General features: G+C 40.8%; 3 protein-coding genes across 3 annotated transcripts; all 3 read left to right on the top strand.

Moving 5' to 3' along the window:
• Positions 1–22,506: 22,506 nt before the first annotated feature.
• LOC147475868 (uncharacterized) lies at positions 22,507–23,208 on the top strand. Its single transcript, XM_086585557.1, has one exon. It carries the CDS (start codon positions 22,507–22,509, stop codon positions 23,206–23,208), a length of 702 nt encoding a protein of 233 aa, XP_086441683.1.
• Positions 23,209–23,597: 389 nt separating this feature from the next.
• On the top strand, positions 23,598–24,125 carry LOC147475867 (uncharacterized). The gene has a single exon (XM_086585556.1). It carries the CDS (start codon positions 23,598–23,600, stop codon positions 24,123–24,125), a length of 528 nt encoding a protein of 175 aa, XP_086441682.1.
• Positions 24,126–38,862: 14,737 nt separating this feature from the next.
• On the top strand, positions 38,863–40,712 carry LOC147475866 (uncharacterized). The gene has a single exon (XM_086584345.1). It carries the CDS (start codon positions 39,268–39,270, stop codon positions 40,384–40,386), a length of 1,119 nt encoding a protein of 372 aa, XP_086440471.1. The 5' UTR covers positions 38,863–39,267; the 3' UTR covers positions 40,387–40,712.
• Positions 40,713–72,089: the final 31,377 nt, after the last annotated feature.

Genomic DNA, 72,089 nt, shown 5'->3' with positions numbered 1-72,089 from the left:
TTAAACATATATACCACAGTTTTGCTATTATTATATACCACACCACCCATTATCACGGTTGTATAACAGTGGTAAATATATTTATACCACACTTAAAAACAGTGGTATAAGTGTCATTCTGTAGTAGTGTAACTCCCTGCCGTGAGGACTAACTCCCTACCGTGAGAACCACACTTTCACGGTAGCTTGGTGCCGTGAGAAATTTTGAGATTTTTGTTATTATTTTGCCTACCCACGGTAGTTATATCCCGCGAGAGCTGAAATTAACCTTACGGCCAATCCCTATCGTGAAATATATATATTCACGATAATCTTCTACCATGAGACACTTTAAAATGGTGGAGTGCTTCTGTATTTAAATTTTAGGGGTGTGATTACCAAGGAATTATTAACAGGAGTGCCATTCCTATTAATTCCTACTAGCATAAGTGTACGTGCTACGCACGTAGGTAGCAAAAGAAGCCTATGCCACTATACACCCAAAAAGCATGCATTCAAAATAAATTTGTTATGATCTATTTTAAACGTGTTTAAGTTTCATATAAATAAGTAAACAAACATTAGGAGACGTACACCAACTTAGTAAATCTAAGGAGTTTTTAGCTTGCTAAAATGTAAATATTAAAATTATTAAACTCTATGTAAGATACAACTGAAAGTTAAAGGGCAATACACTCAAATTACAAAGAAACACCATGTAAAATCAATACAAAAGCGGTGGAATCTGGTACATCATCTCCATGTCTTAGTAACAATCCATGACCTGTAACACAATTAATATGAATTAGCTGGAGTATGAAGTGAGATAAACATGGTAGTAACATTGATATAATATAAAAATGTGCATGTTAATTCAAAGACAGTACAATTCAACTAATTTTCAGCAACACATGTTTCATAAGTTAGTAAAAAAAATATAATGCAATCACTATTTGACCACACCCCACCAACAATTGAGATTAACCAAAACTCACCAATGTGCTTTTAACCGAGATTAATTGGTCTATATAGAAACTTTCAATAGATTGTAGTTGTCCAAGAGTTTACACTACCATGAACATTGGAAAATGACTTAAAAACATGACAAAGATTACGCGTAATCTCTGTATCATTTAAAATTAAAATCTTTCACTCCTCCCACAGGTCCATATGTGAAATTTCAAGTTACATCATTTTTGTAAATGTTGTTACAACCATCTGAAAATCAACATAAGGAGAAGAGATAAAGACCTAAAAATCCACGAAAAGGTACACCTGTATGGTCCCACTTCCTCGTTGCAAAAACATTGGCCATTGCAACCACTCTTGCATGTCTTTTCACCTATTCTCTATAAACAGAGCCAGTGGGTTTAAGTAAGTGTTTGGGTAAGAATTTACCCAAACACTCTATTGAATCTGCAAGGGAAGATGTTGTATAAAGAGTGAGACTATCTCTTTAATGGTTACCTACGTATCCAGAATATGTTTCTAGAATCAAGTCTCCAAAATGTAGTTCTTTGTTAAATGAAGAGTCCTATTTATAGAAATAGAAAATAAGAGTTCTGAGAGCACAATGACTCTCACTAGATAGGATTAGTTAACTGAACATGTGACCGGCTCAGGTGATTAACTAGACCTGTGGGCCATCCAGATGTCTAACTTAACATGTGAGCCGTCTAAGTGGCTAACTAGAACTGTGAGCCATCCAAGTGGCTAACTGGAACTGTGAGCCGTCTAGGTGGCTAAGTGGACTATGAGCCATCCAAGTGGCTAACTAGAACTGTGAGCCGTCCAGGTAACCAAGGATCGATCTTTTAGACTTAATGTAAAGACCTTAATGGAATCCATTAGTAAGGGTACTAATATGGTGGTACATACATCGCCCCCTCTTTGCCAGATGGAATTTATTCGATTTGGTAAAGAAGAAAGTCACTGAAATAAGAGTTTGGTATCGCAAATACAAACCAGGACTTTGATTGCACAAAGTTTGGTATCGCAAACGCAAACTCTACGACTTTAATTGCCTAGAGTTGGTATCGCAAACCCAAACCAGGCCTTTGATTGTACAGAGTTTGGTATCGCAAATGCAAACTCTGCGACTTTAATTGCCTAGAGTTGGTATCGCAAACCCAAACCAGGACTTTGATTGCACAGAGTTTGGTATCGCAAACGCAAACTTTGCGACTTTGATTAACTATTTTTTGTTTATAGAGAGTTAGTTCCTGAAAATCATCGCATGAACGCCAATGCAACTTTCAAAAATACTCTAGTGTTTGAACAAATTTATCTCTTAACATGTCTTCTTCGCCCCCAATTATGATATGAGTTAGAAGACTATTGAAGTCAATGCACTTTTTCTGCTGGTATCATAGAAATAACTATACGTTGTAGTGTTTTTGACAATGTATACATGTTCGAGAAATTTGATTGGCATCTAATTGCATACGAGGCCACCAATATCCCTGGGTCATTGCTTTATGAGCCAAATTCTGACTACCGACGTGATTGCCACAAATGCCTGCATGAATTTCTTTCAACACGAGTAAGCATTTTGCTTTGGTGAGGCATCTAAGCATGGGGGATAAAATATTTCTCTTTTTATACAACTATGGATCACCATTGGACGATGTTATTGTTAAGAATTTCCAAGCGTCACGCTTGACAGTCTCAGCGAGTTTGGGGTCTAAAGGAAATATGTCATTGTTCAGGAAGGCAATGTATAGAGTTCGCCAGTCCTCGGTTGGTGCTGCCAGCATAGGCAATCAAAAGCGCAGGGCCCCTTTCTTGAATCGTTGAGATCTTGATCACCTTGAACAACTCTTGAAGTTAACTTTGTTTCATTCCCTTGGTTAAACATGTCTATATCTTGAGAGGAATCGGAATTTAGCTAGTTAAGCAACAATTCATCATTGTCATATTTTCTTTTTCTTGTGGTCACAACATGAATGATTAAAGGTGATGACTCTGAAGAACCAATGAAAAAACAGCATGTGTTGATGTAAATGTCCGTGAGTTTCTCGACTGACAAATCAATACTTGGATCTTACAGCGGCAAACGATGACTTGTCTTGGGCCATCAATAGTGATAGATGCAGAGAGGTATGCCAAGGCGTCAGGGTGTCAAATGTCGTTTTGAGGTCTCTGAATTGTTTAAATGACATCAAATTGACGAGCAAACCTATGGATCAAGTCTAGATATGCTACCATCTTATCATCTCATACTTCAAAAGAGCCTCCAAACTAACTTCCCACTAATAGAGAGTTTGTAAAAAAATTTAAAGCTTCTGAACTTTTAATCCTAAAGCAGTACGCATGGCTTAACTGACTGCTTCATATTCTGCTACATTGTTAGGTGATTTGAAACCGAAACAAACTGAGTGCTTAATCACTGAATCATCAGGAGAAATAAAAAGACACCCGAACCCGAATCCAAACTTGTTATATGGTCCGTCTGTGTAGACTATCCATGCATCTGATGACAGGGTAATAAATGTTGTGGGACCTTGCCGCCCCCAACTATTGCCTTTTCAGTGGATGAGTCTTCGTCATGATTGATTTCTGTGACCATATCATTGATTGGAAAGTCCAACATTAAAGATGCAAAAAACATGACCTTTTTCTGAAGTACGCGGTTCGAAAGTAATGTTATATACACTCAAATAATTGTCCCATTCTGCCAGTCTATTTGATTCTTGTGCATACCGGAGCACTTTGCGAAGAGGGTACTCAGTGTATACCTTGACCAATCATCCTTGAAAGTACAACTTAAGGCGTCTTGCAGAGTGAACCAAAGTGAGAGCAATTTTCTCAATTCTTGAATATCTAGTTTCCACCCCCGTTAGAGTTTTGCAGATGAAAAAGATTGAACAGCTACATCACCAAACAATACTGCACTTACCGCAGTATCTGTGGCAGCCAAGCAAATTCCAATAGGTTGCCCTGTAGCTGGACTTAGAGGAGTGGGCAAGTCGTGAGCCCAGAGCCCTCTATCAACACATAGGGCATAGGTCGTAGGTGTTTTTGGTCAAACTCCCAGTGCTTTGACAACATAAGTGAGTCTTGTGGCTGAGATCACCTTATTAGGCCTAGAACATTCCCTGGTTCTCTTTCACGAAGTAGAAAAGCACAATTGAGATATGCGCTTATAAGCTAGCCCAATAATGTAGAGGCATTCCATTGCTCTTTTTTGTTTCTATTTGTTGCTAACATGAGATTCTTTTAAGCTTGCAGGACTATGAGAATGAGATCCTTAAAAGAGTTAATCTCTGCAAAATGTAAGAAGACCAACAAAAAAAGAAATATATAGAATAAATCTAGCCAAAAATGATGTTTTGAAACATGCATCTAGAATTAGACCTGAAGTCTAGTGATTGGAAAACACCCAAGATTGATTCGATATCAATCCATGTACGTATCTAGGATCATTTCTTTAGATTAATGAATTTAGTGCAAGATCATAAGCACCATACTATACTAGGAAGATGGGAGTACTGGATTAATCCTTCAGATTGCTTACTTCCTCAAATAGATTCGTCCAGCATGAAACTCTCATCCACGCCTTACCAGACCCTAAAGAAAGTAAAATACGCATCCATGTTTCGTTCAATTGACATAACATCTATAACTTGGCGGCTTTGCACAAATTTATGGAACTTGTGTATCACGACCAGATTACCGATTGTGGATAGATATTGTACCGTCGGCATAACTATGGTGTAGAGAACAACAACTTTTTGTTTGTTCCCCAGGAGACATCAATCGCCTTAATAGATTTGTTGAAATATTTCTTGGCCTGGATTGATTGGTCAAATCTCAGGGACAACATCAATGGTTTGGAATTTTTCGTTATTGTCTTGCAAATGGTGGAATACACTGTGGTTTTCTCCAGATCTTGCGATTCTTGATGGAGTGGATGAAGCAGTATTGTTGTTGTCTATTTGTACTTGCTTCTCTTCATTTATTTGCTTCTACAAGTCCGCGCATTATGCTCCTTTTCCCTTCTGACCTTGTTACGCATAGCTTCCAGAGTCGTTTCTTCATCACCTGTGTCCATATCATTTGGATATGCAACCATATTTGCATCTGCATCTGGCAAATTTGTATCATTAGGAGGAGAAGATACTGGAGCCTGTGACCTTGGAAATTTAGATATCGCTATCTTGGTACTAGAAGTAACAAAGGTGGAGCCTATTGGTTTGATGCAACTTGATCGACACGAACTTCAGTATTTTGTTAATTGTTTCCCTCGGATGGTTGTGCTCTTGTCTGCTTGTTCGCTAGAGATCTTGTTATAGTAGCCATTGACAAAGATTGAGAGAGATACATGGAAGAGGGAACGTTAATAAAAAATGCAGACGGTGCCAATTATGTTTGGGTAAGAATTTACCAAGACACTATTGAATCTGCAAGGGAAGATGTTGTATAAAGAGTGAGACTGTGCCTTTAATGGTTGCCTACGTATCTAGAATATGTTTCCAGAATCAAGTCTCCAAAATGTAGTTCATTGTTAAGTGAAGAGTCCAATTTATAGAAATAGAAAATAAGAGTTCTGAAAACACAATGACTCTCACTAGATAGGGATGGTTAACTGAACATGTGACCGGCTCAGGTGATTGACTGGACCTGTGAGCCGTCCAGATGTCTAACTTAACATGTGAGCCGTCTAAGTGGCTAACTATAACTGTGAGTCGTCCAAGTGGCTAACTGGAACTGTGAGCCGTCTAGGTGGCTAAGTGGACTGTGAGCCGTCCAAAGTGGCTAACTGGAACTGTGAGCCGTCAAGGTAACCAAGGATCGGTCTTTTAGACTTAATGTAAAGACCCCAATGGAATCCATTAGTAAGGGTACTAATATGGTGGTACATACAATAAGAGATAAGGTGGGAAGCGATTTTATTCATATCCACAACTCTACAATCAGTGCCAATGCAAAAATTTCAATAAGAGAAAAAAACATGGGAAAATGAAGCTATGAAATGTGGCATTATCATATGTAATGGTAAACTTCAATTTATTAAAAATATAGGTATGAAATGAAATTGCCTACAGTGGATCATTAAAAATATTCCAAGTGAAGGAAACAAAAATCTAATAAAGAAATGCATAGTTAAGTAGTAGCTACTTAAATACCTTACAAACTTTGACTTGGCGATGAGATACAATAATGACACATTCTAGAGAAAATTCAAACAACATGACAATTATAAATAAAAAATAAAAATAAAACAGTAAATAATAGCTTAGACAATTTGAGTGGGTGATAACTAACGCCCACACCGTAATCCTTCACAAATCTTCCAAAGAGAAGAAAAAAAAACAGTGTTGAGATGATATCTAATTAGAACGTTAAAACAATAAAACATACTAATGAAGCAACCTAATGCAGCAAGTATTATACAAATTAAAAACATGTGTCTTATGTTTGAACTTTAAGATTACAACTTTAAGTGCTACCAACAACAACGTATTTGGCATATGCACGGTCCACATTTCTATTAGAATGACAATGCTCCATGTAATATGATTTTATTATCTCAATATTACCTATTTCATTGAGAAGTTCTGATGGAGTCACTGCTTCCAGAATCTGTCCACCTGCCACCCAGTGATCAACCACTAATGATATGCTTAGATATGAAATCACGAAGAACACTGGAATGAATATCATGGTCTTTCATAACCCAAAATACAAATAAAACTTAATTGCCAACTGGAAAAAAATTACTCCATCAGTTACTCCAACCCTTACTAAACATGCAAATTTGATAGTGGATAAGTGAAACAGATCTGATGTTTAAAAGTTGGTGTTTAGATCAATTAATATTTTGTGTAGTAAAAATTGAAATTTGATGTTATTCGGGTCAAGATGCAAAAAAAGTTTTTTTTTTAAAAAAAATAATAAATTAATTAATTAATTAAAAAAAATACATCGTCTATTTTGAATTAATTTCAAAACTGATAAAACATAAAAATGATAGTTTACCTACGAAATGAACGATAAAACTCAAAACGTAAGTAAACTAAAACTATCTTATGTGCCTATATTTATCAAAGATTTCTACTCTCAATCCTATGAGATATAGTGGAGTAGATGATTCGTTCCACTCCTAGTCCTTCCTTCAAGATGTCGTGTGTTTTCTAGTCTAATTACTCTACTCTAAGTCTAATGAGAGATTTATTTAAATGGCAACTAGACTACGATGCAACTACCCACAAGGTGCAACTAGTCTAACTATTAGAACAACTATGGGAATGCTACATCGATTCTATGATAAGGAGTTGAGGGGATTGATTCCACCTTAACTTCGACTTAAACCTACTAACGATTTAATTGTCATAATCCGAATTGAATCGCTTGAGCAGAACAATGCTGTTACTCCTAATCCTTAATTACACATGACATTTCTACCAATTCATAACTAGCATGTGAACGATTACACCCATTCTCATGGTGAACTAATCATTTCTAGAGTGGAAAGGAAATTACGACGACTCTACGATAATCGGGATCAAGCTTTCATCAAGGCTTCTCAACCTCCTCAAATGGAGGTTTAGCCGAGAATCATCATGCTATCATTCCCAATGGAATTCAAACAAGACATGATATAAAGATTTGAACTTTACTTGTTTAAACTCAATTCAAAACTACTCATGTAATAATTGAATTAAACTAATACTGACAAATAATTGAATCTACGAATTGAAACTAAACAATCAATGGAAATGAAACTAGATTATGGAGAACACTATTTTATTAATCTAATAAATAATAAAACAATGATTCAAATACTAAATTAATAATCTAACTAATCTAGGTCTAGCTATCTACGTAATAAGGGAATTTAGATCTAAACAATTGTAAATGACAAGAATCGAAATTGACAAACTAGCTATTTTATTTATCAAACTAATTAAGAACAATAATTCTAAGAGTTTAATCGAAAACAAGAATTGAATTTAAACTAAACTTAATTTAATTAATGAAAACTAGATCTAGAATTATCTATTGTTTTAGGTCTAACTAGCTACCATTAACGAAGAGCTAAGCTTTGGTTTTTATATGTTCAGATCCAAAAATCATGCATGGGCTTGGATCTATGTTTTGGGCCAGAGAATCAGGCCCAAAACCCAATTCTTTCAGTCCAAAAAGGCCTCTTCAACTGCAGTTGGTTTCAACAGACTTTTCGTCCACTTATGCACCTTTGATTGGATCAAGGCTTAAACCATTAAGAAGCTCTTTCCGAGTCGGTCATTTTGACATAAGGTAGGCCCCATTCTGAGGTTTGAGTCCAAAGATACGACCTTTGGAAGTTCTGCTGACTTTGTGTGCTGTTTTTGCCTGCGTCGACTTTTCAGCTTTTGACCGGGCTTTAGAAAGGCTTTGTCTTCTTGAATCTTGGCCCTTTAATCATGGAACTCCTTACTAACCGACCTTTGCTCCTTTATCTCGCTAAAGTGGCACATTTCTGCACATAATGGACTTTGAAGCCTAAAATGCATAAAAACACGTAATTAGTGTTAACTCTTAATTATTACTCACATAATTGGTCTAAAAGTATGTGCATTCTGTGGTTAAAACTACAGTTTTGGGCTCTTATCAAAACCCCCCAAACAGTATTTTGCTTGTCCTCAACCAAAGATGAGAAATTAGAATAAGTGACCAAAAATGGAGTTCTATCTACTCTCGTTTATTTGAATGCGATTGCATTGACCATATGCAAAGGGCCTTAAACCACTAGGAATTCCCTAGTGGACGAAGTTATAGCCTCATGAGAGTTTTCCGGTGAAGGTAGTCACAAACTTCATCTATACTACAACGACTAAGAAATAAAACTATTGTTTCCTTTATTCGTGCTATAAATTAACTATACCTCTCACTAGCAATGCATATAGAGTAATCAAGTCGAAACCTAAGCTAATATATGCATAATAATCAATCATCTACAATAAACATATATACAATGAGTAATACTATGAAATGCCTAGCGTGTTCTTTTTCAAACTTCGGGATAGCGGCCCTTAAGTAGGTTCTCACAATAATAGTCAAGATACAACATTCGGGATTTTTCCACTCAAGTTTTGCTACTCCAGTGTGCAGTGGGCACACTTTACCTTACAATCTCAATGACAACCAGGAAGCTGGAGTCGATCAAACACATCTGCCACTTACTATCGCACTAACCTATTCCTAATTGAGCTAGAGGTCTTTATTAGGTGTTGCGGGGATTAGGAGATGGTTTAAGAAGAAATGAAATGGATATTCAAAAAGGACAAGTCTGAGATAATAGAGTATTCATATTATGTAACTAGAGAAAACCTTGTTATTTACTTTTGCTTCTACACTTTGTTTCCATCCTTAGTCATATTTTTTTCTTTTTCTTTGGATTTTGACTCCTTTTATTCTATTTTTTTTTTTTTTGGAGTTTTTATTTTATTTCTATTTTTATTTTTCTTTTCTTTGGATGGAAACTTCTTTTCTTTATTTTCTGAAGCAATTAACTAACTTTTGTTTACACAGGTTTTTCTCTTCATCTTTCTTCCTCATTCTATTCTCAGACTTATTCTAGATTGGGTAGGTTGATTTTTATTTTTTTATTTTGTTTTGTCTTTGTAACAGGGTAAATGATTTGTGATTTATGAAAGGCTAAAGAAAGGCTCAGAGGGGCGACTAGCGGAAAATAATTCATAAGTTTGAATTTCTGGCTATATCGATCCAAAGAGGGCCTAAATTCTTGCTTAGGATATGGTTTAGTGATCAAGCAAGTGGACGTGTGATATCTCTATCCGGATTTTACTTCTCCCTTGTGTCATTTCTCAAATGTTTCGCTCATATAAGGCTTTAGGCTATATTCTCACAGGATTTGTAGAATAAGTACTCTAGCCTAGATTTTAAACTTATCGCTAACAATCATAGATACTCATGTAATATATTTATAGATAGATGCAAAGATTATTACCTACATATTAACCTAAGTTTCTAAAAATTATTCTAATGCAAAAGCTACATGAGACTTCTAGATTATTAAGAGCATAGAGAAGGAAAACAATACCAATATTCCTAAGTGTATAGCATGAACTTATTTATTTATATTTTTAAAATTTTGAAATTTTGACTATAAAACAAATGCATATTATATATATTTATATCCTAACAGATGCCTTAATTACACATGTTTCTATGCCCCCCCCCCCCCCAAACAAGAAGCATGCTTTGTCCTCAAAGTATTTTAAATAAAGTGGGTAGGAAAAATACCATTGAACGCGTGAAATTCAGGAACATCTGCAAAACAAAGTTATAACGTACTAATATAGGAAATAAAAACTGACTCAACTCTATAAGAGTTCCACCCATTATGGGGTTAACAAGAATCAAATTGCTTGGGACATAAGCAGACACTAACTAGAATTAAAACTTACCTTATCTCCCGCTTATTCATCATCCTGCTTATCATCTTCTTCTATAAAGAAGTGAGGTTCCTTCAAGATCTGCCATGCCATGATAATTTGCCGGGCTTCCGCCATTTATCATCTATTATTGCTAACCTATTAAGCACCACTTGGTCCGGACGGGGTAGGGTGCAACCTGATGAGGTTGTATCCTCCACCCTTGCCAAGTCATTGCATGGAAAGATCGAATAATACTATTGGTGGGTCGTACAGTGTCGACCGTAATCCAATCCGTGAAACATGTACAAAAAACAAGAAAGAAACATAACATAATACGGGAAATTAGAACAGGCATAAGAAGATACTTATGCCTCATGCTATGGGCTCGTGCTAAACTAGACATCAAGGTTCGGGGAAAGTCATGGCATATACGTCCCGTGGCTAAAGCAAGGAAGACGCTGCAAGTGGCATCATTCACAGAAGAAAAACGTCATTCACCTAAAATATTTAGCATGATCCAAAACATAACAGTTCCTATGTTCATGGACATGCTACCAAAGGCAACGTTATATTCCCCTTGGTCCTCAATACGGAAAATGCCTGCCCCATAGGACTCATGCAAAAACTCATAAGTGTAGACATAAATATTATCTACCCAATAGCACCATGGGTCTTGTATTTCAGCGAGCATAGCAAGTCCAAGAACAAATGCTATCAAGAACCTGGTAATTTCCATTGGTTCATCATCAATGTTGATGGAGAACACTTGTTCTCCATCTGGTCTCTCAAAGAAAATGCAGTTATCGTAAAAATAAGATGCTAGTGTTGGAGAATAAAGTGCATTGGGTCTTACCATAAGCGGTTCCCAGCCAACGTATGTGATCGCCTCGCGAAACCAAGCACCATAAGTAGTGCTTTGGAACAAATCTTCGAAAGACTGTTCCGATATCAATGTAGGAGATGTCATCTCAAAATTACGCTCTAGAATAGCTGCGAATGACCCGGGAACAACCCGCAGAAAACTGGAATTTTTCTGGTCCAAGAAAGTCAGGGCGCGAGTGCACTCCACTTGGGTGCGAGTGCGCTCTAATAATTTGGAATTCCAGTGTTTGAGCGCGAGTCGCACTCACCTTAAGCGAAAAGCGCCTGTACAAAAATTCGACAAATGTGTAGGGCGCGAAAGTCGCGCCGAGTCTTGAAGATCGAAAAATGAGACGAAACGTGGGAAATGTGGGAGTGAAAGTTGAGTGATGGAAGTTAGGTGTAGTGTGGGTTGTGAGTGTAGAATGAATGAAGTTTATATAGGTTTTAAGTTGCTAAAACGGATCGGAAAGTTGCCAAAAAGTTTTTACGGCAGTTTCCGGAAATACTAAAATTTCCAAATCCGAAAACGGAAACAACTCATTTTCTTGATTCTAAAACAACCCTAGTATCTTTTAGGTTGAATTTAGGATAGAATCTACCTATTTTATCAAGATTTCATCCTACCATGATATTTATTCATAGATATGCCTAATCAGCCATATTCTCACCCTGACTCCGAAATAACTTCTTAAATGAGGGTCATATAAAAATCATGCTGGAATAGATAACACCACCCCCAAACAATTTGGGAAGGTGGGATCAATATTAAACAACCACGCACAATGAAAATAATGACATTATATTAAAATTGGCATTAAATGCCCTTTTACTACAAAATCCAAATTACGGAATTAAAACTTACATTAAAATAACTAACAATAATAAAACTACAAATAAAAAACATCAAACTATACTATCCCTAACCACTTCGGTACTGGTAGCGGAGGGCACACGCCTTCGAGATGGCTCTTGAGCTCCGATGGGCCGCCACCATTTCGATCTTTTCGGCGACGACTTTCGTGCCTCGATGGTGGTGTGTCCTCGGAAGGAGAATCCCCCGTGAGGTGGGAATCGTGCAAGTCGGCCCGAACCGGGCGCCGAAGCTTCTAGCTCGTCCTCATCTGTTCCACCGCTTTCGTCCTCCCGCTGGGATCGGATCTCATAGTTATGATGGATAGTAGCCTATCGAGTCCGGAGGTCTTCGCGAGATAGTGTTGAGTGAACGATGCGGGGATGAATTACGCCATGCGTTTCTCGTGATCCGACCAACACCTCTCCAAGGCATCGATCAAAACAAGTCAAGTCCTCCTCATCCTCCGAGGCATTCTCATTTCCACCATCCTCCTCATCCTCTTTCCTATCCTCAGGCAACCTCCAAACTCGTTGGACACAATCCTTATAGATATGAGGATTTCGGTGCAGGGTGAGGTAAATCCTATCGAGGCCGGAGTCGCTCTCAACTTCAAAGATGATCTTGGTTATCAACACGGGGAGAGGTGCAATAGACTTCCCTACTCCCCTAATCATGTTAAGCATAAACTCCAAGATACAGAACTCGTACTTCTGCTCCTGGAGTATCCATAAAATGTGGAGGCAGTTTAGTCCGATGTTGCTGACCTTCTCCTTTCCTAGGACGTTCCGACCAATCCATCGAAGCCGCGGCCCACCGGTTGGTTGGATTCGAGGGATGCTGGCGAACACAATGCGAAGCTTCGATTGTAGTTCCCTTCGATAATCGCCACGCGTTCATCAACGGCTCTACCCCATTATATTGGGACTCCTGTAACGTGGCATCCAGATGGATTCTAGGCGGAATGCCTAGAATCTCAGCCAACAACCCAGGAGTTATTTCCTTCCTCCTCTTCGCCACCATAACAAAAATTCTACTCCCCTCCAACTCCCTCGTATTGTAAAACCGTTGGACTAAGTCTTCGTGGTAAAAGGCTTCGGTCGAGTACCACAAGCTATTCCAGTCTCTACTAATCATTTCGTCACCGTAAAACGGCGCGAAGTGGTCGCCAGTAAATGCTTTCTCCGGCAAAATTCGACGTTGTTGAGCCATTGGAGTGTTAGGAATGTAGTGGGGGTTTAAATGGGATGTGGGGTTGGAATTTAAGTCAACCAAATGAAACAAACAGTGGTGGTGGCGCGGTGGTGGCGCGACAGCTTGAATTTTTGTAATTTTCGATGGTTTTTGGTGATGTAAGTTGGTGAATTTGGTGGTGGTTTGGTTTTAGAGAAGATTTGAAGTGGATTTTTATGGTTGGCGTGGGTTAGTTTAGGTTTCTTTTTTTTTTTTTTTTTTTTTAGGTTTTGAAGCTTTGGTGGTCATTAATGGCGGTTTGGAAGTGAAGAACGCGACTGTTGGTGCAAAGGTAAAAAGGAGTGCCACCTGCCGGTGCGTGAGAGTTGAGCCCAAGCCCAATTCGAAATTTTTGAATTTTTTCGATTTTTCGCAACTTCAAACTAAAATTTGCAGCCGTTACCAGTCCGATTTTTGCGAATGAAATATGGAAATAATCAGGAGAGAATTTTCAATCCAATGATCCATAAAACACTCTATTCCGACCATGGATGACATATAAGATAGTGGAAAATGCCTCGAAGTGCGTGCATGACATACGTTATGCGAACGAATGAACTATAAATTCATAGAATATATCAACCCGAATCGAATTATAATTAAACGGCCTAAACAACTCTAATGGGACATAAAACATTCTAGGATAGAAACACGACCACCCGACCCCCAAACAAATTTTTTACAACAAAGTTTAGAAAATTTGTTTTTTAAGTGGGTCTTTTAAAGTCAGATTCCCGAGACTTCCTAGATTACTATGTTTATTTTTTAATATATATATATATATATATATATATATATATATATATATATATATATATTTTTTTTTTTACTTTTATAAGGAAAAACAATAAGCAAGAAAGACATAATTCACCCCATAGAGAAACATGACTAAAAAATCCGAGAAAACATACAAGAGTGGAAAACGTGAATTATGTTAAACGTGGACTTAGGATCCGGTACTTATAGCCACACACTCCATAGGGAGGGCCCGGTTACCTTAATGGTGCACTCACCAATATCTGAAAATGAAAGGAATGCACCAAACACAAAAAAATTGAGTAATTTATAGTCAGATACTCGAGACTTTATCTAAACATATGTATGAACATGCAGTTTATCATATATCAACAACCGAAATAGTTGTGGATCATTCCATAAATAAATATCACAGAAAACATATCCAAACACAATCAAGCACCAAGATTTCCTATGACGCAACCTAGTGAAATGAAAGCGAAGTCGGATAACCCTATAACGTAACCTAGCATGCACCTTCTTTTTCATTTTTGAACGAGAGGGTGTCCTAGTGAATAAGTGTGGAAAAGTGAATGGTTGTGGAGAATATGGTGGATATGGATAAGTTGTAGAAGGAAAGCATGGAAAAAATGAGGATGTGGGTTTAGCACAAAACTCATTCATAGTGTAGGTAGGGACTGTCTCAATTCTGAAAATGAAGGTGTCAAATGGTTTGTCCTTTTGAAGTATTTGTTTACTAGGTGGATTTAAAAAATTATGAAGCACATGAGAAACAAAAGGATCGAGTACAAACTCGAGATTCCTTTGAAAGGGTGGAAGGAGGGGAGTCGAGGTGGATGTTGTGCAAAGTAGTTTTTGATAGGGTGAATCATCACCTGCTCTAAGAAACTCCTTGAATTCCTCATCTAGATTGGTCATATCCACATTAATATGGTAGTCCACTATATCTTTGAGAAAGTCATCTATCTCGTCCTCATCCATAATATGTGTATCGACTAGTGTAGGGATGAAAATGTTGGAGTCTGAACTTCCAAAGAAAAGAAATTTGGGCATATGATTATCAGGGAACGTGTTGTTGAAATAATCTCGAGCGAAGCTCTCGATCATGCTAACCTCTCCATCCATAGACGAATCGGGTAAATGTGTCTTTCTTTTAAAAACATTTACTTCAACAGCAAGATGGTCAAAAGACATGGACATTGAACCATCGCGGCAATTAATGAGTGCATTGGTAGTTGCCAGGAAAGGACGCCCTAAGATGATCGGGACAGAGTCGTTAGCGACTTTTGTATCGAGGATGACAAAATCAGCCGGATAGTAGAAATCCTGAACTTTTACCAGCACATTTTCGACCACACCCTTAGGATACTTAATAGACCGATCAGCTAATTGCAACGTCATTTTAGTGGGTTGCATCTCGTCTAGACCTATTTGTCTATACAAATAAAACGGGAGTAAGTTAACTCTAATGGGACATAAAACATTCTAGGACGGAAACAGGCGGTGGAAGCTGAGGATGATGGCTCGGAGTTGAGCAGCTAGAGAACGTAGGTGTTGAATGGTGTTTGGAGGAAAAACCCGGACGGACGCCGGATAGAGTTAGGCAACTAAAAAGGACAGATGGCGAATGGGGTGAGGAGAAAAAGCGCGGTGCACGGCTAGCTCGCCCACGCCTCTATGTGTTGGCGGCTCAAGCTACATCGGCTAACTCGGGTAAGCTTTTTTAAAGGTGTTTAGATTAAGTGTTGTGTAAATACCGCTGCCCAAAATATTTAACATACATGCTTGCATGCCATATTCTCTCTGCATTGATTCGCTAGCATGCATATTCTCATTGCATCGCTTCGCTATTTGTCTCACATCGTGTTCTTTCAATTCGTCTGGTGCGAACACTTCGCTAAGCTTTTTGTTGGTTGTTTTTTTTTGGTCGCGACAACTTGATCCCATGACCAACTTGTTGATAGTCAACCACTCTACCGAAGGATCAACGGGTCGTGGTACACTTTGCTAAGCAGGATTTGGGTTTAATCACCCTCCCACAGAAACCGGTACGTTAAAACCCCCTCAATTCTTTTCTCACCACAAAACCTCCCTGCATTTAATAAAATAAGAAACTACCCAAAAAATACCCCCACGTAAAATAGACTCGTGAACTTTTCGCTTTTTCGACCACACTTTCTTATCGCTTCCATCTCCGCGCTAGCTTTTTTTAGATCCAAGCATCTTTTATCGCAAATTCTCATATAGTACACGAAAGTAAATTCTCTACCGTCAACAAAAAAAATGAAAGCAACAAAAGAGAAAAAATAAAACTCTACAATTTCGAAAAAAAGCTGAAAATCAAACAAAAAAATCAAACCTTCAAGTTCTAGAAGAGATGGAGATGAAATTGAAAAGATTTCTGCTCAAAAACTACTTAACAAACCAAATCTTGTTAAAATCGGTTCAAGTTTTCATAGTTTTGCAATTTCAAGTTTAGATTTACCGCAGATCTAGTAGTTTTACTATGCATTTTTATATTTTCAGTAGTTGTTTTTACTCTACATTCTTAAATTTGCATAGTATTTTTTATTTGTTTTTCATGTTTGTGTAATGTGTGGTGGTAATTATACTTTGCATTCTTAACTTTGCATAGTATTTATATTTTGCATTCTTAATTTTGCATAGTATTCAAGATTTTTTAAATTTGCACAATATTTTTTATTTGCTTTTTCATGTTTGTGTAATGTGTGGTGGTAATTTTACTATGCATTCTTAACTTTGCATAGTAGTTTTATTCTCGCATTTTTAACTTTACATAGTATTTGTACTCATTCTTAAATTTGTATAGTATTTGTATCGATTCTTTGCATAGTAATCATTTATGCATTTTAAAGTTTTCCTAGATGATATTTGTTATTAATTGGTTTTCTCTTATTATAAGAGAATGTAAACAAGAAGGTGTACAAGAAATTCATAGCTTTTGTAGTTGCAAGATTTTGGAAACTTTTTTAGAGATGACCATATTGTGAATTGGTCGAAAAGAAATGCCATTTGGAAAATTGTTTATGGTGTTTCCCATGGTACAAAGACAATGTTAGAGTTACACATAATCAAAGTCAACATAGTTAAAGAAAAGGCTTAAAATCTTGATTTATTGAAAAGGGTATAATAGGAAACCGAGACCGCAAATCAATTTCAAAACGAGGAGTTTATTTGGCAAGGCCTAAATAATAGGGAGGTTTTACATATACGTTCGTGAATGGGGAGTTTATATATAACAGGATTTGATTGAGGGGGCTGAGGCCCATTTCTTGCTTTGCTACGCTAAATGTTGATATTGGTCCATTAGTATATCGTGGCCACTTTTTCATCACAGCCAGCCAGCCAGCCAGGTGATACTTAATTGCCTCAAACCTCGGATTGCTCTAGCCCTATCGGCTGATCTTTGACTGGGATTTCTACCCAACAGAAGAGGCTCGATTTCATGAAGCTTAAGTCTAGGCCCAACAGCTTGCGCATCCAGTGTCATTTGGGTAGACCATCTAATGTGCCACAGTGCACCAAAAAGAATGGCCCATGATTAGTGAATTATTCAAACTTCAAAATCCGATTTGTTATGTTTCTTTTGTAGTTCAACCTTCAATTTATCTGGTTTCATCTAAACGCTCTTGTGGTCCGATCTCTTTGCATTAACCTGCTCTTTGTCTCACTCCATGGTTCTTTCATTCATCTGGTGTGATGTGCTATCATATTTGACACTTTGCTAAGTTAAACGTGGATAGTAACCTTCATAATAATTCCCTCAGCTCTCCTTATCCCAGCCTGGTGATTCTTGTCTCAGACCTTGGCTTGCTCTAGGCCATGTTGGCTATCTTGATGGGAACGGGGAATAAGAATAATGTTTCTTCATCACTCACTTTTGGCCTGGGATTAGGATGCTAAAAATGATGCATGATTACTAGCACAATCCCTTATCTCGAAGTAGTGGAGTGAAGTTTATCTACGCCTTTTTGAAGTGCTTAGAGCATTCCAATAGTCTACCTAAGTCACTATACAAAAGCTTATGATAAAATTAATAAATAAATACTACTACCGATAGATTAATAATGACAAATCTCGTTCTTCTGTATATTTGACAACCAAAATAGCGATCGGGTGAGCTGTTCTATCCAGATGTGCTAGAAAGCAACATTATTGTTGATGGTGGCCTAGGCATGGTGAAATGTTACGTTACAGTCCTTAGATGAAGAAGCTAGCTTAGGTTCTCCTCGTGACATCTCAAATTTTGGAGAAGTATTAGTTGCTTGCTTAATAGTTGAGAGCAAGGATCGGAGATCCAAATTAGTGACGTCGACGGGGAGACAGATGCACAGCAAGTCTGAATATGTTTTTCATACGAATTAGCTATTATAGTGGCATAGTTCTGGAAGTTGGACTAAGTCAGCGGTGCAGAGGATAGAAGGCAACATAAGGAAAAAAAAGGAGTACAAGATCAGTACCACGGAACCCTAGACCACGACGTGGCATATGTACGGCAGCCAAGAGATCCATGAGATGAGGAGACAGGTGGACGGCTAAGGGGATGAGGAGGGGAAGAGAAAAAGGGGAGGCCGCTAAAAGAAGAGGGGAGAAACAGTAAAAAGAGAAGAAAGAGAGATCTAGGAGAGGAGATTTTTAGGGTTCATACATTTGGCGCTGTTTGTGGGGAGAGATACAAGCAGCGTAGAAATGGCACCAAAGAAAGCAGCGGGTAGACCAAAGAAGGTGAGGGTTCAGGAACCGATGCCGGAAGCAATGATTGAGGAAGGGGGAAAACAATAAGAGGGGCGAGAAGCGGAAGAAACACGACTGATGCGAGAAGAGATTGAGACGCTGAGAGAGGAGAACGAGGAGCTGAGAAGAGAAAGAGAAAGGTGGAGGAAGAGGTCGGGGAAAAGCTAAGTGAGGGGTCTGAGAATGAGAGATCTGAGGATGAGGAGAAGCCCGGACCGAATCTTGTGGAAAACCTAGTAGCTGGATTAACAATGGAGCAAGTCCAAGAAATTATAGACAATGATAGGGAGGCAAACCGGCAACAAGCGAAGGAGCACCGAGGAGCGGCAAGTCAGGTGGTGGCTGGGTTGAATCGCAACCCATTAGCAGATGACATATGGGCTTCGGAAGTCCCAAAGCGGTTCGCTTAGCCGAGGTTTGAGAGGTACAACTGCAAAGGAGATCCAACGGATCACATCCATCATTTTCGGCAACAAATGCCCCTTTGGCAGGAGTCTCGTTATGATGGTCTGCGGTGTATGATGTTCCCGGCTAGCCTTAAAGGAGGGGCGTCGGATTGGTACTACAGGTTGCCAGCGGGGAGCATCAAAAATTTCCAGGAGTTGGAGAAGCGTTCATAGACCACTTCATACATCAGAAAAAACGGGTGGTAGATATTGCGGCTCTATTCAACGTACGACAAAGATCCGCAGAGTCAGTTAGAGAGTTTTTGTGCCAATTCAAGGCTAAGACACTGAAAGTGGAAAATCTAGATGAGAGGACATCGGTGATAGCCTTTGAGAGAGGCTTGCGTCCAGGGACAGGAGTGCACCAATCCGTAGCCAAGAATGAGATCGCGACGTTATACGAGTTGTACCCACGAGTGGAAAAGTATATAAGATATGAAGATTCTATGCAGAAAGATTCCAAGAGGTCTGGGAAGGCAGTGTTGTCTTTGGATAAGGAACGGGAACACCGGAAGGCTGAGACATCAGAAAAAGAAAGTAAGGGATACCGCGGATATAGAGCACGGGCAGAAGGAAACAGGGAAGGCGTTCGAAGGGAGTACAGGGAGAGGAAGCCATACCGCGAGATGGAACAGACTCCGCTGAATAAGCCATTGGGTGAGATCCTACCCTTAATAAAGAATATATCGGGGTATGAAGGACCACAAAGCACGCCAATAGAGATACCAGATAAACCCTTCTACACATATCATTAGATAAGGAATCATGAGACAAATGACTGTTACGCTCTAAAATGGTTGGTTCAGAGAATGGTGAAGAAAGAGAGGATGAGAGAGTTTGTGAGAGATGCCCAGAATAAGGAACGCGTGCCGCCGCAGGGAAGAATACTGGGAACCATCAATGTAATTTACAGCGGGGAGGTTCTGAATCATAACGCTCATAAAGACAAAATAAGGCAGACCGTGAGCATCAAGCAAATCAATGAGAGAATGGATAGACCACAACAAAGGGAGGTAGCGACAACAGCAAAGGACATAATCGTATTTAGTAGCGTGAACCTCAGGGCAGTGGACTCACCACATGAAGGCGCGCTGGTCATTACAGTCGCGATAGGAAACTGCATGGTGAAAAGGGTTTTGCTTGATTGTGAAAGTGTAGTGGATTTGTTGTTCAGAGGAGCTTTGGAAGAAATGGGAGTCGATCCTAAGCAGCTGCTCCCCTCGCGAACTAATTTGTATAGATTTAACGGGAGTATGATAGAGCCCATAGGAGAACTCTTATTGCCCGTGACAACCACACCAGTGACAGTTTTTGCCCGATTCATGGTGGTAGATTCGGCTTCGCAATATAATGCAATCTTGGGAAGGCGGTGGATTCACGAGATGTATTATCATGTAATACGATTTCCCACACCTACCAGCCTATACGAGGTTTACGGTGATCAGGTAACTGCCAAGAACAGTCATCGGGGAACCGTGAAGCGGTTGATCCGCGTACCCGAAGGAGAAAATTCTAATCCTAAGAAGAGGCAAGCATAGCAATTACAGTGCACCTCTGGTGGAGGGGGAGGAGGAGACATTGGCGGGTCCAAAGACGCTCGACGAGATTGAGGTGGTGAATATCGAAAGGGGAAGAGGAGAAGTTCACGTTGATAGGGTCAAATTTGCTAGAATAGTGGAAGGGTAAGTTGATACAGTTCTTGTCCGAAAATAGAGATGTCTTCGCTTGGACAATAGAGGATGTTACTGGATTGGACCCAGAATTCGCTTGTCACCACTTGCATATGAAAGAGGACGCAAAACCCGTGAGGCAAAAGATGCGCAGTATTAGACCGAAATACGCCGAGGGGATCCGTGAAGAGGTCGCAAGGTTGAAAAGGGCGGGGATAATCCGAGAGGTTGAGTTCACAGACTGGTTATCTAACATAGTCATGGTACCAAAAAAGAATGGAAAGGTGCGTATGTGCGTGGATTTTACGGATGTAAATATCGAATGCCCGAAAGACAGTTATCCCATGCAGCGAGTAGATGAGTTGGTGGATAGGACGGCAGGATTCAAGATATTTTCCTTCATGGATGCGTCGATGGGGTACAATCAGGTCGCAATGTATGGGCCAAACCAGAAAAAGACATCGTCTGTGGTGGAGGGCGGCACTTATTGTTATACAAGGATGTCGTTTGGTTTGAAGAAATGCGGGGGTGACCTTCCAGCGATTGGGTGAGAAAATGTTCAAAAACAAGATTCGGAAGGGAATTGAGATTTATATAGATGACATGGTGGAAAAAAGTACGTCGGAAGAGGAATATATAGAGGGTTTGGGAGAGACCTTCGGGATACTACGGAAATATAACTTGAAGCTGAACCCCGAGAAGTGTACATTCGGGGTGAGTACAGGAAAAATTTTGGGTTATATTGTTACTCATAGGGGGATCGAGGCTAACCCCGAGCAAATAAGGTCTTTGGTAGAGATGTCGTCTCTGCAGAATGTGAAGGAAGTACAGAGGTTAGTAGGAAGGGCGCGGCTTTGAATAGATTCATTTTCAAGTCATCCGATAAATGCAGACCGCTGTACAAGTTGTTAAGGAGCACACTGGATTTTGTGTGGACCGCGGAGTGTGAGGAGGCATTTCAAGAATTGAAAAAATATTTGGGCAAAGCACTTTTGTTGTCACGACCCGAGACGGGGGAGAAGTTGTACTTGTGCTTGGGGGCCACGAAATATGCAGTTAGCTCAGTTCTAGTCCGATTGGTAGACAAGATGGAGAAACCGGTGTATTTTCAGAGCAATACATTATTAGACGCAGAAACGCAGTACAGTAGAATTAAGAGGTATGCCTTGGCATTAGTTTTCTCCACCTTGAAGCTGAAACCCTATTTTGAGTCACATGTGGTGGTGGTGGTAACGAATTTACCCCTGAGACAAGCGCTGAAGACAGAAACATCTGGCAGAATGTTGAAGTGGGCCATGATGATGAGTTCCTATGACATACAATATCAGATAAGAACCACAGAAAAGGCGCAGGCAATGGCTGAATTTCTGGCAGAGTTTCCCACAGAGGATCCTACGTGGGGAGAGGAAATGGTCATGGAATTAGAGAGGGAGGGAGAATCAGACCTCTTAGACCCGTGGGATAAGAGGAATGGATAGAGGGTATTCGCGGATGGGTCGGCTACCGATGCATGCAGCGGCATAGGAGTCGTGTTGGTCACACATGATAATGAAAGAATAGAGCAAACCATGAAACTAGGGTTCGCAACATCCAGTAATGAAGCAGAATACGAAGCGGTGATAGCGGGATTGAGAATGGCCGAAGATTTGGGAGTGAAGGAGCTGACAGTATTCTCCGATTCAAATTTGGTGGTGTGTCAAGCGAATGGAAGGTTCGCCGCCCGGTGCCCTAAGATGGCAAGATATTTGGATGTGATGCGCAAACGATCTGTAAAATTCACAAAACTCAGGTTCCTTCATTTGGGCCGCAGAGATAACAGACATGTCGATGCCCTGGCATATGTAGCGGCCGCAATTCCCAGGTCGGAAGAAAGGACAATACGAGTGAGAAGGATGGAGAGACCGAGTACTGAGGATGCAAGAGAAATTTGTCAGGTCGCGGAAGAGAGTGAGGGTTGGATGGATCCGATTAAGCGTTTCTTAGCGGGAAAGGAAGTCACAGATAAGAAGGAGAGAAGAAGATGGGAACAGACATCTCAGAGATATGTTTTGCTAGAGGGAGAGTTATACCGAAAAAACTTCAATGGGCCTCTGTTAAAATGTTTGGGTCTGAGTTTATCAAATGAGGTGCAGGCAGAGTTGCATGAGGGAGATTGCGGGAGCCATTCCGCGGGAAGAACTACGGCACACCGATTGTTGACACAGGGGTATTTCTGGCCCCATATAAAAAGAGATGTCGTAGAATTTGCTAAGAGATGTGACAAATGTTAAAGGTTTGCCCAGCTGATCTTCACCCCTGCGGAACCATTGCATAACGTCTCAAGCCCATGGCCATTCGCAATGTGGGCAATGGATATAGTGGGACCGCTGCCCATGGTCAGCGGTAAACGGAGATTCATGCTCGTAGCCACTGATTATTTCACGAAATGGGTTGAGGTCGTAGCCTTGCAATAGGTGAAGGAGGCACAAGTAGTCAAGTTCTTATGGGAGAATATTATTTGCAAACTTGGACTGTCATATGCCATCATAGCAGACAATGGAACTCAATTCACAGGAGCAAAGTTGGCTGGTTTCTTGAAGGCTTATAAGGTGAAACAGGGGTTCTCGACCCTTACAATCCCGAGGGCAACGGACAGGCAGAGTCATCCAACAAAACTATTATGAACAACCTTAAGAGGAAGTTGGAAGATAGGAAAGGTGCATGGGCAGATGAGTTGAATCATGTACTTTGGGCCTATCGGACCACACCTCGAACGTCCACCCAGGAGACCCCATTCTCGTTAACTTACGGCGTGGAGGCTGTGATCCCTTCTAAGATGGTGGCAGCTACTACGCGAACAAAGGCCATGGAGGATGGATCAAACTGGAGAATATTGGCAGCGGACCTGAATCTGGCAGAGGAGAGAAGAGACACAGCTTGTATAAAGTTGGAAGAGTATCACCACCGATTGCAAAGACAGTACAACAAGAGGGTCAAATCGCGGCAATTCCAAGTAGGTGACATTGTGCTCCGGCGAGTGACGCCTAATACCAGGAAGGAGACAGATGGAAAGTTGGGTCCAAATTGGGAGGGACCTTATACTGTGGTAGATATGGGAGAAGCAGGCACCTACAAATTGCGGACACAAGAAGGCAAAGTGATAGAGAAGCCCTGGAATGTGAGGATGTTAAAAAGATTTCACACTTGAATGTAATGAAGATCTAGAGCAAGAGTTTGAGGCTGTATGTAAATATATAATACAACGACACTTTTGATAAAAGAATATCATGTGTAAGGGCAGCAGTCCAAAATGAACATGGGGCATGGAATTTAAGTGCAGAGAGAGACAGCGGAGGGGATGAGCCCTTCGCTGACACAATGGCGGAGTCGAGCTGGGGCAAGATGAGTTGCCCATACTCGTCTCACGAGACTAGAGAGACCGCGGAGGGGATGAGCCCTTCGTTGGTACTAGGCCAGAGGTGAGTTTAGGGCAAGATGAGTGGCCCCTACTAGCTTCAAAAGGCCATGGAGCCCGCAGAGCGGGATGTTCCCTTTGCAGATGAGAGGCATACACTACACCTGGGTCATGGAAATCAAGCATGAAGAGAGACTACGGAAGGGATGAGCCCTCCGCAAGTACAAGGCCAGAGTTGAGTCTGGGGCAAGACAAGTTGCCCCTACCCGCTTCATGAGAATGTGGAGCCCGCGGAGTGGGACGAGCCCTCTGTGGATGAAAGACATACACTACACATGGGGCAAAGAGAGAGACCTACGAAAAGAACAGCGGAGGGGATGAGTCCTTCACTGACATAAGACCAAAAAGAGGGGATGAGCCCTTCATGGACACGAGGCCAAAGTTGGACCTGGGGCAAGATGAGTTGCCCCAGCAGACGTCCTTAGATTACAGAGCTCGTGGAGTGGGATGAGCCCTCCACAGACAAAAGATGCAAATGACACATGGGGCAATGAAGAATGCCTAGGTAGGATGCACCGCCTAACAAAGAGAGGGCAAGAGCCTAATTATAGTTGCTATGATGGATAGGGGATGATGCTTTGCAATTCAAACGAGTAGATAAAGTCATGAGATACAAGGCAATATTCACACTGAGCAAAATCAAACATCATGGTCATTAACAAAATGGTAGCAAAGAAAAAGGACAATCGCAAGACAAAGAGCGAAACAAATAACAGAGTGCGATGGGGTGACATTGTTTTAATACAGTAAGTTTCTAAAGCATTTCTAAAGCGGGATCAGCAACAGGAGCCTCTTCGGTAGTTCCATCAGTGGTGGCCGCGATGGGATCAGCATCAGATGGAGCCTCGGTAGATTCATCTGTAGCAACGGGTGTCCCATCAGAGATCGCCGCCTGGAGGGTAAGGTCTTCGGTCACAGGGGTTTCAGGAGGGACCTCGGAGGCAAGTGTTTCTTCCATGGCGATCTCTCGAGATTCCGTCACCGAGATAGCGGGTTGCTCAGGGAGAAGCCTTCCTTCCTGAATAAGTCGCGCATGCTCCTCCTGAATTTTCTTGGCCACCCTCTTGTCAGCTAGTAGTTTGAAGCGGTCGCAAAGTATAACCATGTCTGCGTCATGCTGCTTTACTAGCTCGGCGGTAGTATCCCGATGCTACTGATTAAGGGCATCCAAGGTCTCACGATGTTGTTGAAAGAGGGCATCCAGATTGAGCTGGTGGTGCTGAAGAAGCTCTTCCCTTTGACTATTCAAACGCTCATTGACAGAGTCCATATATCGCTGATGGGACGATTCCGCAGACCTAAGTTCATCCTGAACCCAGAGTTTGGCCAACTAGGCAGCTTTTAGATCAGACTGGAGGCCGGCATAGGCAGATTTTAGACCAGTAGGGTCGTTGAGTTCTTTCTCTAGGGAGGCCACCTTGGTTTTGGCACTGAATAGGCCGTGAATCATGAAAGAGATGTCCAGGCTCACCTAGAATCAAAGAAGAGTAGATAAAAAAGAGAGAGAGGGGTACCCTTTCCCAGTTGGTGTATAGCAACGTGTGGTGCTGGTCAAACGAACCTCCGTCCACATAGGTTATATCCTTCGGCAGATGAGCATTATAGAACAAAGAGGAGGCAACGGCGGCATTGTCCAGGGCTAAATCCACTGTAAACACTCGACGGTTGCACACATTGAAAATGGGACAAAAATCCTTTGCAACTGCCAATTTGGATGCCGGCGGTGGGCGGTATTGGTTCTTTGCCAGCCCGTCGTGAGCGGGGAGAGGGTGCAACCTAATGAGGGGGCAAAGAGGTAGGAACTGGTTCTTCAGATGCAGATGTTTGCAGAATGACAGGGGCGGGCTCTTCAAAGGTAGTAGTCCACTGCCTCTTGGAGGGGGGCTGGTCAATAGAAGCCCGCACTTCATGGGAGGGAACTTCCGTCACCTAATCTTCATCAGACTCACTGCCAAACAGTTTTTGCTCACGTACATCCATATCATCAGGAGGAGAATAGGGGGAAGTGTATTGATCATCCTAAGTTGCAATAGAGCGGTAGGAAGGAATGTCGTCTGGAGCCGGAGATAGGGTGCGATCGGGAGACTCAAGAGAAGCGGGGGAATGCGAGGAAGTGTCGAGAGGATGACGGCGGGAGGAACGGGTGTGAGACCTTTTGTTGGGAGGAAGGGAAGCTCGAGGTCGTCGTTCTTTGGGAGGAGGAGGTCTAAAAAATGGAGCGGGGAACCCACCGATGTTGTGGGGAGGGGGAAATGTAAGTAGAAGAGTAGCAGTAGTCGGATGGATACCCAGGCGGTCGGCTTGTGCAAGACCGAGTTCACGAAGCCTTTGGAATATGGGACAAGAGATGCCCGAATAGATTCGAGACTTGGAATCTAATCGCCAACCTACAAAACAAAAAGGAGACATGGATTAGCGACATAAGAGCGGCATGCCGAAAGGGAGAGGAAGAGATAAGACACTCACCGCGTTTTATGAAGGCGAAGTGGGTGAGTGTTAGATCGGAAGGAATGTATGCAGAAAGAAATTGACTTGGCACATATAATGGCTAGTGGGTGCCACACCTTGTCAAAGGTGGTGACGCGGAGTACAAAAGGTTGTTTCCGGGGGGGGGGGGTACGCAAAAGGATTGGTACCCGATGCTGACGTCTTTGGTATTGGTTTTGATATAATATTGGGAATAGATGTCGCAGCTGGTAATTTTAGGTTCGCCAGTTTTGTTGTACGAGTTAGCGGCATAGAGAACCCTCCAAAAATTCCCTATACCCTGGCAAGGGGGAATGTTGAAGTGATTACACACCTCAACATCAAGAAGAGTGAGAGAAAGTCATAGACCAGCGATAATCTATCCTACAGTAACTAAAAGATACCCCAGTCTCTGGGGAACCAGATGGGGATAATGGGTGACAGACGGCACTTGCTCCAACACTATATCGGCCGGAATGTCGTAGGCAGTCCTAATTGCGATCAAATTAGGTCTATAGCATCTAGAAGGGGGTGGCAGTAAAGTGGTTTGACAGCCGGAGGTGGAGGGAACCACAGCAAGGGCGGGACCGGGCGGAGAAGCCTCGCAGTCTGATGAGGAAGACGAAGAGCCACCGGTTTTGGAGCCCGACATGGAGTAGGATGATGAACAGATGCAAAATATAGAATCCACAAAAACACTGAACCAACAAAAGAGAGAAAGAACGAAAATAAAAACTTACCAAAGGGAGAAGACGAAATCGAAGAGTATCGCTGGAGGGGATAGGGAGTCACCAGGGAAACGGAGACTACTAATGCAGATGGTAGAGCAATCGGAAAAAAAGGGGTAAGGAGGCTGAGTAGAGAAAATCGAAAGAGCAAGGGAAGTTGAAGTGAGAGAAGAAAGAGTGGGGAAGAAGTTTAAATAGAGGAGGAACAGAAGCGTAATTATGGGAGATTGAGAAAATCGAAGAGTCAGGCAGACAGTCCAGCCAGAGTGAGACACGTGGAGACGCAAAGTTTGAGGGGCAGCCGAAAACACGCGTGATGAGTGCAGTCCCATCACACGCAAATCGAGGAAAGGTGACGTGAGCAGGGGAAACAGAATAAAAATGAGAATTCTCGACCCCGGATCCATTACCAGGACCGCGGAGTTGAGAAGGGGCATTTGTAGTAGAGTGTTGGAAGTTGGACTAAGTCAGCGGTGCAGAGGATAGGAGGCAACATAAGGAAAGAAAAGGAGGAGTACAGGATTAGTACTGCGGAACCCTAGACCACGACGTGGCATATGTACGGCAGCCAGGAGATCCATGAGATGAGGAGACAGGTGGACGACTAAGGGGATGAGGAGGGGAGATATAAAAAGAAGAGGAGGGGAAGAGAAAAAGGGGAGGCCGCTAAAAGAAGAGAGGGGAGAAACAGTAAAAAGAAAAGAAAGAGAGAGATCTAGGAGAGGAGATTTTTAGGGTTCATACAGCTATGTTATATCTCTTAGGCAAGGAAGGTTAATACATGCTAAATGAAGCTCAATCATCCACCCATTCTTCAGTTTAATTATTGGGATCGATGATGTTTCAATAGCGAAGTCAATCCCTTGACTAGTGAGTGGGAACATGGATATCCTAGAAATGGTGAAATTTCTTAGGTAAATAAAAATAGCGTTTATTTGATGATTAACACACACTATAATTACTACTTTTGGCAATATGATTGTGGGGGACATATATTGTCATCAATATATTCACGACACGTGTCATTGCTATTTATCATATCTTGAGACTAACTTATTAGATAATTACAATTAGTCATCTCAATAGTCATGAGTTACCAAATTCTTACAAAATGAACATAAATACATGCATTAAAGATCATCAATGAATAGAGCACCAAAGGTGGATCTCATTCAATTCATGGAGCACCAAACGGGAGAGGGAATTCTATATATTTCCTCTCCACTCTCTAAACAAAGGGAGGATCCTAGGCTTCTTCTCCGCTCTCCATCTTCTCCGTTCACCATCGACCACTCTATCACTCGAATCAAAACAATGAACTACGTTCGACTTGATTCTAGTTTGTCAGGGAACTGGATACGTAGGCAGTTCGTGTTCGGGTTAATACGATACCAATCAATCCTCACTACACAGATAACTTGTAGTTGAACAAACAACAATCTCCATACAATTCTAAATATCTACTACAACCTAGCTAACATGCCTAACTCTCTAAACAACTATTAACAACAAATAATAATGCAAAGAAGAGTAAACAAGCATACCACAACACAAAGATATAACGTGGTTCGACCAATGGTGCCTATTTCCACAAGAGCTAATCTTTTTATAAAGTGGGAAGGAAGATTACAATCACTCCTTTCAGTCTCTCACCTTACTAGATCACTCCTCTCTCTTTACAGGCTTGTCTCTCAGTAAAGATTATCTCTCAATCTTGATTGCTTTCAAGATTGGGTTTTCTCTCTCTTGTGTTATCTTTTTCGTGTTGCTTAGGTTTTTCAAAACCTTGTTTCTATTTTATATAGTAACCCGCAATCTCTCGCAGTTACTGTAGCAACTAGAAACTCCGAAAATAGACATAGGTGCGCCTTAGGCAAACCAATGTCGTGGCTACCTCAAAGTACCGTGTTGTTCTGTTCATGGTGCTGGGCGCACTTTGGGCAAGACCAAATTGGCTGGCCAACCTTCTTCACTTATAAACTGAACTTCTTTTTCTCTCCTCATGTGAGGGATAACTCCAACAATTTCCCCCTCCCGAACAATGAGGGGAATACCTCCATGCAATTTCCAAATCAACAGGAGGAGTCTACTACTATTCTAGCGGTAGCACAGGAAACATCAAACTTACCTTTTAGTAAGACTTTGGTCATCATATCCGACCCGTTCTTGTCGGTATGGATCTTCTCAATACACAAATGCTTGTCTTCGAGTACTTCTCTAATCCAATGATAACGCACGTGTATGTGCTTGGATCTAGAATGAAAACTCGGATTCTTGCTCAAATGGATGGCGCTCTGACAGTCACATAAGACTACAAACTCTTTCTATTTTAGCCCTAGTTCATCGAAGAACCTCTTCATCCATAGCATTCTTTGCAACACTCAGTGGCTGCAATATACTCGACTTCTATAGTGGAGAGGGCAACACACTTTTGTAACTTAGTTTGCCAAGAAACTGCTCCCCCTGCAAAAGTAACCAGATAACCAGAGGTGGACTTCATCGAGTCAACATCACCTGCCATGTCTGCATCAGTGTAGCATTCAAGTAAGGGCTTATTTCAACCAAAACACAAACACAATTTGGAAGTGCCCTTGAGATATCTCAATATCCACTTAACACCTTCCCAATGCTCCTTACCCGGATTTGACAGAAATCGGCTTATAACACCAATGGTGAAAGCAATATCCGATCTTGTACACACCATTGCATACATCAAGCTACCCACTGCGGATGTATAAAGAATCTTTTCCATCTAACTCTACTCATGCTCACCCTTTGGACACATCTCTTTGGTCATGTGGAACTAGCCACCAAGCGGACAACTGGCTGGCTTTACTTGATCCATGTTGAATCTCATCAACACCTTCTCAATGTAGCTTTCTTGAGAAAGCCACAACTTCCCACTCTTTCTATCACGAGTGATCCGCATCCCAAGTATCTTCTTTGCTTGACCCAAATCCTTCATCTCAAAGGACTTACTGAAGTCTTTCTTCAGCTTGGATATCTTGTTGACGTTTGGACCAACTATCAACATATCACCCACATACAACAAGAGCACTATGAAATCCCTGTCTGGAAATTTCTGAACAAACACACAATGATCGGAAGTAGACTTCTTGTATCCTTGCTTCGCCATAAAGAAATCAAACTTTATGTACCACTGTCTCGGTGCCTGCTTCAACCCATACAAGCTTTTTATCAGTTTGCATACTAGGTGCTCCTTGTCTTTGACCTCAAACCCTTCTGGTTGGTCCATGTAGACATCTTCTTCAAGGTCTCCATGAAGAAAAGTTGTCTTGACATCTAGTTGCTCAACCTCTAGGTTCATACTTGCGGTCATACCCAATACCACCCGGATAGAAGTCATCTTGACTACAGGAGAGAAAATCTCATCAAAGTCAATACCTTTCCTTTGACGAAATCCCTTCACAACAAGGCAAGCTTTGTGCCTTGGGTGTAGATTATTCTCCTCATGCTTGACTTTGTAGATCCACTTATTCTTGAGAATTTTTCTTCCTTCTGGTTTCTCAATTAACTCATAAATGTGATACTTATGCAAAGAATCCATCTCATCATGCATGGTCTTCAACCACTTCCCTTTGTTTGTACCTTCATGAGCCTCTTGATAGTATATAGGTTATCCACCATCTGATAGTAGAACATATGTATGTGGTGGATACCTGGTTGAAGCTTGTCTCTCTCTGTCTGACCTCCTTGCCCCATCTGCTGGTGCCTCAGGAGGATGCACTTCTGCTTGCTCTGGTGGTGGTTCATGCACTTCATTTACATTTTCTATATCAATAGGTTCTATCCCATTATGAGCAATAGGATTCTCATCATGAGCTTCAAGCCCATAGTTCTCTGCATTCTCAATGCCTTATTCATGTTCCACAGTAAGAACTTCTGATTCTCATCATGAGCTTCAAGCCCATGGTTCTCTGCATTCTCAATGCCTTATGCATGTTCCACAGTAAGAACTTCTGGTTCTGAATCAACAAGATCATTAGTGAAAGCTTGTAGCTTCTCACCCTCCTCAAAGTCTGTTATGGTTTGGTCTTCTAAGAACACAACATCTCGACTTCGGATTACCTTCTGGTTAATCAGATTATAGAGTTTGTAGCCAAACTTCTCATTCTCATAACCCAGAAAAATGCATTGCTTGGCTTTGTCATCGAGCTTGGATCTTTCATCCTTCGGAATATGCAAAAATGCCCTGCACCCAAATACCCTTAAGTATCTATAATCAACATCTCTGCCTGACCATACTCTCTTTGGATAATCACTATTCAGAGGCTTCGATGGCGATAGGTTGATCACATGTATAGCTGTGCGCATTGCTTCTACCCAGTAGCTTCTAGATAACTTAGAGTGAGACAACATGCATCTCATCCTCTCTATAATGGTCCAATTCATCCTCTCGGCTATACCATTCTGTTACGGTGTCTTGGGAAAGGTCTGCTCATGACGAATCCCATGACTCTGGCAATACTTTTCAAATGGCCCAATGTACTCACCCCTATTATTTGAGCAAATACACTTCATAAGCTTTCATGTCTCTCTTTCCACCATGCTATGGAATTTCTCAAATACGCCAAGTACTATATCCTTGGTCTTCAGACTATATGCCCATACCTTTCTCAACGCATCATCAATGAAGGTCACGAAATATAAAGCTCCCCCGTGGGACTTTACTTTTATAGGACCACATAAATCTGTGTGCTTTAGTTCAAGGACGTTGTCCTTTCTGTGAGACGGGAATCTTTGAAAAGACACCTTGTGTTGCTCTCCTACCAAACAATGAGTACATCTATTTAAATGTGTTCATTTGATTTCTGGCAAGGCCTTTTGATTGGCAAGAACTTCTATGCTTTTTTTGCTCATATGACACAGTCTCTTGTGCCATAGTTCGGAGGAAGCTTCTTCTTCTGTAGCATTTACTTCTGCTTTACACAAACTAGCCTGTGTTTTGTAAAAAGAGCAAGTTTTCTTCCCTTTGGCTGCTACAATGGAACCTCTGCTCAGTTTCCATAACCCGTTACCAAACGAGTTTATAAAGCCATCATCATCTAACTTCTCAGTAAAAATTAGGCTTAGCCGAATGTCAAGAACATGTCTTACATCATTGAATGTCAAGGTGTATCCGACATTGGTTTCTATATGAACATCCCTATTGCTTGCAATCTTCGAGACTCCACTGTTGCCCATCTTTACTTCACTATATTCACCACAACTGTAGGTAGTGAAGAATTTCCTGTGCAGTGTGACGTGATAGGATGATCATGTATCTATCACCTACTCTGTATCTTGGCATGAGGTACTAAGACAGCGCTCACCACAATCTGACACAATTCCCACTAGACCATCATCGACTAGTGCGGTAGTATCTCTACCTGAGTTTCCGTTCCTCTTTACCATGTTTTCATATACACAGTTATTCTTCTCATCCCTCTTCAGAGTTCTGCACTCATACCTGAAGTGACCCTTGGTGGCACAGTCGTAACATTGCCTTTTTGCCTTAGGAATTCTAGCTTCACCCCTAGATTTGCTTCTGTCATCACCTCTAGAATGAGATAGTTTTCTACTTCTACCTCTCCCCCATTTCTCTATGACAAGGATCTCTGTGTAAGAGGAGCTGCTTCTTGAACTCCTTCTAGTCTCCCCATTCAACAAGGACGTGGTAGCCATCTCCATGGAGATGATTCCATCCTTAGTTGATCCGTGTATATAAACTGCTAACGTCTCCCAACTTTCAGGTAGAGAGTTTAATAGAAACAAAGCCTCAACTTCATCTCCCATATTAATCTTCATCAAATGCAACTGATTGATGGTATTATGTACTTCATTAAGATGCTCAGACTTTGAATAACCTTCTTGGTACTTTTTTTTTTTATTGGTAAGCCTGCTTTTAAATGAGATCAGTAACTCTTTGATGCTGGCGGGGTTCGAGCCCCAAACCTCTGGTATCATCACCCAAAGGTTTTACCGACTTTGCTAGTCGGCACCTGCACCTTCTTGGTACTTCGTGTTGGCAAACTTCTTAACGTGCAGCACTTTGTTTCCGCCCGACTTCCTCTCATAGAGGTCTTCGAGTTTCTTCCACAAGCCAAAATTTGTAGTCTCTTGGGATACATGGTGAAAGACATTGTCGTCAATCCACTGTCGAATGTACCCAATTGCTTTTCTGCCAAGCTTGCTCCACTCAGCCGCAGCAACCGATTCCGATTTTTCTCCTCCATTCTCAATGGGTTGTGCCAAGTCCTTGCAATAGAGCAAGTCTTCCATCTTGGCTTTCCAAATGGTGTAGTTCTTCCTATTCAAACTCGTCATGCGAGTGTTCACAGAATGGTCCATCTCTACAAGTTATTAAAACTCAAATCTTCTCTTAGGAATTTTGTCAAACACCTTCTGACCAAGATTTGGATAACACCAGGCTAATCTAACCAAGGGCTCGATACCACTTGTTGGGGTTAATATGATACCAATCAATCCCCACTACACAGATAACTTGTACTTGAACCAACAACAATCTCCAGACAATTCTAAATATCTACTACAACCTAGCTAACATTCCCAACTCTCTAAACAACTATTAACAACAAATAATAATGCAAAGAAGAGTAAACAAGCATACCACAACACAAAGATATACCGTGGTTCAGCCAATGGTGCCTACTTCCACAAGAACTAATCCTTTTATAAAGTGGGAAGGAAGATTACAATCACTCCTTTCAGTCTCTCACCTTACTAGATCACTCCTCTCTTTTTACAGGCTTGTCTCTCTGTAAAAGTTATCTCTAAATCTTGTGTTGTCTTTTTCGTGTTGCTTAGGTTTTCCAAAACCTTGTTTCTGTTTTATATAGTAACCCGCAATCTCGCGGTTACTGTAGCAACCAAAAACTCCGAAAATAGACATGGGCGCGGGCGTGCCTTGGGCAAGGCCAATGTCGAGTGCGCGCGCCCTCAAAGTATTGTAAGTTGTTCACGGCATTGGCGCAAGCGCGCCTTGGGCAAGACCAAAATGAGCGCGTGCGCTCAACCTTCTTCATGCAAACTGAACTTCTTTTTCTCTCCTCATGTGAGGGATAACTCCAACAGTTCGATCCGCCGAACTCAGTCACAATATCATTCTACCCAAATCATCAACACCTCTAAGGTTAGACGAAATATAACCTTTACATTGGCGCCGTCTGTGGGGAGAATTTCTTGGAAATTCATCTACTAAACTTTCAATTGCTCCACTCGATCTTTAATTTATGAAATATTCGGTTTCTAAGCCCATGAAGCTTGGTTGAAAAGCACATCACTGAATGGCATTAGAAGCGTTTCTGGGAATGATAATATATTACCACTGAAGTCAAAAATAACAAGTTAATGGCCAGTTCGCAACAATCAAAAAGGCAGAGTTATAAAGAGAGCGTTCTAAAGAGAGATAAGTCTATCTTTGAATATGCTCTTTGAATATGCTTCATTTATCTTAAACTATGTTCTTTGCATCACTTCTGTTAATCTGCAAACACTCATATGTTGCGGGTCGTTCATGGTCATAGCATGAGATCCATTTTCTGTGCATCTAGAATATTTTTACCACTCTCCTTCTACACATCAATTCCATGTTATGATACATGTCTTGCACAAAAGTCAAACACTTAATTTATTGAAGAATACCAGTTACCATCAGAAAATGATAATCACATTTGATGGTTCACATGCATAGTTTGTTTCATTTATATTCAATTTCCAACTGACAGCAGTGAGACATCCTCATGCTATGTACTTGGAGATAATATTACTCTCTTTAAGCTAAGGGACTGATAAGGTCAACGACCTACTCAAAGCCTTAAGCAATTGAGCGACCTACGTTCCAGCTCCAGATATTCAATTTCATTTTTCTGAATCATAATGCTTCTCATTAGCACTTATCTTTATATTGCTTTGCATCCATTTTCAACGAATGGGCTTAAGCTTGGAATGTTAGCTAACATGCATGTGTTCAATGGCCTGTCCATTACACAATTACACCAATTACCGAAATTAATTGGAGGGTCATTCATTCATGCTATAACATACACCAAGGCACATGCATATGGAGCACCATTACATTAAGATTTTAATTAAAATCATAGGCTAGCAGTACGCGTTGAATAGCCATTAAAACGACAATCCGTCAGTTTTCGAATCCAATTCATTTCTTATCCTATTATTGAAACCATGTGTTCCTTTTGGCTAAATCAATACGTACTCTACTACAAAGAACCAGGACACACCTCCGTAGTCGAGATCATACTATAAGCTCGTGAATTACCAACTACATATACAAGTTCAGCACTCATATTACGCTATCGTGAGCTACAGGTTCAGGAATCGGAAGATTTTGAGCAACCTAATCATGGGCATGTCATATCCCGGTTAACAGATTTAACTAATTACTTTTCATACAACACTCTCTTTGGCAGGTCGCCTGTACTAGGAATTGGTGCTACCATAACACTGTAGCACGGAGATATACTTTAGTATAACAATACAAGTTTCAAATCTCTGAATTAACACCACCCAGACATTACAAACTGTCGAATTAAGAGGTCGTTCACTTCTTTACCCATTAAGAGCAGGTCGCTTACACGGTCGCGAGTGGTCAACCTCCTTCGTAATTTATTAAAGTCAAACTTGATTGATCGAAAATTGTTGCCAACAAGTTTGCATACAGGTTACTCAAATTACAAACTAGGAGCTCGCAATAGCCATATGCTCAGTACAATCCGGCTACGACTTGAGCTCGGCTCAGTTTATCTCCAAATTATCATTTATTTTGTTCTAATTCCTTTTGGATATTAGTTCAATCTAGTACAGGTCAATAAAGCTCCAAACTAGGGGCTAACCACAACCATCTCTGGACTGGGGCTTATTAATTATTGCCACCTAAACATGTTTAATTCAGTTATTGTACTCTACGCATCTCCAGAATTACTACCGCATCTATAGTACTAGCTCACATTTTTTACAGGTCAATCGAGCTCCAAAACTGGGGCTAGTTACAGTCACGCCAATTTAAGGCTAGCTATCAACTACGACCTCCAAAATCAAAACGCTCACTAGAGCCACCCGATCACTCGAACTAAAACATTCTACAGAGCTTAAACGTTCTCCACATTAAAACCCTCACTCGAGCTCAAGGCTACATAGCTCAGAGGCTACTTAGCCTTAACATTTCTCGCTAGTTGGAGACCTATATTTCTAGGTTCAACTAAGTGCAGAACGCTCTCTAAAAGTAAAACATTCAAACGAACTCAAACGTTCTCCAAAGCTTAATCGTTCTGAATGACTAAACGCTCACTCGAGCTCAAACCCTATATAGCGTCACCACTTCTCACTAGTTGGGGACCTATACTTCTAGGACCGACTCAATGCAAAATGCTCTCTAAGAGCACCAAGCTCCCATGGGCCACATCGCTTACTCGAGCAGAACGCTTCCATAAGCAGAACGCTTCCATAAGCACTAAAAGGTCCCTTGACCTACTCGAGCAGAACACTTACATAAGCACTAACAAGTCCCTCGACCTACGCTCACTCAAGCAGAATGCTTCCATAAGCACTAAAAGGTCCCTTGACCTACTGGAGCATAACACTTACATAAGCGCTAACAGGTCCCTCAACCTACACTCACTCGAAATGAGCTTCTATAATGTTTCCATAAGCCCTCACAAAAAAGGTCCCTTGATAAAATCAACAAAATAGTAACACTTACATAAGTGCTAAAAAGTCCCTTGACCTACGTTCACTCGAGCGGAACACTTCTATAAGCACTAAAAGGTCCCTTGACCTACTGGAGCAAAATGCTTACATAAGTGCTAAAAGGTCCATTGACCTGCGCTCACTCGAGCAGAATGTTTCCATAAGCACTAAAAGGTCCCTTGACCTACTGGAGCAGAACGCTTCTATAAGCGTTAAAAGGTCCCTTGACCTGCGCTCACTCGAGCAGAACGCTTCTATAAGCACTAAAAGGTCCCTTAACCTACTGGAGCAGAACGCTTACATAAGCGCTAACAAGTCTCTCGACCTACGCTCACTCGAGCAGAACGCCTCCATAAGTACTAAAAGGTCCATTGACCTACTGGAGCAGAACGATTACATAAGTGCTAACAGATCACTTGACCTACTGGAGCAGAACGCTTACATAAGCACTAAAAGGCCCCTTGACCTGCGCTCACTTGAGCAGAATGCCTACTTAATTTAAGCATTAAAGGTCCAAGACCTACGCTCACTAGAGCAGAATGCTCACACACCCTCCAACACGCTCAATGTTCCACTTGGACATGTGTCAAATTATTTCTACCTCATCAGATCGTTCTTAAGAAAGCACGACCTAACGAGAGAGGGTTGTATGGGAGACATATATTGTCATCAATATATTCACGACACGTGTCATTGCCATTTATCATATCTTGAGACTAACTTATTGGATAATTACAATTAGTCATCTCAAGAGTCATGAGTTACCAAATGGTTACAAAATGAACATAAATACATGCATTAAAGATCATCAATGAATAGAGCACCAAAGATGGATCTCATTCAATTCATGGAGCACCAAGGGGGGGAGGGAATTCTATATATTTCCTCTCCATTCTCTAAACAAAGGGAGGATCCCAGGCTTCTTCTCCGCTCTCCATCTTCTCCGTTCATCATCGATCACTCTATCACTCGAATCTAAACAATGAATTACGTTCAATTTGATTCCAATTCATCAGAGAACTGGATACGTAGGCAGTTCGATCCACTGAACTCAGTCACAATATCATTCTACCCAAATCATCAACGCCTGTAAGGTTAGACGAAATATAACCTTTACAATGATGATGATGTTTCTTAGGCGAAAGTCATTTTGTTAATAATAATTAGGTGATTAGTAAAAAAAATAGTAACTAAATATCAACTGCTTGATTACTTGAGATCAATCTTACTTGGGGAATACGTACAAGTGTACAACTACAATGTGCCGATTAGTAACAGTAACTGACAGTAAGAATCCTCTAATTTAGTCAATATCTTGTAACCATATGTCAACAATCCCATGTAACAAAGATCTTTGACATAATGGTACATGGTTAATCACTTAAAGCTAAACATATATGGACGACGAAGTTTGCAAGGTTTCTAGCTTAGATACCATGCATCAATATTTTGCTGGATATGAAGCCTTAAAAGCTCCTGACCTAAAGCCACCAACGCTAGAATTATTACTCTGAGTGCTACATCATGTCACGTATGCTCACATTTGAAGACAAGCTAGAAAAGGAGTTTGCCCGCCCACTCCCTGTATATTGACAATTGATATACGGGTACCCTTGATTTACATTCTGATTTCCTTGTCAAAACTTTCTTGTAATCACCACATACCATATGCTTTGCAACAAAAGAACAATGAATAAGACAGAATGCGAGAACAGTTTCCAATCAGATCGAAACAAGAAAAACCTAGTTTTTGCCACCAGAATGTTAGATGCTAACGTACCATTTTCACCTACTTCCTTTTCGATGGTCACAAACAAAACTTGTATAGTGTGCTCCGCTGGAGACCTCTATATCTTCCATTCTCTTATACATGTTTCAATTCCCCGATCAAGCAATATAGACTATTTATAATTAGTACCATCCCCCACATACTCTGAACTCACTCTCTTCCCATGGGTTCTCTCCCAACCCCTTCCCTACCACCACCACCACAAGAAAATCAACCTATTGAGCACTACATTTACGCCTCATTTTGTGCACTTGACCGATACCCAAACCCAAACATGTCTAATTGGGTCGAGTGTTATGACCCAGTAACCAAAACATGGCGACGCATTGGATCAATACCGGGCTTAATGGAAAACTATGTCCTTAAAGGTAATGCTATGGTTTCCATTCGGGACTCTATTTATATAATAGGTGGCAGGCTTTGTTACAAAGAAGCAGGTCCTGGTTACAGCGGTGATCCAGAGCAAATTACTGAGAGGGACATTGAAGTTCGTTCGATGGTATTGCGGTACAACGTTCGTACCCAAGAATGGTCAAGATGTGCACCACTTCGCGTCCCACGATTCGATTTTGCTTGTACAGTATGTGACAACAAGATCTATGTGGCAGGAGGACAATGTACCTTGGGCAGTGCTAGAGGGATTTCATCAGCTGAGGTATATGACCCTACAACTAATGAATGGAGCCCGTTACCCAATATGAGTACATTGCGGTATAAGTGTGTAGGAGTCACATGGCAAGGCAAGATCCATGTAGTTGGGGGCTTTGCTGAGAGGGGTGATACTAATTGCATGATGGTAGTTCCAATATACGCCCCAGAACGAAGCTCCGCCGAGGCGTTCAACACATTGACAGGCAAATGGGAGCTGATCGTCGGAATGTGGCAACTAGATGTCCCACCCTATCAAATTGTACCTGTTAATGGAAGGTTATTCAGCTCAGGTGACTGCCTGAATGCATGGAAGGGTCATATAGAGTCTTATGATGGGAAACTACAGTTATGGAACATGGTTGATGGATCACATCTGCAAACACTGTCCTCACCAATCTCTACCTCTGATGCCACATGTACAAACACAAGGCGTTACCTCACTATGGCACCCATTGGCACCCACTTATACTTCTTAGCTGGTTATAGGATGCAAGGGGAGCTTGTAAGATCTACATCAGCTGTTCACAAATTCGACACGTCAGCAGACGGGGATCCATGGACTAGCTTTGAGCCAATTGAAGAAGAGGGTGACAAGGAACTTTGTGGCCAGTGTTGTGTTGTTCAAGTATAATCACGAGTTATGGGGACCTAGTTTTGTGATACAACACTAAAAGGTGAATTCCCTATGGAAAACAAATATGCTGTGGAAACCATTCTCTCATATATCTTAGCCTCTTCTAGTCATTTAGTATTCATAGACTTATAACAGTTCTATGTAACGAATGAGTATGAAAGAAGGCTATTTCAAATTGCTGAGCAAGATATACGTCATAATACTGATATTGTCATACATAAATATATTTTCATAGGGTAATAGTTTAGATAATCGAGCACATCAAATGCTTTTCGACGCCATTCCAGATACTAAAGTTAATAAAAGCATTGGTTTTGCCGCAATAGGATTATAATTTTAATTTATAATTCCAAATTGCAATGGAAGCTTCTTGATGTCCAACGTAACAAAATTAGAACGCTGGTTACTTCGGTGCTTTGAATCTTCTCTTCGTTTTTTTCCTTACAGTTTGCGTTGGGTGAAAGTTTTTGATGTATAAATAAATCTTTGATCACATATTGCTATTGAACTTCCTATAAACAGAGTATTGAGGATTTGAGGCTGAATCTAAATCTTTTTGTAATTTTGTTGACAGTAAAATGATTTCACGTAAGCAAGAGCAATTCCAGAATTGGTATCATTTAGCCCCAATCAAAACGCGTCATATATGACTCAGCCATGTATCATACATCAGCTATGTCGCGAAACCATATAATGATTAATTATAGACTCATTTAGCACCCAGGTTCGATTATGGACGAAAGGATGGCTGGGATCTTATATGGTTTACGTATATACATCATTCGTCACTAGCAATTTTTTACCCCAATTTCCTCAATTTCTTTTGTTATTTCAGTGAAATGTGTTCCCACTAAGACATACCTTAAGTTTTGATGAGTTCCCCAAGAACAAAATTTCAAACTAGAAAGGGGATAAGCAGGTAATACTTGCACAGGCTGAACAATTTTTCTTTACGTAACTTTTCACTGCCATTAATGTTGTTCAAAATTCAAGAACCATAAACTTTGCTAATAATAGAGACTTTATAGCAGAAGCTTTCTAGGTTGCAAAATAAATCCCTTATTGCATTCTCTGTTTAATTTTTGTTTTTCTTTTGCGTATGTGTGACCGTGTACTTGTTTCTTTTCCAGCTTGATGGCTGTGCTGCACTGCTACGTACATGTTTTTTTTTTTTTGTTAAGTGTCTAGTCCGAAGTCCGATCATTGAGCTTTTTACTAGCTAGTTATCTTTGCTTGGAGTAGTATTAAATCCTTTCGCATATGAGGATCCTCAATTTTTCTCTATAACCACTAAGAGTTCAGGCCAAATGAGCTTATCACGCAATTAAAAATAGCTCACATTTAGTTTTTTTTTTTTTTTTTTTTTTTTTGGATAACCACCAAAATAGCTCACATTTAGTTAGTGCGACAAAGGACTGCGTAGTGCATGTTAATTAGATTTTCGTGGTTATTACTACATACTATGATTTTTGTGTCCCAAGTAATTAAAACTTCTTCAGTTTCAAATATATTTGATAATCTAATGATGAAGGAATGCTAGACGCACTTGTGATCTGAATCGATTAAAAAAGTTATGGATTGGGCATTTCTACTATCAGTTACTTCTGAGCTCCGACTATGAATTCAATCTAAGCTATAGAATCCTAATTATGATGAATACAGGAAGTTGCATGGTGAGCAAAATCATCGACCAAATCTCTCTATTGCTTAGCTTGTTGTATTACGAAATGCATGGTCTAATCTAGCGGAGCTGCTTAGGTATTTGTTCTTAGTCACTACTCATTATGCTTATAACTAGTAGGTAACAGCCGACTGCTTAGCATAGATGGAACAGGGGGTGCGGTCGCACACAAAGAATTGGAAAAGTTACATAATGTGAGCAATTTGCTAGAAAATACTGGCTGGGTTGCATATGTTGGGGTGTGGAACCGTCGAGCGAATGAAGCTCCGGTATCTCACCAACAAGCTTTAGAGTTCTGAAACTTTTCGGAATTTCGATGATTTGTCGATATTTTGGCCTCAAGCCCATATTTCTCACATTTTTTCTATGTGTACCTATATAAAAGGAAATAGATTAGGGTTTTGAGATAACTTTTTGAGAGATTCATTTCTTGGGTATTGTTGGAGCTCTATTGAGCTAGGGTTTGAGTGAAGCCTTTGTTCTTGATTCTTGATATCTCTTGTAAACTCTCCAATCTTTGTTATAAAGGAAACTTGGCTCTTGTGTGGATGTAGGTAACATTTACCGAACCACCTAAATCTGTGTGTCTCTTTGCATATTTACTTCCTTATTTATTGTTTGCTTGCTATGGGTGATGATAAATTAGTGGCTTTGCTTGTTTGAGTTTGTTGTGATAACTACCAAAGTCTTGGGTGGGTGATTTCCTTGGTGTGAGCTCCAAGTTGAAATCATTTGGGATGGAAAGTAACTAGATTGAGGTGTAACTTTCTAGTGAAATCTCCCAACAAGTGGTATCAGAGCTACAGTTGAATCATTGGAACAAGGTGTGTGAGGAAAGTTTCCATCTTTAGCAGAGAAGACTAGGTGTTTGAAGAAATTCTTCTGAGAGAGTCTCCACCGTTGTGTTGGTTCAAGTGGAAGTCATGACAACCGAAAAGGAAAGCTACAAGATAGAGAAGTTTGACGTTACAAATTTCGGCTATTGGAATATGCAAATCGAGGACGTACTCTATCAAAAGGATTTGATGGAAACATTGATATGTGAGAAGCCCGATGAGATTCCGCAAGACAAATGGGATTTGCAAGATAGAAAGGCATTGGCTACAATCCGATTGAGTCTCTCGAAGTCGGTAGCCTTCAATATTAAAACCGAGAAGACGGCGAAGTCTTTCATGGAGGCACTTACTACGATATATGAACAACTCTCGGACGCGAACAAAGTCTATTTGATCACCAAGCTATTTAGTATGAGAATGTCAAATGGGACCTCCTTCAAGGATCACCTAAATGAATTCAACCAAACTAAGGACCAATTGGAGTCGGTTGAGATTACATTTAGTGATGAGGTGCTAGCTTTGGCGATACTTGGACAATTTCCTCCAAGTTGGAAGGTGACTATGGCGGCTATTAGTGGCTCTGCGGGAATGACCAAGTTGAAGTTTGAGCACGTTGTTAGTATGGTACTAACCGAGGAAATCCAGAGACAGGATTGTCCTTCATCTTAGGGGTCTACTTCAGGGTTGGCATTGAGCACTGAAAGTAGGGGAAGAAATTCAAACAGGAGTCGTAGTAAGAAAAAGTGGAGGGGGAGATCAAAATCTCAATCCCCGATTGCAAAGCGTTGAACACAATCCTCGAGACATAAGTGAAGTTGTATGTTACAATTGTGGTAAGCATGGCCACTATAATAACAATTGCCCGGCACCAAGAAACAACAACATTAATAAGAACAAGAAAAAGAATCAAGAAGCTAATGTTGTTGAGATGTTAGATGATGCTTTGATATGTTCGATGGAGCACAAGAAGGAGTCTTGAGTACTTGATTTCGGCGCATCTTTCCATGCTACCTCACATCGAGAGTTCCTTGAGAACTACACCGAAGGTGACCTTGGAACAGTCTTTCTCGATGATGACCAACCTTGTGACATTGGCGGTAAGGGTGATATGCATGTCAAGATGAATGGCTCGTCATGGTTATTGAGGGACGTCAGACACGTTCGGATTTGAGGAAGAATTTGATTTCTGTGGGGCAATTGGCAAGTGAAGGATTTGTTCTGATCTTCACCGGTGATACTTGGAAGGTCTCGAAGGGTTCAATGGTTGTTGCAAATGGTAAGAAAGATGGTACTTTCTACATGACGCACATGGTTGTGAGTCGATTGTTGCGGGCACATGGAAAAAGAGGATCCAAATGTTTGGCACCATGAGACTTGGTCACATGAGTGAGAAAGGAATGAAAATCCTTCACTCTTCCGGTAAACTCCCAAAGTTACAAATGACTGAAATTGACTTCGTGAAGCGTGTATTTGGAAAGCGTAAAACAGTGAGTTTTAGAGAATGGGTCGGACTCAAAACTAGAAGGCTTCGAGTTGATTCATACAGATGTCCGGGGGCGGCTAATGTCTCTTCACTTGGCGGAAAGTCATATTTTGTGACTTTCATTGATGACCATACTAGGAAGGTGTGGGTCTATTTCTTGAGACACAAGTCGAAGTATTTGAAGTGTTCAAGACTTGGAAGGCCATGGTTGAGAATGAGACAAGCTTAAAAGTAAAGAAATTGAGATCCGACAACGGTGGAGAGTATGAGGATTCAGGTTTTAAGAATCTTGTCTTGACAATGGCATCAAGATGGAAAAGACTTTGCGCAGGGGACACCCAAAGCAAAATGGGGTTGCAGAGCGGATGAATAGAACAACGACAGAGAGCTAGGTGTATGCGTACACTAGCAGGCTTGCCCAAGTAGTTCTGGGCAGAAAGTATTAGCACAGCAGCTTACCTCATCAATAGAGGACCATCAGTACCTTTGGATTTTAAGATTCCAGAGGAAGTGTGGAGCGGGAAGGATGTGAACCTTTCCCATTTGAAGGTGTTTGGTTGTGTGTCCTATGTTCACATTAGTGACCAAGCTAGAAGCAAGCTTGATGCTAAGTCACTAAAGTGCACCTTCATCGGCTATGGCGGTGATGATTTTGGGTATCGCTTTTGGGATGATCAAAATCGGAAAATCATTCGTAGTAGAGATGTTGTGTTTAATGAGAAGGTGATGTACAAGGACAGAGATGAAGCACAAACCAAGGAATCGGGTACAAAGAGCGGCATAGAGTATGTTGAGTTGGAAGACTTCAATGTAAGTCGTGGTATAATGGGAGCCCCACAGTCAGAGGATGACATTAGTAGTGACTCAGAGAATAATGAGGATACTACACCACCGAGTCCATCTCCACCTCGTTCCCCAAGGAAGACATCCATGCCACATGTACCGAGTACGAGATATCCACCCTCCACCTATGTGAATTACTTGCTACTTACTGATGGTGGCGAGCCTCAATGCTATGATGAAGCATTGGAGGCGAGTGATGCAAGCAAGTGGGAGCTTGCTATGCAAGATGAGATGAAGTCCCTCATCTCTAATGGCACGTGGGAGTTAGTCATACTACCTATGGGTAAGAAGGCTCTACAGAACAAATGGGTGTTTAGAGTCAAAGAGGAACATGATGGTTCCCAGAGATACAAAGCAAGGCTAGTAGTCAAGGGTTTTCAGCAGAAAGAAGGCGTTGACTTCACAGAGATATTCTCCCCAGTGGTGAAACTGAATACCATTCGGTCAGTGTTGAGTATTGTTGCAGCGGAAGATTTATATCTTGAGAAGTTGGATGTTAAAACTGCCTTCCTCCATGGTGACCTAGTTGAGGAAATTTACATGCAGGAACCAGAGGGTTTCATCAAGAAGGGTAAAGAGAATATGGTATGCAGGCTCAGAAAGAGCTTGCATGGTTTGAAACAAGCCCCTAGGCAGTGGTACAGGAAGTTTGATAACTTCATACAAGGAAATGGCTACTATAAGTGCAACGCTAACCATTGTTGCTACTTCAAGAGGTTCGACTCCAGCTACGTCATCCTGTTGCTATATGTTGATGATATGTTAGTAGCGAGTTCTGATATGTCAGAAATTGGGAGATTGAAAGAGAAGTTAGCAAGTGAGTTCTCTATGAAGGACTTGGTGCAAATAAAAGCATTCTAGGGATGAGGATCAGAAGAGATAGGCAGAAAGGTATTCTGGAATTGTCTCAGGCTGAGTATATTGAGAAGGTATTGAAGAGGTTCAACATGGGTAGTGCGAAACTAGTTTGCACACCTTTGGCAGTCCACTTCAAGTTGTCCAAGGAACACTCTCCCAAGACTGTTGAGGAAAGAAACTTCATGGCTAAGGTACCATACGCCTCTGCCATTGGAAGTCTTATGTATGCCATGGCAGTGGGAGCTGTCAGTAGATTTATGTCTAATCCTAGCAAGCAACATTAGGAAGTCGTGAAGTGGATATTGAGATATCTGAGAGGTATTACAGAGAAATGCCTATGTTATGGAAGGGGTGTTGTGAACCTGCAAGGGTATGTGGATGCCGATTTTGCAGGAGAAGTAGATCGCAGAAGAAGCACTACTGGTTATGTCTTTAGTAGGTGCTCCAGCAGAGTTGAGTTGGATTTCTCGTTATAGAAGATTGTTGCTTTGTCTACCACGTAAGCGAGTATCGCGGCGTTCTACAGAGGCAAGCAAAAAGATGATCCGTTCGAGGGGGATTGATGGAAGAGCTTGGGATGAAGCAAGAGAGAAGTGTGTTACGGTGTGGTCGAGTGCTATACATCTTGTTAAGAATTCCGCCTTTCATTCTAGGACCAAACACTTTGGTCTCCGGTATCATTTTATCCGATCTTTGTTGGAGGATGAGGTTTTGGCACTTGAGAAGATCCAAGGGAGTGAGAATCCGGCGGATATGTTGACCAAGACCGTGTTTCATCGAGAAGTTAAAGTTGTGTTCAACTTCGGTGGGTCTTCTTGCTTGAAGACTATGATGGATGAGCCGAGTGTTTCATTAGTAAATTGGATTTGGATTGAGTTGTTACAATTGAGATGTGATGTGCATGTAGAATCAAGGTTCCAAGTGGGAGATTGTTGGGCTGTGGAACCGTCTGCCGCAATGAAGCTCTCGTATCTCACCAAAGCAAGCTTTAGAGTTCAAACTTTTCGAATTTCAATGATTTGTCGATATTTCGCCCCAAGCCCATTTTCACCTTTTTTCTATGTGTACCTATATAAAGGAAATAGATTAGGGTTTTGAGATAACTTTTTTGAGAGATTCATTTCTTGGGTATTGTGGGAGCTCTATTGAGCTAGGGTTTGAGTGAGGCCTCTTGTTCTTGATTCTTGATATCTCTTGTAAACTCTCCAATCTTTGCTATAAAGGAAACTTGGCTCTTGTGTGGATGTAGGTAACATTTACCGAACCACCTAAATCTTTGTGTCTCTTTGCATATTTACTTCCTTATTTATTGTTTGCTTGCTATGGGTGATGATAAATTAGTGGTTTTGCTTGTTTGAGTTTGTTGTGATAACTACCAAAGTCTTGGGTGGGTGATTTCCTTGGTGTGAGCTCCAAGTTGAAATCATTTGGGATGGAAAGTAACTAGATTGAGGTGTGACTTTCTAGTGAAATCTCCCAACAGCATATACTCTTGCACACCAGACATTGGAATCCTGATTCCATCACTGCTGCTTAGGAGTGTACAACAACTATATTGATTAATGGAGGGGTGTAATTAATACTTGAAAGGAATGCCCAATTCCATAAGTTAGGGTGCTATTACGACTACCCTTAAAGAACCCATAAAGAAAAGGGAATGAAAAAAACAACCGAGGAACGATTAGAACTGAGAACATAGATGACTCTTAATTATCTAACTAGTTACAATCTCGATGCTAAAATCAAAGAGATCTTCGTGACATTGTTATTGTTAGTGCAACCCGTGGCCAAAATTTTGTATCAAGTTATTATGTTAACAATTTAAAATATGAGCCAAACTGTTCAAGTTATAATCTCACATCGGAAGTCAAAAGCCTAACCAATCAATATATAAATCTAAAGTTGCTCCACTTATACCAATTAGTTTTAAGCCCATCTTGAAAATGGCGGGCTTGGTCCCTGCAAAGGCTTAAAAAAACTTGTGTTCCACTTTTGTACTCATTTCTAATAATTCATGTCTGTAGTTTGAAATACTTCAAATCACTTACTAACAGACTTGGACCGTCGCAAAAGGAAAGTATATGGCTTTAAACCTAACTTTAAGTGACGTCCACCATTTTTAAGTGAGGCGAACGTGACTATAACTTTAATTGACGTCCGGATTTTTTTATTAACTAATAGGCGGATGGAAAATTCCTCATCTCATATATTAACTAATATACAACTCTCATTAGAAAGAGGTTTTACCCCCCCACCCTAATTGGAGATGCTCTTACAAACTAGGAACATCTCCAGATGGGCATCAAATACGCCACATCCACTCAAAAACCACAAAATTTTGGTTTTTTAATCTCTAGCTGGGTGGTAGTTGAATTGGTCATATCCACTGCCTTGGTAGCCTTGTTAGTAAGTTCATGTTTAATTCGCGTGTTAAACACGAATTTTTGAAGTATCTTTGAAAATGAAACACTATTTTTCGGATTCGGGATTAAAAAGTTCTAAACAGGTAAAATTCGAATTCGAAAATAATTCCGTCCAAAAATTTGGTAGTTTAAAAAAAAATCTTGAAAAAAGAAACTATTTGTTTAGTATGTGATGTGTAGTTCAAAATGTGTATCTATGTTAAAATACTACTTAGAAACCTAAATATAAGTAATTGTGTATGGGCAGTGGCGGAGCTATGTGTACAGGCATGTGTAAGCGATATGCCCCTAAAGTTGTGACCAAAAAAAAAAAAAAAAAAAAAACAACAACAACAACAACAACAACAACAACAACAACAACAACAACAACAACTAGTAGTACTAAAAGGTCAATTGCAAGACCATCTCAACACTGCTGCCCTCCATTTCAAGACTTTTGCCCCCCCTGGATGGATTTCCTAGCTCCGCCACTGTGTATGGGTTTGACCTATATTTTGTGAAATGGAAGTGGTTTATATCTACGAATTTTTATTAGAGAAAATCGAATTATACATAAGCAAAGGTATGGACCAATATTTTCTATATAGCAAATATATTATTATATATTTTCCCGAATATTTCAAAATTAAAACTGAATTATATCCAATGGATTCTCGTCCCCAAATTTACTAACTACGTTTGGTAGCTTGATTAGTCACAAATATGCTACCAAGTTCTGCAGATATGAAGTGACTGAGAGAGTGTCACGTGGATTGGAGCGACAAACTAGTGTTGCATGATAGTGGGAGTATCATGTTTTTTCTTCTTTTTTTAGTTTTTTTAAATTTAAAACATTTTTTTGTATGTTAGTTAACCAAGACAACACTACAAAATTGTCACACGACTTCCCCATTTTTGTGGCAACCGATTCTGTTACCCACCTACATATGGCTCGTTTCTGTGACCACCATTCTACAAATTAGTCACTATAAAGGTGTGTTTTAGTTATCCCTTACAAATGTGATAGGGAAAGATAATGGGTTTGGAAATCGGAAAGACCAAGTTCGTTGTTGAGCGAACTGCCTACGTATCTATCTCTCGATTGTGGGGGGAGAGAAAAATCAGGTCTAGCGTAGTTCATGTAAGGGGCATTTATAGTTGGTGAGAGTGGAGATCTATCCAACACGTGTTCTGACAAACACAAATGTATGGTTGAGATTGAGAAGGAGTATCGGAATGGTGTTGGTAGGAATTATGTAATGATAGGGAGTGATTACATTGGTTCGTAATTTGCGGTGATGAAATGTGTAAGTACGGCTTTAGTAATGATTTCTTCTAGAAGATAGGTGATAAGCACCCAAAACTATAATATTAAACCCTGAGACACATAGCATTTTGGTCTATTATGCATTTTATAATCATGTAATAATTATATTTTCGTACTTTTGCAGGTTTCCGTAGTTAATATGAATATAATGATAAAACATGCATCGAAGTACGGGAATACTAGAATATCTAAAGTCTTCCCACTCAGCCCAGTGAAGCCTAACAAAGCCTGACTAGAGCCGAAGTTTCCAAAAGAAGAAAACCAGTGCAGAACGGGTCCACATATAAAGAAGCAGCAAACTTCTGAAGCTCACATTTGATAAATCTGGATGCCGACGTTGGCTAGTGAACTGCCAGAGCGACCAAGGAGACAAACTATACGCAAAGACAGAAAGTTGTAAAAAGGCCAAAATCGGCGCCACCACTGGACACACCACGTGGACCCACTCTGCGGGCCCAAAAAGTATGACGAGTCAGCATAGGCAGGTGGCAAGTGATGGTCACAATTTTGTGCCACCTTGCAATAGGAGAAGACATGTACCAATTCAAAGCAGGTGGTTTGAATTGAATTTGGCTGAAGACAAAACATTAATAAGGAAAAGACAAAAGAGAAAGCATCAAATTAATTCACATGCAGACAAAACTTTGTTATTCAAAATTTTGAATTACTCAATTAAGAAATGGACAAAACCCAATTAAATCCTTCACAAGGGTCTCCAGCCTATATATATGAGGGGGAGGGGGGAGGTCTTCATTATTCTCCCTTCAGCATTTTATGCTTTAGCCTATACATTAGCTAGTTAGTTATCGTCTGTAGTTTTCATTCCAGCACTTACATTCCGTCCCTTTCATTCCAGCAGCTTAAATATTGTAAGTTATTTCTTCTTAATAAAAGTCATTTCTTTTCAAGTTTAATTCCTGTCCTACATTTATTTATTTAATGTATACATCAAGTTTAATTATTCCTTCAATGACCATGAGCTAATCCCCCCCCCCCTCTCAAGGGGAGGGTTATGCTGCTCGTGTGAGAATCGGATTGACACTTTAATGTTCTAGAATCACTACTTAGGAATTAGGTGTAGATTAGACATCCGGTCAAAAATGATCGAGACTGCATAAATTTGGAGTGTCGATGCTCGAAACGATCTCGCGAGAGACCCAAAAATGTCGCTAGCGACTCTCAGTGTCGGACGGCTCTCTCCAATTTGTCCAGCTGATGTAGAATCAAACCAGGAGCTGAAATGATATTCCACAGATGAAATATTAATTCAACTCCTTATGCTAGTGCGATGCGACTCAGAGATGTGCGCGTTTCGCTAGGGATCGATACTCGACGTCGTCTCGGGTTTGTCTATGAATTCGAGACAAATTAGAGATGTAGTGATGTGGTAATATAAACTATTAAAAAATAATTATTGCATGAGTATGATTAGCCTTCTTCCTGTTTCTCTATCTTTGTTTATTTACATCGAAATCACCGTTATTAATTTACATTATTTACATTACCGTTAATTTAATTAAACCAACTAAAAAACCTAAAATCCTACTCACTAAAAGTTGTAATTCCAGTTGTGAACCTTGTTGAGCCCTAAGGTTTGGACAATCCCTTACTCGACCTATCCTACCAAACCCACGTGAGTAAGGTAACTTGACTAAACGGACGACTATACGGACTTTGGACTTTGGACTTTGGACTTTGGTCTTCGGACTTCGGACTGTGGACCTCGGACTTAAGAATAAAACCAATAACGTGAAATTAAACGTTTTATCAAATGGCGCCGCTGCACGCCGAAGGACTCTGGACATTTAACGTAATAACTGGAATACATTAAACAAAAACCCCCTCCCCCCCCTCATCTTTTTTATTTCCATTTCTTTTGCAACACTAACGTGTTACGTACTTGTTTGCCCCAACTTTTTCTACTAACAGATATCTATAAACCAAATCTTATTTATTTTTATTAGCACAGTCTAAGTATTCCGTAGGAACTTGAAGTACTGAACTGACAAAAGAGTCTCGGACAAGACTATATTAGTAGCGCGTGAGACTAACCTGGAGTATCAACACACCGGTTTTCAGGTACAGGCCACTTTCCTTTTCAGTACTCTTTTGGACTCTCTAGTCCTGTTTATTCCCCATCTAGTAAGTTCACGAGCTCAGGAGTTAGTTCGATCGTTGTACGAGGAATCGCGGGACGCCAGGTTTCAAATTCTTAAACTCCTCAAACTTTGTCGGGGATATTATTTGGTTGTTTGATATAACCTGTTTTACCTCGTATGTTTGTGTGTTGGCATGAGAACTCTTTGCATGTAAATGTGGTTCATCATTACATCTTCACGTTAACACGATTAATATGATTCAAATATATTTGGATGTATACGTAATTTCAAACCACCTGCTTAGAATATTTTTGTATGTGTATGTTACATCAATTCACGTACGCGATATTCATTTGCATGAGTTCGTTCTCGACATTCCCTTAGCTCACATATAGTTGCACTTATCGATAGCTATAGATTATTGTATGCATAGGACATATTTATATTCACGTATAAGTAATATAGATTTGCATGTGTAGACTTCCTGTGTAACACTAGCATATGTTAATTGTATGTTAATCGTATGTTAATCGTCGTCGGAAATACAATAAACAACTGCTTATGCTATCTCCTAGACATAGTTCCTCCTCCGTAAACCAACCTCGTCAAACATCTCTGTTGCCACTATCTCCCTTAATTATGGCCCAAGAAAATCCCACAGTCGAGAAACCCCTTTCGGATTTCTATGCTGCCTTACAGGAAGGACTTGTTTCCTGCATTAAACTTGATGCGATTGTAGGTGATTTTCACATTCCGCCAAACATATTCGGTTTGTTACCTGCTTACCATGGTCTAGACCATGAAAAACCGTACAATCACCTTCGTCGGATGCAGCAAGTAGTCACCACTTTCCGCTATCCGATCGTTACTAACGAACAAGTTTTGCTTAGGTTGTTTCCCTTCACCTTAGTTGATAAAATTTTGCTGGCTCATGCTTGGCGCCACAATCCCTTGACACATGGGCCAAGCTCGTACAAGCATTCATGATAAAATTCTATACTCAGAAGAAAACTACAGAAATGCTTCAAAAGATTCAATTCTTTCGCCAACATCCCCAGGAATCCTTTTCAGAAGCATGGAGCAGATTTACTGATCTGCTTCTCGAATGTCCCCATCATCAACTCGACATCGCTGTATTAGTCCGTTCATTCTTTAATGGTCTCTCTGACCATCAAAAGGAAATATTAGATATTATGAACGGCGGTTGTTTCATGGACAAAGGCACTACTAAAGCATACACTTTCCTTGAGAAACAGACTTCACGAAGCACCCATTGGGGAAACACTGATTCTTCCAGATCTTCTAAAGACACTCCTACCAAAGTTACGGCTATGTTCGAGGTCAAACCCGATCCGGAATTAAAAACTCTGATCGAGTCCCTAAACAAAAAGGTCGATGCTCTTTCAGTTCAAGTAAATGATCAGAAACCCAAACAGGTCATGGCTGCCAACGCTTCCCCATGTCCTTTTTGCTTAAGTCCCGAGCACGCCGATTCTTATTGTCCTTTGGTATACAAGTGCCCTCCCCAATCTTCTGAAGAGGCTTGTACTTTTAACATCCCTAATGCACCTTGGCGACAACATCCAAATTTGGCTTGGGCATTCCCTGCCCAACAACAAGCTCCTCCGGGTGTTAACAATGCTACCATACAATCACCGCAAACTACAATTCCTACCGTCAAGGAAATCCTCCACAATTCCAACAAGGGTAAAGTAATTTTCCCAACAACGCAAATATAGGGTACCAAAACAACTGCAACCTTGTTCCCGCTAATTAACGATATGGCTACCAAAATCAACCCGTAAATAATAACCGTGAACTTGTTCCTACTGCTTCACTGGTACAATCCGCTGCCGATAAAACAGCTGAAACTTTTCTGACTTACATGAATCAACAGATTCAAATCTTAGCATCTATCCAACAGTCTCTCCAGCTGTTAGCACAGGATAAAAGTCAAAAAGGCGTGTTCCCTGGCCAAGCAGTTCCAAACCCTAAGCCTACAAACACTACCTTCGAACTCAACAATGCACCAGGATCTAGTAATCCAAGCCAGGGTGAGGTAAATGCCATCACCACTCTTCGTTCTGGTCGAACCATCAACAATCACATACGTATGCCAGACGTCGAATCGACGGAAGCCACGGTTGATGTCCTTCCAACTCCTACCTCGCAACCTATAGCAGACGAAGTTGTTCCTTCCAAATCTACACCCACGTCCCTAGGGAAAGACGTCACTGATCTTTATGCGCGATTCTACCCAAAAGCTCCATTCCTTGCCCATTTGGCAAAGAACAAACCTGACGAACATTTCGATGAGATCCGTGAAACTTTCAAAAATTTGACCATAAACCTACCTTTTCTAGATGCGCTTAAACATTTGCCCAAAAATGCCAAATTTTTGAAGGACATGTGCACCACCAAACGATTACTACTCATCGAAAGCGGTTTCATTTCGAAAGCGTTTCCCTCGACATTACTACTAATGGTGTGGTTAAATACAAAAACCCAGGTCGACCAACTGTACCATGCTCGTTGGGCGACAAGTATACCACTACCGCACTTTTAGACCTAGGAGCCAGTGTTAACCTACTCCAATACTATTTATTTAAGTAGTTAGGTCTTCATGAATTAAAACCTACCAATATGACTCTACAACTCGCGGATCGCTCCATCAAATACCCAAAGGGCATAGTAGAAAACGTCATAGTCAAGGTCCAAGATTTTTACTACCCCGTTGATTTTTTCATTCTAGATACCGAAGTGGCCTGTGACTCCATTCCTATCATCTTGGGACGTCCATTTCTTGCAATTGCTAACGCTTTCATAAATTGTCAGGATGGTTTAATGACATTGTCTTTCGGGAACCTTTCTATCAAACTCAACGTGTTCAAATTAATGAAACAATTTCCCGATCCTATAATGGAGGGTGAGATTAGCTTGGTTGATTGTCTGGCACACGATTATTTCACAAACTCTTTCCCCGAAGATGAGGTACACCAATTTCTTTCTTTTGATAATCCTGAGTTTGACGATGACTTCGTATATTAAGGATGTCCACACATTATTAGAGTTGGTACCACTATTTGACCCTACTGCTGCGTTGCTAACTGATTAAGAAGAATCGGACTGACCCTTTTCCATTGAAGAGATGACCCCTCACAAGTCCTTGATTCCCAATCCTCTAACTCCGGATTTAAAACGTCTACCCTCTGATTTGAAGTATGTGCATCTTGATCCCGATGGTAGTCACCCTATAATCATTTCTTCTCAATTGACTACCGACGAAGAAGCACGTTTGATTCGTGTCATTCGTGAACACCGCTCCGCTATCAGATGGTTCTTAGATGATATCAAAGGAATAGACCCTAGTGTATGCACGCATTGCGTACATCTGGATGACGGCTCAAAGACATCGCGAGAACCATAACATCGCCTTAACCCCATCATGAAAGAGGTGGTGAGAGAGGAAGTTTTACGTTTACTTGATGTGGGTATCATATACCCTATCTCGATAGTGGTGGGTTAGTCCCGGTCCACGTTGTTCCAAAAAGTCCGGCATTCAAGTTGTACAAAATGAAAATGGTGAATGCATCTCCACTCGCATTCCATTAAAATGGAGAATTTTCATTGACTATCGCAAACTTAAAGCCAGAACACGTAAAGATCACTTCCCTCTCCCATTCATTGATTAAATGCTAGAATGTTTAGCCGGTCATGCTTACTACTATTTTCTTGATGGCTATTCTGGATACTTCCAAATTGTCATCGATCCCGCCGATCAAGAAAAGGCAACTTTCACATGTCCCTTTGGAACCTTTGCATACAGACGAATGCCTTTTGGTCTTTACAATGCCCCAGGTACCTTCCAACTCTGCATGCTTCATATTTTCAGTGATATGGTAGAACGTTATATGGAAGTCTTCATGGGCGACTTTCCCATTTATGGAAATTCCTTTGATGATTGCCTATCCAACCTTTCTAAAGTGTTAACGCGTTGCGAAGAGAAAAATCTTGTACTTAATTGGGAGAAGTGCTATTTCATGGTTACCAAAGGACTTGTTCTAGGTCATATTGTTTCAAAAGACGGGATAGAGGTTGATAAAGCTAAAATTGTTAAAATTGCTTCGCTACCTTTCCCACATACAGTTCGTGATATCCGTGCCTTTTTAGGCCACGCTGGGTTTTACAGGCGATTCATTCAGGATATTTCTAAAATTACTCGACCCTTAACCAATCTCCTGCTTAAGGATGCGGTATTCGACTTCAATTTCAATTACAAACAAGCTTTTGAAACTCTAAAAACAGCCCTAACTACCGCTCCTATCATTCAACCCCCTGATTGGTCTCAACCATTCAAACTGATGTGTGACGCTAGTGACTTTGTTATTGGCGCCGTATTAGGCCAACGATGTGGTGACAAACCCATTGTCATTTACTACGCTAGTAAAACTCTTAATGACGCTCAACGTAATTACACAACAACTGAGAAAGAGTTCCTAGCTGTTGTCTATGCTCTGGATAAGTTTTACCCTTACCTAGTTGGATCATCCACCATCGTATATACTGACCATGCTGCACTTCGATACTTACTTGTGAAAAAGGACGCGAAACAGCGATTGTTCCGCTGGATCCTTCTCTTGCAAGAATTCACCCTGGAAATCAAAGATGAGAAAGGAACCGAAAATGTCATGGCCGACCATTTATTAAGGCTAGTTGGTGACATTGATAGTGATTCTGAAGCCATCTGTGATTCCTTTCCAGACGAATATTTGTACTATATTTTCTCCTCTCCATGGTACGCGTATATCGTTAACTACCTAGTTACTGAGGAAGTTCCTTCCTCTTGGTCACGTCCCGATAGTAAAAAGTTCTTATCCACTATAAAATATTATTTCTGGGATGACCCCTACCTCTTTAAGTATTGTTCCGACCAATTCATTCGTCGCTGCATTCCCGACTGGGAGCACACCGACGTATTATCCTTTTGCCATGAACAATCTTGCGGAGGTCATTTCAGTAGGAAGAAAATTGCGGCCAAAGTGTTACAATGTGGTTTTTACTAGCCAACCCTTTTTTGTGATGCACACGAACATTGCATAGCCTACATTCGTTGTCAGCACCTAGGTCGAATTACAAAATGCAATATGATGCCCCTAAATCCTATCTTGATTGTGGAAATTTTTTATGTTTGGGGCATTGATTTTATGGGACCCTTCCCTATTTCTCAAAGTTTTCTCTACATTCTAGTCGCTATAGACTATGTGTCCAAATGGATTGAGGCACTCGCATGTCGCTCAAATGACCATAAGACTGTCGTGAAATTTGTAAAAGAAAACATTTTCTCTCGTTTTGGTGTCCCCAAAGCTATCATTAGTGATGGGGGTACACATTTTTGTAATAAAAACTTTGGGTTTTTAATGAAAAAATATGGAGTTACTCACAAAGTTGCTACTCCATATCACCCACAAACAAGTGGCCAAGTGGAAATCACCAACAAAGAGATTAAGTCCATTCTGGAGAAAACTGTCAATCCATCAAAAAGGACTGGTCTCTCCACTTATTGGATGCCTTGTGGGCATACCGAATAGCATTTAAGACACCTAAAGGGATGTCTCCTTACTGCATTGTTTTTGGAAAAATTAGTCATCTGCTAGTTGAACTTGAGCATCGTGCCCTTTGGGCCATCAAAAGCCTCAATTACAATATCAACGAGGCAGACGAGAAGTGAAAACTGCAATTAAATAAGCTTGAGGAGATTCAGAGTGATGCTTATGATCTCTCGAAATCCTACAAAGCTAATATGAAAAGAGTGCACGACAAGCACATTTTGCGTAAGGATTTCAAAATTGGCCAAAAAGTATTACTGTACAACTCCAGATTTCACATTTTTCCTGGTAAATTAAAAACACTATGGTTTGGTCCTTTCATTGTGTCAGCTATGACCCATTATGGGGCAATCTCTTTGCTTAATCCACCAGATAACAGCAAATTTCAAGTCAATGGACAACGCCTAAAACATTACCACGAATTACGCTACCCAGATGTTGAACAGACTCTTCTTCAGGACCCAGTCTACAAAGACTAGATGTTTCGTTTGGTGTACTCAATCTTATTTCTATAGAGGGTACGCCATTTTGGTAGTCGAGCCATCTTCTATTTTATGATCTCAAAAGTTCTTTCAAGTGTGTGGTTGCAAGCACCGGAACCTTAGTCCACGAAAACCTTATTTCAGAACTGTCGGTAAACGATGGGTACCTAAAATTTCACTTCCTTCCTTCTCTTCCTTTTTCTACTCTCTACCTCGCGAACTTCAGCTAATCATTTGGTGTAAGTCTCACTCATCACAAATAGGGAATGGTCGTAGTACTTTTGCTCATAAACGACGTGCGTAAAAGATGGGATGGCGTATGCATTGTCAAACACCCTTCTGTCCAAGTCTTAACTTCCTATCCGATACTAGCCAGTTTAAGGTATACTTTTGTCTGACACCAACTGCGCAGGATAATCTTCGTCGCCGCGCCGTTTCTCCCACGGGTTGGGAATCGTCTTGAGAATCTGATGTTAAAAGACTCACAAACGTCTTGAGAATTTGACATTAAAAAACTCGATTCGTCTTGAGGATCTGATGTTAAAAAACTCACCTTGTAGATATGTATATATTGTTGCCTTTTATAAACAAATTCCCCGTGCATTAAGTTGTGCACATAGAGATTCGTGTTCAACCTTGGATGTTGTATACTTAGAATACAAACGGGCAATAGATTCCACCAGACCAACCCCTAGAATTGGTTACTTTGAGTTCCCTTTGGGGCGGTTTGAGGATAGCCGTATGTAATAAGGGCAATATTATTAGACCATAGCGCGCACGGTCCATGATGGTACCGTCCTGCCCTTAACCCCATAAGACATAGAGTTAAAGCCACAGTCTGGCTGGATTGGGTTCACTCTGGAGCCGACATAACAGTTGCCTATGAATTTAAATGATGACTCTTCTGGACATCTAGTGTTCTTCACGTAAATCTCCTTTATATATAAATAAAAACTTTGATTATAAATAAAACACCCTCCTTATTTTCAAAAACTCTTGTGACATTTGAGAATTACTCATATAATAGGATAGCATTTTTCGTTCCGATCATTTCGATAGATCATCCATCTAATTCGGAGTCCGAACGAGTCGTGGGAGAGCGTTTAGATATTTTTTTAGGCTTAAATCGGGCTTTGGGCTTGATTTGGGCTTGGGAAAATTTTTGGGCCCAACCAATCTTGAATTCTCGTTTCATTTAAACCCAACAAACCCCACCACACGCGTCACCCTTACACCCTTCGTCTACCCCAAAATCCGGATCTTGTCCCCCTCCGCTTTAGTCTTGCACGAGACAGGCCCACATTATATCCAGGTCTCGCGCACGACTATTACAGCTCCAAATCCAATTCCCTTCCGTCAGCTAGTGTCATTTCTCCCCCTCATCATAAATCTATAGCTAGCCTCTTCCTAAGAGCACTAATGGCTGGAAATAGGCGAATTTGTGTGGAGAAAATTTTTGGAACTCTATTCGAAATTGGGATGTATTTAGGTTTGTATTTTATTTTTCCGTATCATTATGATGGATTTCCACACCTCTGTACGTTCTTACATCTTATTGTAATATTATATTTACATCTTCCTTTGCCTTCTACTTATGCTATTTATTTACGTCAAAAAAAAAAAGGCACTCCTTGTCACATGCCCCATTCTTCTCATCCACACTACATCAACATTTGCGCCATATTTTAGAAGATATACGTGGTCTAACTACCCTGTGACACCTCGATCCGTATTTTCTACATCTTCGGATTGGTGCCTATTTATAACAAGGATAGACACCTCTAAATACCAACTTCCCTTTCTCCATTAAATTTTCTTCACCACTCCATCTTTAATGGCCCTCACTCGAATTTTCGTGCCCGAGCAAAATTTTATGGAAAATTTCCAAAACGGTCTTTTTCAACCATTTTTTGACACTAAAATTTTACGTTGAGGATGGTACCCTCTTTTACATCATTTGCAGGCATTTTTTTCCTGAGAATTGGTCATGTTATTCTATAAACACGGTTATTTCCAAAACGGGCAATTCTTTGTCTGTGCAAATGGATGCGAGCGTGAATTGACTATGGAAATTATCTCCGAGGTACTTCAAATTCCCATTACAAACCAAGGGGTACACCTTCAGGATTCACCATTCAACAATATCAGGCATCTGATGTTTGCAACTATCCTTCACGGTGAATACAACCAGAAAAACCGTGTTGTTTATCAGCGATCCTTGCAAAGAAACCAATTATCTGTGATCCAATGGCTAGCTCATAATGTGCTCGGCACATCTAAAACTTCCGAAATAACAAAACCCCTCCTCCATCTACTCTGGGTCTTGTAGACTAACTGCAATGATTTTTGCATTATTAAATTTCTCTGGAATGCTATCGCACATGCCAGGAAAAAGGCAGCTCCTTTGTCAACCATTGTGACACTTATCATGATATGTTGGGGTTTTTCTAGTACTTCTCCTAATACACCTCTTAGAACATATAACATTCTTACCATTCACTCAGTTTGTAGGAACGGTTTCGAAATCAACGCGTTGAAAGAACCATGTCAAGATCTGAAAACGAAGAAACTTGTTTCGCTGACAACATCTTCATTGAAAATGCATTAAGCAATGTATTTAATCCTATGGAAAGCATTCGTTTAATTCAACAAGGACTGATGACATTATACAAACGTCAGAAGATTATCATCACCACTCTCCTTGAATTTCACGACCTGCGGACAATACAGGAAAAGGAACAATCACAGTTCTTGCATAGCCACAACCTGTTCTCGGAAAATCACACTCTCATAATGGACAACCACGCTGAGATTTACCAAACACAGAGTGAAATTATGCAACGATCTATTGCCTGGATTGACGGCATCAAAGATCTTATAAATTAATTCCTCTCACAAAAGGATCCTCGCCGTTACTTGGGCCCATGACACAATTTAAATTTTGCAATTTTATGTTCTTTGTCATTTTCATTTTAGTTTTTAAATATAGTGCAATTTCCCTATGATAATTTGTTTTTACTTAATCATTCTCATCATATTCTAATATTTGTTTATCTTTGTTTAACAGGTAACATCTTTCTTCACACATCTTCTACAATGGCAGCTCTAAAGATGATTCCAGAACAATCTTTCCATTCGTTGTTGAATTCTCCTGCATATGGACATATTTTTAGAGACTTCATCACTCGAGTCGGTTGGAACTCCCTTATTCTACACCCGGAGCAGACATACTCCCCAGGTTTGGCAACTTATTTTTACGATCATATGGAAGATCTACCTGCTGTACATCGTTTCCCTTTGAATAGATTTACAATCCGTATTGGTAACACCCGACACTCTTTTTACGAGCCAACAGTTGCTATGGCTCTAGACCTTCCTCCTTTTCAGTCAGACATCCCCATTCAATACATGATAGAAAACAACTTTAACGACTATTCTTGGGGAAAATTTGCCGCCCGTTATGGCGATGGCCTTGCCCAGGTCAATGAACGTGCAGAAGTTGGCCGATGGCCAGACTTCACTATTTCAACTAGCCAGTATGACCATGAATGTTAGAACTGCCATGTTATTTATTCTTCTGAACATCATGGGGGATTGGCATTTTTCCACTGCATCAAAGTCAACTTGTAAGACGTTCCATGCACTGGACCAGCAACATACCGCCTTCGACATCACAGACCTAGTAATTGAAAACCTTAAGAGGGCTCGATCTTTTCGGCAACACTATATCACCCTGCCAGTTACAGCATGCAGGATAGTGAGGACGTACTTCCCACGATTCTGACCACTTTTCAGGACTGGGTAAAGGTCGACTCTATGTGTCCAACAAACAAGATAATTCGTTCTTTGTGATTTCGGACATGGCGGCGCCCTGCAAGGTATCTAAAGAAAGTTCGTTCCTTCCCTAATGATGATAAAATGATAGCTCATCTAGACATTGCAAAGAAGAGAAAGTGGAGCGAAGTCTGGAAAGCTATGATAGATTGGCGGGACGCAAAGGAATGGCATTTCTACATAGACGAAGCAAGGATGGACCATCCCCAAGTTCGTAATTGGGGCAATATGAGTTGATGCATGTACATATTTGTTTTACGTTTTGATGTGAGATAAATAAATAACCTAACAGTGTGCCAATCTAACAGTGTGCTTTCACTTTTATAATGTATAATATATAGTGTGTTACAATAAATTTATGTGGAAGAAGTCAGCTATATTTTGCTCAAAGCCTCTCAGGTATACTCTTTCTTCTTCTTAAAACTTTGAGGGCACAGCGTCCGACTGTTTGGGGGTGGTAAGAACCTTTCGCGAAAATTAAGCATACATAGTTGTATATAGTTTACTTAAATGTCTAAATAAACGTATTTAGTGACAAATTCTCGTTTCCTTTTCTGTGATGAAAAATATTTAGAAATCTCACCCTAGCATCAGAATTAGGACTTGTTCTTAGAAACTTAATTTAATACGTATGCAATAGTTTTTACATCTTTTCATGAGCATTTATGCACTGACTATCATTAAATGTACACAGCAGTAAGTTTTTGGGACCCACGGTTAGACAACTTAGTTTCCATATCTTGTAAGAATCTAACCAAAAAACCTCAAAATGTGTGATATGTGAGTAATGACACAGAAGAGTAGTTTTTCTAAATAGAGAAGTTCACACGTCTACTTACTTGATCACTACCCAAATTCTAGGTGAGAATTTAGGCCTTCTTTGGATCGATATAGCCAAAAATTCACACCTGTAAAAAAAAAATTATTGTTAGTCGCCCCACTGAACCTTTCATTAATCTTTTTTATTTCACCAAAAAAAATCATTACCCATCTATTAACCACAAATAAATAAGCCTACCTAGATGATGAGTATGAGAAATAGGATGGAGTGCAGAAAAATGAAGAGAAAAACCTTATCACAAATCAAAATCAGTTACCTGCTTCAGAAGAAAAGAAAAAGAAAAATAGAAATATGTTTCCAAAAATCAAAAGAAATATCAAGGTTAGAATTCCTCCCAAAATCAAATCAAAAGGGAATACAAAAGTTTGAAAAAGCCAAGTATGGAAACCCATGTTAGAAGCAATAAAGAAAATAAGGATTTCTCTAGTATAAATATCTCGAAGACCTTATTCTCTCATACTTATCATTTTTTGAATTTTCTATTCCATTTTCTTCTACACTACCTCCTAAGCCCCATAACACCTAATAAAGACATCTAGCTCAATTAGGAGTAGGATAGTGTGATAATAAGTAGTAGTTGTGACTTCTCGACCTCGGCTCCTCTAATTGTCATTGAGTATGTGAGGAAGCGTGTGCCCACTGCACACTGGTGATAGCAAAACTTGAGTAGAAAAATAAGAGAGAAATTGTGTTTCGACAGATACCTGTGAGAACTTACTTAAGGACGCTATCCAAAGGATTCAGAAACGGCCCTTCTCGTACATTTCATTATAAGATCACTGCATGCATGCTCATACATAGATGTTTTGATTATTGTATGTATATTAACTTGAATTTCGAAAGAATTAAATCCTTGTTTTCCCCGCTAGTGAGATGTATAGATATCTGAGATTAATTAAGGAAATGGGCCTTTGTTACTGAGTCAGTTGTAGTATAAATGAAGTTTGTGAGTATCTTCTCTGGAAAACTCTCACGAGGCTATAACTCGTCCACTAGGGAATTCCTAGTGGTTCAAGGCCTTGTTACATACGGTCAATGCAACCACACTCTACGAAATGAGACTTAGCTTAGGACAATACATTTTTGGCCACTTATCATTTTAATGTTTCTTATTTGCTTGATGACAAGCAAAGTGCTATTTGGCGGTAGTGTGATAAGCACCCAAAACTGTAATATTGAAACCCGAGAGACATAGCATTTTGGTCGATTATGCGTTTAATAATCATATAATAATTATATTTTCGTACTTTTGCAGGTTTCCGTAGTTAACATGAATATAATGATAAAACATGCATCGAAGTACGGGAATACTGGAATATCTGAAGTCTTCCCACTCAGCCCAGTGAAGCCCAACAAAGCCTAACTAGAGCCGAAGTTTCCAAAAGAACAAAACCAGTGCAGAACGGGTCCACATATAAAGAAGCAGCAAACTTTCGAAGATCACATCTGATAAATCTGGATGCCGACATTGGCTAGTGAACTGCCAGAGCGACTAGGGCGACAAACTCTACGCAAAGACAGAAAGCTGTAAAAATGCCAAAATCGGTGTCGCCATTGGACACACCACGTGGACCCACTCTGCGAGCCCAAAAAGCATGACTAGTCAGCATAGGCAGGTGGCAAGTGATGGTCACAATTTTGTGCCACCTTGCAATAGGAGAAGACACATACCAATTCAAAGCAGGTGGCTTGAATTGAATTTGGCTGAAGACAAAACATTAATAAGGAAAAGACAAAAGATAAAGCATCAAATTAATTCACATGCAGACAAAACTTTGTTATTCAAAGTTTTGAATGACTCAATTAAGAAACGGACAAAACCCAATTAAATCCTTCACTAGGGTCTCCAGCCTATATATATGAGGCGGGGGCGGTCTTCATTATTTTACCTTCAGCATTTTATGCTTTAGCCTATACATTAGCTAGTTAGTCATCGTCTGTAGTTTTCATTCCAGCACTTACATTCCGTCTTTTTCATTCCAGTAGCTTAAATATTGTAAGTCATTTCTTCTTAATAAAAGTCATTTCTTTTCAAGTTTAATTCCTATCCTGCATTTATTTATTTAATGTATATAGCAAGTTTAATTATTCCTTCATTGACCATGAGCTAATCCCCCCCCCTTAGGGGGAGGGTTATACTGCTCGTGGGAGAATCCGGATTGACACTTTAATGTTCTAGAATCACTACTTAGGAATATTAGGTGTAGATTAGACATTCGGTCCCAAAATGATTGAGACTGTACAAATTTGGACTGCTGATACTCCATAACAGTCTAGCGAGAGACCCAAAATATCTCGCGCGCAACTCTCTAGTGTCAGACAGCTCTCCAATTTGTCCAGCTGATGTAGAATCGAACCAGGAGCTGAAATGATATTCCAGAGATGAAATATTAGTTCAACTCCTTATGCTAGTGCGATGCGACTCAAAGATGTGCGCGTTTTGCTATGGATCGATACTCGACGTCGTCTCGGGTTTGTCTATGAATTCAAGACGAATTAGAGATGTAGTGATGTGGTAATATAAACTGTTAAGAAATGATTCTTGCATGTATATGATTAGCCCTCTCCCTGTTTCTCTATCTTTGTTTATTTACATCGAAATCACCGTTAGTAATTTACAATATTTACATTATCGTTAATTTAATTAAACCAACTAAAAAACCTAAAATCCTACTCACTAAAAGTTGTAATTCCAATTGTGAACCTTGCCAAGCCCTAAGGTTTGGAAGATCCCTTACTCCACCTATCATACCAAGCCCACGTGAGTGAGGTAACTTGACTAAACGGACGACTATACGGACTTTGGACTTTGGACTTTGGTCTTCGGACTATGGACCTCGGACTTAAGAATAAAACCAATAACGTGAAATTAAACGTTTATATCAATAGGTTGTGTCACGAGATAGAACGCTCTTGCGAAGATGTGCGAGTCGATCGGTTTTGGAACGATCTCGAAGTTCGGGTGTGTGAGTTGATGATGTAGGTCGCTCTGAAGGCAGTTCGGGGAACGAGGTCAGAGGTTGGTGTGGTATTTCCGCTATGCTGGACAAGTGTTTGGTATTCCTAAATGAGGATATCACTCCCTTACACAGCCCCCTCTCAGTAGGGCGTGCTGTACAATGAAGCGACCTGCTGAGAGAAAACGGTGGCGCGTGTTGAGTATGAGTGAAGAAGCAAACTAGCGTGAAAGAAAATACCCACCGTGCTATGGAATTTAGTTCGTGTTGTATGAGGAACTGATGTGGGGTGATAGTTAGCAAGTGGCTGGCACATGAAAGAATCTGAGCAGTTGGTGAGGAAACGTGTCACCGCTTTTTTTGGAATCTCAAAAAGACAGGTCTTTGGTAGATGTGTGCAGGCTAGGGCGTAGATTGTAATCGTGATGCATTAGGAACTGGAGGGGCGGTTGTATAAAACAACTTTTGGAGATTCGAAAAGTCATTTTTTGTTTCATTTCCAGAATCTCAAAGGCTAGAACTCTTCAGGTTAGTGCTTCCACTATTGTTGCTACTCCTTTTTCTTATGTTCTTGCTTGTTTCTTTCAATTGGTAGGTCGTCTTTAGCTTGTCTTGTTTAGGATCTATAATCACTAAAAAAAATGGGGAATGTCTGATTCTAACGATACTCGTTCTGACAAGATTCGAGAAGTGTCATTGAGTTGTGGTGAAATGGAGGAGGATAGGGCAAAATTAGTAGGATTTGAGAATGAGGATGTGGAGGAGGAAATACAATCTAAATCTGTTACTGTTGTAGCTAGTACTTCAGGTCGTGATGAAGTGGGTTGCCCCCTAGGGTTGTAGATAAACATGCCACAAAAGCTTTTGCTGATCTAAGGGAAGTGTACGGCATCCAGGGGGGTGACCTGGAGATACACGAACTGGACAAGAACATAAAGGTGTTCAGTGAGAGGTACATACCACCGAACTATGGGATAATAGTTTGTGAGGGGCGGTTGAAGGCTGGTATGAGGATACCATTCTCGAAGCTGACCTATGACTTTTTAAACTTCTATTGGAAAGCGCCCTGCCAGTTTGTGGGTAATACCTGGGGGCAGCTTAAGGTGTTTGATCTGCTGGATGCGAGTGGTGAATACCACATAGGGGTCGCTGACATTATTTAGCATTACTCAATAAAGCGATCTCGTACTTTTAACTTTAGCTTGCAGACAGTGACGGGAAAATCTAGCGTGTTGGATGGTGTGAGCAATGAGGCTTGGGAGAGGTGGCTATTGTTGTTAGTTGGGGACTTCTGTGCCCGAGGATGTAGTTTGCAGACTAGGGTTTGCAGTTTTTCTGGTGGGTAGGAGTGTATTATGCTGTTGTTCTGATGTTTGGGTTGTTGATATTTTAACTAACATGTTTCTCTGGTGTTTTTATAGAGCTCGTTATAAAGAAGCGAACTAACCGGGAGGTGATAAAGAAGTTTGCAAAGTTGGCTCGAGCTTATAAACGGGAGAAACTACCTGAGGTCGCACATTTCTTTGTAGAGTGAGGAGGTCGCGTCGTTAGGGAGAAGAGGAGGGATCAGAAGAAAAGGGCTCGGGGCCAAACTGTTCGTGACTTTTCTAGTAAAGCAGTGATGGAGAAACGTAAGAGCAATCTAGTAACAAGGGAGGACAGGAACCGAGGCCGTGCTGGGCCTAAAGGACCCACCGGAGGTGCTGGTGCCTTGGGGCTGGTAGGTCTAGTAGGTGACCTGAAGGGGGAGGGGGGTCTAGTAGCTCTCCCCTAGAGTTGGATGAGATGGTCTTCAAGCCTCGCGAGTGGAGCAGCTTGTTGAAGAGAAAGGCTGATATGACAGAGCAGGACGCTGCTAAGGTTGTCAAGGCGGCGAGGCATGTGCTTGGGGATAGCTCGGGATCTGGCGGTGGGGGGCGAACTGGTGGGAAGGCAGTTCGTAGCTCTAGGTAGAAAGGCCTCAGATCGACTTTAGTGTTCTGGATGATGGGAACACTGAGGTCGATCGGACCTGGGAAGCTGGAAATACTGCTGGTAATATGAAAGGGAAGACTGCTGTTAGGGAGACTGGGAAGGGTCATTCTGGTACTGGGAGGGATGAGCTGGAGCGCAACTTGGTGTATGTAGATGAGGTGTCTAGCAAGAAACATCTTGTGAAGAGGTCGAATTATAGCTACAAGTTGGTGGCTGTAGCGGCCTGCTTACTGGAGGGGATGACATTGGATGGTGATAGGAAAGATTTAGATTCTAAGGAGCTGGAAGAAAACCTGAGGGCCATGGATAAGGTGTGCTGCTTAGTAAGTACTTCTTTTGTTGCAGTTCATTTTCCTTTGTTCTGTTTCATGTTATTGCTTGGTTCTGATGTTGTGTTATCATCTTACTAATGTAGTTCATTGTTAGGTACCAAAAATTAAAATAGTGGCTCAGATCGCTGAGATGGAGAAGACTAATGTTGAATCCTTGAAGGATGAGCTATCGTCTCTTCAAGAAGTGCAACAATTTGAGAAGAAGGAACTGGACACTTTGAAAGTGCAGCTCACATCGGTGACTCTGGAGAAGATGGTGGCTATCAACGAGGTGGAGGAGCTGAAAAGAAAGTTGACCACTGCAAATGACTTCACTGAGAAGTGCAAAAACGTCACGATGCAGGCGAAGGAGGCATATGATGACGTGTGTTTAGAGGTAGAGTAGCTGGAGAGAAAATATGATAAACTGCGGGAAGAACATGAACGTGGGAGGTCGCGGGAACGACGCGCTCAAAATGCTAGTAATGCTCTTGCTGTCTTGCCTTCCTTTACTGTTGGTGCATCGGCCGACCTGCTTCAGGTTGTCGGCGACCTGGAAATGACCATTACTGATTCAGGTGTGGAGACCTCCATAGAACCTGGCTCCTCTAAAATGCTAGATTCGCTCATAACTGAAAACTTTGAACATGTTGTTTAGAAATGTTTGTGCAAGTATGTGTTTTTGTATGGCCATTGGCTTGAAACAATAGAGCTAGTTTCCCTGGATAACCTGGGTAGTTCGCCTTAAGTAGTAGTTTTTGTGTGTTGTACTTAGACGACGTGGTCTCCCGGATTGTTCTGGGGAGTTCAAGAAGTGGTGATTGGTGGCTAGTCGAGCTGGATTTCCTGGGTAGACTCAGCAGCTCGGTTAGTAGACGAACTGGGGCTTATTTTTGTCAATTCGTTCTTTTGTTTTTATGAAATGCATGTTTCTTCTTTTTGCTTGATTTCCTGATGCTTTGAATGTGACATTCCTTATATTGCTGTGATTACTTAGCTTTGTATGCGACCCTTGACAAGAGTGGGTGAGGTTAAGTATTCTATGAGCCTGATTTAGCATCCTACTATTTAATCCTAGCATTGTAGGGCCCGAATTAAGAGAGATCGGGTGAGCATCTTGCTCTTATGAAGTGTTCTCTCTTATAGAGCACTCTGGTGAGAGGAGATTGTAGCACGTGCGTGACGCATGTAGTAATATGAACAGTTAGGGAGACCCAACGATGGTTGTCAGGTGGCCTGATGTTTGGCTTCTCGATGTAATTATGATGCGCCTTGGGAAGGTACGTTACTTGAATATAAAAGAACTGTTACTAGAAGTTCAAGGGCATTTGCTCTCCTTCTTCTTCAAGTTGAGCTGCTCCAAAGTTCTTGTGCAAGTTTCTTTGTTCGTTGTGGATAAGTGTCTTTCATCGTTTTCCTTACCTTTTGAATAAGAAAACTTTGTTTTTGTGTTAGCTCGCTGAACGTTGGGTTGTTTGTAGAATATACTATGGCCAGGCGACGTGGGATTGTTGTTGATGATGGGAGGGCGAGGGAAACCTCTCCCCTTGTGATGAAAAGATTGAGTTCGAACCTCGTCGTCATTGTGATCGCGGCAAAAGGAAGGTGGTTGCTCCTGATTCCAAGAGTAACAAGTGATTCAAAAGTGCAGGTCACTCTACTGGGGGCATTGTGTTCAGGTCCCCCCATCTGCTAAGGAACGCGTGGCGACTGGGTCAATTAAAAAAATGCTTTGGTGGCGACTACCGCGATCTTTGGTGGCGTGAGGAGCGAAGTTCTTCACATTAGGGGAAAACGGGGAAGAAACGTGTGGTCAAACACTTTGATTGTAGCTTCCATTCTGCACCCATAGCGACCTACCTTCTGGAAGGGATAGTACTGGATGGTAATAAAGCATAAGTTGAAGATAAAGACTTGGGGACACTATTAGGGACTATGGACATGGCTTGTTGTTTGGTAAACTCTTCAACTGGTTTGGTTTCTTGTCATTTGATTGGCGAATCTAAATTTGGTGTTTTATTTGTAGTTCCTTGATGGGTATGATAAGCTAAAAAATACTGTTCAACGTGTTGACAATGGTGACAGTGCTAAGGTCGAGCTGGGGTGCATGCGAGCTGCGTAGGGAGCTGACAAGAAGAAATTGCAAGCTATGACAAAAAAGTACCTAGACGTTGCTGATGAGAGGTCGGTGATTTTTAGTTCGATGATGGACTTGCGAGGAAAGCTAGTAAGCTGTGACAGAGTACACTAAGCATTGCCAGGGCGTTGCACGCAAGGTGCAAGGCGCATACGTCCGACTGGGCATGCGGTGAATATGCAGAGTTGGAAGAGAAGTACTTACAGCTGACAGAGGTATGTGATCGTGGGGCTCTGGGTACGAGTATGTGTGTCGTACCCAGAGATGTGAGGAACGCTCCCTCGACCAGTGCTGCTCCCCCTATGCCTGCTGATGATAAACACAATGTTCAAAGTTCTTGATTGTGACTGCTGGATTTGTATTTTTGAAAGTAAGTTGTGAAAAGATTTGGAATGTTTTGTCTGTTCCCCTTTTGTGAGAGAGTTAAACTATAGAACTGGTTTCTCAGGCTTGCCTGGGCAGTTCGCCTCGCTTTACAGTTACCTTGCTACAATTAATATGAACTAGTTTCCACGCAAGTGGCAGTTCGCTTTTTTCAAAAGTTGTAAGAAGACCGATCTGGATTTCTGGGTAGTCCCAGCAAATTGGTGGATTTGTGAACTGGTTTCCTGAGTTTGTTCAGGCAATTCAGATTATGGATATTTATGGAATGCATGTCACTTGCTTATGCTTATTTGCTTCTATCTATTGCTTTGTTCACAATAAATAAGGCATGTAGAGGCTGAGAAGCCTGAGAATTAGCTTAGGGAAGCGCTTTGCTCGTAGAGAGCGTTCCCACTTAGTTGATCCTAGAGTTGTAGTTCGTCAACTAGTAAGAACTGTATAGGCTGTGGAGCCTGGTAGCTCGAGTGACCGTGGTAGCTTAAGAGAGCGTGTTGCTTGCAGAGAGCATGTTAGCTTAAGAAAGTTTGGTGCTCGCTGAGAGCGTGTTAGCTTAAGAAAGCGTGTTGCTCGCTGAGAGCGTGTTAGCTTACGAAAGCGTAGTGCTCACTAAGAGCATGTTAGCTTAAGAAAGCTTGGTGCTCGCTGAGAGCGTGTTAGCTTAAGAAAACATGTTGCTTGCGGAGAGCGTTTGAACTCATGAGAGTGTTTGTAGTTCGCGAACTGGTGTGTCTTTTAGTGCGAGTTCCATGTCTGTTTGATGAACTTGAATGGAGTGGATTGTAATAATAAACATAAGTAAATTATACCAAAATTTATAGTAAATAGAAACATTGATTGCACAATATTACACTTTTATTGATAAAAAATTTTCAACAAATAAGTGTTCCAAGGACGTGGTAATGGTTTCCCCTCTTGGGTCTTGATCCAGTACGCTCCATTGCCGACAACGCGTTCCACTATTTATGGACCCACCCATGTTGGTGCTAGCTTAAAGTCATCTTGAGTCTTTTTCAGAACTAGGTCACCAGGTTGAAAGGATCGAAGATTGACTCACTTATTGTATGACTTCTTTAGAGTCTGATGGTAAGATGCCACTCTGATGGCTGCTAGGTCGCGGCGTTCTTCCAATAGGTCGACCTCTCGAGCTAGGATAGAATCGTTGTGTCCAGACTCGATGAGTTCTGACCGAGTCGTGGTGACTATCAGTTCGGTAGGAATAACGGCCTCTGTGCCATAACATAGTGAGAATGGCAACTCGCCTGTGCTAGAGCGAGCTGTTGTTCGGTGAGCCCATATGATATTTTCCAACTGGTTCGGCCATTGGCTCTTGTTCTTTTCAATCTTTTTCTTCAAGTTTTCCAAGATTGCTTTATTGCTGGCTTCTGCTTGGTCATTGCTTTGGGCGTATTGGGGAATGGAAAATGCATGAAGGATCTTCCACTTGGCTAAAAACTCTTTAACTATTTTTCTTTTGAACTGGGAACCATTGTCCATCACCAGTGTATGTGGCAAGCCAAATCTGGTGATGATGTGTGTCCAGATAAAGTTTTTGATGTGACTCTTTGATATGAGCTAAAGGGATTGCTTCGACCCATTTAGTGAAGTAATCAATTGCGGCCAAGACGAATCGAAAGCTAGTGCTTTT

The sequence above is a fragment of the Coptis chinensis genome, chromosome 9, assembly GCF_015680905.1.
Source record: "Coptis chinensis isolate HL-2020 chromosome 9, ASM1568090v1, whole genome shotgun sequence".
Classification (NCBI taxonomy): Eukaryota; Viridiplantae; Streptophyta; class Magnoliopsida; order Ranunculales; family Ranunculaceae; genus Coptis; species Coptis chinensis.
Note: the sequence above shows the minus strand (reverse complement) of the source record. Positions and strands in the feature narration are given on the sequence as shown.

Bases quoted from the DNA above. Each gene is read 5' to 3' on its own strand.
- LOC147475867 (XM_086585556.1), top strand. From the start codon at position 23,598: ATGAACAACCTTAAGAGGAAGTTGGAAGATAGGAAAGGTGCATGGGCA.
- LOC147475868 (XM_086585557.1), top strand. From the start codon at position 22,507: ATGAAACTAGGGTTCGCAACATCCAGTAATGAAGCAGAATACGAAGCG.
- LOC147475866 (XM_086584345.1), top strand. From the start codon at position 39,268: ATGGGTTCTCTCCCAACCCCTTCCCTACCACCACCACCACAAGAAAAT.